This window comes from Crinia signifera, chromosome 3 (assembly GCF_055691185.1).
Source record: "Crinia signifera chromosome 3, ASM5569118v1, whole genome shotgun sequence".
Lineage (NCBI taxonomy): Eukaryota > Metazoa > Chordata > Amphibia > Anura > Myobatrachidae > Crinia > Crinia signifera.
The window spans coordinates 279298828-279362059 of NC_139219.1; the positions used below are offsets into that span (position 1 = coordinate 279298828).

At 45.3% G+C, this 63232-nt stretch overlaps 1 protein-coding gene across 1 annotated transcript; it reads left to right on the forward strand.

The window, feature by feature from the left end:
* The first annotated feature begins 3054 nt into the window (after window positions 1-3054).
* On the forward strand, window positions 3055-58587 carry BOK (BCL2 family apoptosis regulator BOK). Its single transcript, XM_083178204.1, has 5 exons — window positions 3055-3267; window positions 24146-24496; window positions 38901-39029; window positions 46420-46583; window positions 58088-58587. The coding sequence occupies exons 2-5, from the start codon at window positions 24271-24273 to the stop codon at window positions 58211-58213; spliced, it is 645 nt and encodes a 214-aa protein (XP_083034330.1). The 5' UTR covers window positions 3055-3267; window positions 24146-24270; the 3' UTR covers window positions 58214-58587.
* Window positions 58588-63232: the final 4645 nt, after the last annotated feature.

Genomic DNA, 63232 nt, shown 5'->3' on the forward strand with positions numbered 1-63232 from the left:
CTGAAATTATGGACATGAGTTGAAATCATTTAAAATGCACCCCAAATGTAATTTTTCACACTGTACCACACCCACTATCAACGCCAACCCGAAGCGTGGCGAGCGCAGCGGTACGCGTCCTACGACCTTTTCATACCCCCACTATCCACGTCGGCGTGGAGTTGAAAATAGAAAGTATGGCGAGCGCAGCGAGCCACCGAGTCCGAAGCGTGGCGAGCGCAGCGAGCCCCGCGAGGGGACGCGGATACCTTCACAGGTATCCTTGTCCCCTCGTGGGCTTCACAGGTATCCGCGGCCCCTCGCGGGGCTCGCTGCGCTCTCCACGCTTCAGGCTCGGTGGCTCGCTGCGCTCGCCACACTTTCTATTCTCAACTCCTCGCCACGTGGATAGTGGGGGTATGAAAAGGTCGTAGGACGCGTACCGCCACCCCTTGCGGACTCGCTGCGCTCGCCACGCTTCGGGTTGGCGTTGATAGTGGGGGTGGTACAGTGTGAAAAATGACATTTGGGGTGCATTTACATGATTTCAACTCATGTCCATAATTTCTGTGAAAAATGACATTGCATCAGATCGCATGCGATCGCATGCGATGCGATTTTTCCCTGTACGATGCTCATCGTGGGAGCCGTGATTGTACACAAGTACCGGTTAAAGAACCAAAGAAAACGCTATGTGTACATAGGGACCATCACCAAGGTCAGTGTGGTCCAGTGGATTTCTATGTGAAACCTTAGAAAAAACTCTGTGGAGGTCCAGGAGGAAGCAATGCACAAATGGACTTTCATTCAGTAGAATAGATCAGCGCTTGGTTACTGTCTTTTTTTGGACATTTGCATATTTCTGTGGAGGAGTGGTGCTCCTTTGATAGGAACTGGGCAGCAGATCTGAGGGCGCGGTGGAGTTGGGAATCCTTGTTTTTTATGAAATCTAAATTGCAGTGTAAAAATAATGCAGTAAGTATTTTACCTGCACAGAAACAAAATAACTCACACAAATCTAACTCTCTGTGCACATGTTACATCTGCCCCCCTGCATTTTGCCCATTTTCCAAACAAATTTGTACTGCGATCAGATCTGAATAAGGGCCTTTATGGGTACTCTTTACCTAGAAGGGCGCCCACGATTTTGATCTTGGGCATCGCAAGGTAAAAAATTGCGTCGGTCGCATCGCATGCGACCAAAAAATCGCATGCGATGCGACCGACGCGATTACCGCGATTTCCCATAAGGAACAATGTTAAATGTCCCAATTGACCCGATTTTCCATAGGGAACAATGTTAAATGGCCCACGGAGGCCAAATAGGCACCCTGAAGTGTGAAATGGCCCCCGCAATTGTTAACGCCACCCCACGATCAACGTGAACCCGAAGCGTGGCGATCGCAGCGAGCCCGCGAGGTTCGTCGGTACGCGTCCTACGACCTTTTCATACCCCCACTATCCACGTCGGTGTGGAGTTGAGAATAGACAGTGTGGCGAGCGCAGCGAGCCACCGAGCCCGAAGCGTGGCGAGCGGACGCGGACAACTGTGAAGCCCGCAAGGGGACGCGGATACCTGTGAAGGTATCCGCGTCCCCTCGCGGGGCTCGCTGCGCTCGCCACGCTTCGGGCTCACTTTCTATTCTCAACTCCACGCCGACGTGGATAGTGGGGGTATGAAAAGGTCGTACGACGCGTACCGCCGCCCCGCGGGGCTCACTGCGCTCACCACGCTTCGGGTTGACGTTGATCGTGGGGTGGCGTTAACATTTGGGGGGGCCATTTCACACTTCAGGGTGCCTATTTGGCCTCTGTGGGCCATTTAACATTGTTTCCTATGGAAAATTGGGTCAATTGGGACATTTAACATTGTTCCCTATGGGAAATCGCGGTAATCGCGTCGGTCGCATCGCATGCGATTTTTTGGTCGCATACGATGCGACCGACGCGATTTACATTTTAACATGTATTTCTATGTAAAATCGCGGGCATCGCATCGGTCGCATCGCAAGCCATTATAATGGAATGCGATGTACATGCGATGCCCGCTATGGGCGCCCTTCTAGGTAAAGAGTACCCCTTTATGTTATATTTTCTTCATATCAGCCACTCCACTGAATGCACAGAAAATGAAATATTGGAGAATATACTAGAAAAGTTAATCTATTTCATGTTAAGGTGCCTATACATCTACAATGTATTGGGGTAAACGCCCAATCCCCTGATGGTCACGTTGGAGGAGCTGAGATATTAAACAAGTTGAAAAATCCTGGTCCCCGATCTTAGTGGGGAACCTGGAATTAAGACATCTTCAACATGCTTCATTTCCCCAATCTGCAGACCTATCGTCGATCATCGATGCATGCCGATCTGTGCGTCCAGCACGTCAGAGGATCAGAGTATAACTACTGCTGATATATAGGCACTTTAAAGATTGTATAAACATTTTTGTTTTGTTTGCTTAAGAAGATAATAATAATCTATCCTATAATAATCTATCCTATCATTGTCTAAGCTTGGGCACGATGTTACAGGAGGCATTGCTGGTTTTCACTACAAGGGAGTATTTAGTGCCAGCTGGGGGAGTGTAGCATGGCATCACAGTACTGCCTTAGGCGGCATATTCATTTGTATCATGCCTGAGTACCTGCCAACATCCTGCAGTCCTAGGGGCAACCTGCCAATCTATCCCTCATCGTGTTAGTGCCCTGTGGCCAGGTACCAGGAACAGCAGCTGATGTAGCTGCAGGACTCTGGGAATTACCTACAATCCCTTGCTATAGCAGTTACAGATTATTGTGATATTAGTTATTGAAAACTAAAATAGCTAAACACTAAATATGTTTCTGTATATAAATGTAGGATAATTATGTATGACATTATGTCTTGGCACAAACATTACACAACCAGTAAAAAATAGTGAACATAAAAATCAGGACATATGGCTATTATGATTGGCCCAGATTACACCTTGAGCAGCAGTGTTATTCCCTCCTCCATTGCATTCTTGCTATTTTCCTTAGAAGGATAAAGGCTGCTAGCTCCCTCCTTCCTCCCACCCCTCCTTCTGTCTCAGAGCTTCTGGTTATACTTGTCTCTGCCAGACCAAGCACAGTGCATAGTGAGTACTGTGGGTCTGCTGCAGGAGCTAGGAGCCAAGAAGGAGAAGCTGCAGGAGAGACACGCTCACTGTGGGAGACACAAGTGATAGGGGGGGCTCATCCCCAACCACTAACCACTGCTGCATAGAGGAAGATATTTATCACAGGCTACTGCTCAGGCACAGTGGTGAGTAATGAGTTTATTCTTATATGTTTATTTGTCCTGACATCCATTGTATGGATGCATGGACTGAGCATGGGTATACAAATAAACAGACACAACCAGATGCTCCCACGATTAAAGCTTTATACAATCCTAGTTATTTATCCTGTGTTACACTATTAAGGTCTCCGGTATTCTGTTTGAACCTGGGATACGGTGACATAGAAACACATCTATGATGGTATAAATGTCAAATATCAGTAGTAATTAGAACAAGTGTTCAAAACAATTGTGCCAAGGATTTACAGCAATGCCACTCCGGGGACCCTGACACAAATATAACTAGTGACATACCGTAAGTCAGGTGTACTATAAGTTATACTTATTGTCAGGTGTGATCATTGTCACCATTATTATCGGGGAGGGATAAATGATTACCAAGCACACAGGAATGCAGCATTGTGTACATTGTGGCCAGTAAAACATTTCTACTGTATCACATCAAAAGATGTGTGGGAAACACTTGCCAAGGCTCTAAGAGACCGAGAACTATGGCATGTTATAATTACCCTGTACATTTTGGGTTTGATGCTGAGTTGGACTTATACCTCTTTGCGTAGCGTAGAATGTTTTTTTTTATCGGTAAATGTCTGCATCTGATCACAACTGGAGAGGTGGGGTGGCAGAGGCAGGTGTAACGTACAGTAGGTATGAGCAAGTGGAACGTAGGGGAGACTGGCAATGATGTATTAGGGTCATTGCGGATGGTAGAAACACAGTATATAGATAGACGGTCAATAGGTTGTCAGCTAAATGGACTGTTGACAGGATGAAAAGGTTGATTAAAAAAAAGTCAACATATGTTTTTTTCATGATTTTTATGGTTAGATTTAGGCTGCCGTAGGGGAGGTTAGGCTTAGGCACTTGGCAGAGGGTAAGGGCTAGGCTGCGGTAGTAGATGGTTAAGGTGAGACACTTGGTGAGGGTTAGGCATTGTGGGGAGGGTGAGAAACTAGGGGGAGCTTTAGGCATTGTAGGGAGGGTTAGGATTCAGATTTAAAAAAATACAGTGTCAACCATTTATGTGTCAACATGTTACATGTCAACCTTTTGACCCTGTTAACCTATGTCCATGTCAACCATGAAATTGTCAACTTTTTATACATGTGGACCAACAACTAGTGGCAGATTTAAGGGTCAGGCTGGGTCTGGGCAAAGTATTATTGGCAGCACCCCATAGAGAGAGATGGAGGGCCCGCTGTTCCCCCCGGGACTTCCACAGCTGTTTTTCTGCTCTTCACCCAGTGGCTGGTGGTATTTTGCATGGCTGCCAGGACTTCCACGAGTTCATCACCCTGCAGCCTTTAAGCTCTTTTCCTGTGCTGCAGCCTATAAGCAGGTGCCACCCATATGCCCGTACCTCACGTGCCTAGTGGGGAATCCAGCATTGCCGACAGTGGCATCCTGATGGTGAGTATCCTGACATAGGCTGGGTAAATAAAATTGCCCTCCCCCTACCTCTCTAACACTAACCCTCCTTGCCAGATGCCTAATCCCAGAGTCCTAACCCTAACCCTCCCTGTTAGTGCCTAACCCTACCTCTCCTAACCCATAGTCTAACCATAACCATAACCCTCCCCCTTAACCCAAATACCCCTAGTGCCTAAACCTTACCCTCCCACCCTTCAGTCTAACCTTTCCCCGTAACCCCTCCAGTGCCTAAACCTAACCCTTCAGTCTAACCCTGTCAGACTGATTCTATAAGCAGTGCTCATGGGACAGTATATACTGTAGCACTGATTGATGATGATGCTGACAATCCCACAACTTTGTACTCATTGGGCGGTATTCAATGACCTGAATCGTTGGTCACAGTGATTCAGATTTTACATTCGCCAGCCATTCACCGTTTTTTTCCGTCGATTCGCCAAGCTTCGGGAGTCGCCGGGACTAGCTGTGTCACCCTATTCAACGTGGCTGAGAATCGCCGCCCCCAACGGCGATTCTCAGCCAATCCGGTGTTTCCCTAAACAGCTTCAGTACTGTAAGAAATCGCAGTGAAATGCAAGAAAAATGCAAATTACCCTGAAAAAACGAGTCCAATACAGCAGACTGCAAAAGCTGTGTAATCTCCTCAAAGGCCAAACGAAGGAGTGAGGTGGGGAGGAGAATCATGGGTAAGTGAGGTGCACCATGGGTAAGAACAGTGCGTTGTGGGAGAAAAAAAAAATACCAGAAAAAATTAAATATATATTTGTATAGCACTTCTACGACCATCACATCACAAAAGGGCAGCAAATAATAATACATTACACTTGCAGAGTTAAATTGAACACTTAAAACCAATTATTTCACAGGTTCCGATAAAAGTTCACCACAAAAAGATGACGAGGGACACTCGGTGAGGAACGGCGATATGAAACAAGAAATAAGAATCGCCAACTTCTCATTGAATACACTTTTGGCGATTCCCGTCGACTACCGGCGAATCCCCATGAAAATCCCTATACACAAAAACCGGCGATTTGTAGAGAATAACATTTGGCGATTGGTGCTTCATTCACCGGTCGTCATCGGCGAATAGAAGACGTTGAATAGGGTGATTCGCTTTTTCAGCTCAAAAAATCGCCGGCACACACGAAAAAAACACAGAATCGCCATAAAACTTGGCGATTCTGCCTCATTGAATACCGCCCATTGGTGGAAGAAGGGAGAGAGAGAGTGCTGGCTTGAGGGTTGTACCACCCCATAGACCTGCCTGCAATGGGACCTAAGACCCTATCCTTCAGCATCCACTGTGTGCCCCGGAAGCATGGTCAGGAGAAGGGGGTAAGAGGTGAGAGGGATATTTTAGCACTGCTGCCCCATGCCATAGCAATTATGTCATATGACTGTGGCTAGCCACCTGTGCACAGCACACAGTTCCACTCCCCTGTAGGTCTCCATTCTTGCCTACATGCACTGTGCTTGTGCTGCTTTCTGCAGAACTACACAGGGAAACAGAACAGGCTCTGCACCATCATTGATGATCTGCTCTGTGGAGGGTGGCCGGTGCAATCACTCTCCTGAGCTCAGTTCATGCTTAGCTCCTACTTGAGAAGAGGACATTTCTGAGGAGATGCATGTACACGTTAATAAGATGGACAAGAAATGAGCTATTGTCACTGACCTGCCCCGGGGTGTGTGTGACCACACAGTGCCACAGTGTTACCCTGGCGCTGCTGGACCATTAGTTGGGAGGTGCTGTTGGTGGGGAGGAAGGAGTGAAAAATGCATGATTACAGATGGATAGGGGCTGTGAGATGCTCAGGGGTAAGTAAGAATAGGGAGTAGGCGCAGGGGGAATAAGATGAAAGTCAAGTTGGGTGGGAGATGTAAGGAAGGAGTGAACGTACAGGCTTAAAGAGGGAAAGAGGCTACAAGGGGGTAGGTAAGGGAAGGAGGAAGCAAGAGGAGCAGGGGTGATGTGTCAGACATTAAGGAAAAGGGATATAAACAGATATGGTATCTAAAGTGGATCAATATCCCTAAAGCTTCTAGTTCTAGGTGTACCCCAGATTCCGGCCATTCTATAAAAATGTCCCTATCATTCCATCAACCATTGGGTATAAGTGTATAGGGGAGTGTGACGTACACTGGTGTATACACTATGGGATGCGTGAAGTGTACAATCCAGCAAATAAACATAAATACGCTATTTTTACATTTGGCTTTTAAGGGCTTACAGTACTTAGTGGGTGCATAAGTGGTCAAATAAACATAAGTCCCCTATATTTTTATTTGAATCAGTTTAGTGAAGAGACAAGATAATATATACATAATAATGCAAATGGCACATTCCATTATGAGTCATTTCAATATGTGGGCAGTTACATGTCCCAGTTCAATGCATGTCCTAAACTTCTATAAATACTGAGATATAAATCTGATGCTACACGCCATAGTTATGTAGTAGACCAGACAGTCACACAGTAATGTCACAAATATGTCATAGTTAATTGATTACAACTATCAAAATTTCTTATTACATTAGTAAGTGACTCAGCCGGAATGCTGATGTGTAAGCGGATAGACCAGTGCTGTGGTGAGAGTTAGTTACTGTATGTATATCAGGTAGTAGTTGTGTACCTCACATACCAGTCTATACAATCTAACACAACTTTACACATTACTTTTGCAGGAACAATAGCTAATTGATTAAACCCATGTAGAAGAAAAAAAGTTTATATAATAAACATTGCTGTCCTGGGGGTTTTATCAGGGCCGCCAACAGGGGGGTGCTGTGGGTACAGCTGTCCCGGGCCCGGCCTCTGGAAGGGCCCAGACAGGAAGCCAGCGGCCAATTAAAATGCTGCCCCGGCTTTTGAGCCAATCAGAGTTTGTGTACCGTTACCCAATCAGAGTGTCTGCGGGTACACAAGCTCTGAATGGCTCACCCGCCGGTGCTGCATTTAAATTGGCCGCCAGTAACAATAAACAGATAATCTTGAGTAGCACCCATGGCCAGTGATGGGTACTAGAAACAATAGGTAACCAACAACACACAGTGCATGCATAATAATGTACCAGATTATTAACAGCAATGTACTATCAGTATTTAGTATACTTTACTAAACTATACTATACTATTTACTCTCTAATGGTTAGACAAACTTCTGTGGCAGATGGAACCCCCCTTTGGAGAGAGGCCACACCCTTAAAGTGGGATCTATAATTTCATGTCCTGGTGGGTCCTTTGGAGGGCAGCAAATTATCCATTTAGCAACCCAGGCTCCTGCCCAAACCCAAGTGTGCACGGATGGGCCCCAAACAGTCATTTGGTTTGGACTCCATGATGTGTTAATAAGGTCTGGGTGGTAGGCATAAGTGCGATAGGTCAGAGTCAATGCCAGTTGCTGCTTTCCATGCCACGTTTCAGGAAAGCAGCAGTTGGCTGCACAAGGTAGGAACAAAGAAGGGTACACTCAATAAATGCAGCCCAATTCTGAATCAGTGGCGTAGCTACTGTAAGGCAGCCCCAGCAGCCGCTTGGGGGAGCAAGCAGCAGCAGGGTCTGTGTAGGCGCCGGCACCCGCACGATGCACTGACATGCTGCTGCCCACTGACTGAGCACTGGAGGTGAATCAGTCACAGCGCGGGTGCGGCCATGGCAGAAACGACAAATCCCCCCACTGATTAAATTGACTGTACACAGAGCCGGCTATTAGCTACTGTGTACAGGATGGGCGGGCAGATGAGCGTGCTAAGGCGGCCGGTGATGCGTCAGAGCCAAGGTAAGCAGCAGTGTCTGCTGGCCACTCTTCCTCTATCCTGCTTCAGCTTCTCCGTTATGCGTGTGACGTCATCACGTCACACGGTGGGGAAAGACGCTGGAGAGGAGCCCGGGGGGGGGGGGGGGGGGGGCGCCACAAACTTTTTGGCAGGGGGATCAAAATTTATAGTTACGCCACTGTTCTGAATGCAAATGGAATGGTAATATTAGTATGTGCATGCCCTAATGCAGGCATGTCCAACGTTGGCCCTCCAGATGTTGTGAAACTACACATCCCAGCATGCTTTGCCACAGTTTTGCTATTAGAGAATGCTAAAACTATTGCAAAGCATGCTGGGATGTGTAGTTTCAAAACATCTGGATGGCCAACGTTGAACATGCCTGCCCTAATGCATGGGTCCTCAAACTGCGGCCCTCCAGATGTGGTGAAACTACAATTCCCAGCATGCCTTGCCACAGTTTTATCACTCCCTTATAGGAAAACTGTGGCAAGGCATGCTGGGATTTGTAGTTTCACCACATCTGGAGGGCCGCAGTTTGAGGACCCATGCCCTAATGTGTGCACTTATTTTTGATTGCACCTTCCAAATTTTCTGTACTTGAGAGTAACATCATCATTAGAATTTACACCTACCCCATACTAGGGGCAAGACATACAGACATACGCTGCATGCATAAGAGAATAGTGAGTTCTACTAAATATCCACAAAATGGTTCTCTTGCATTTGCCATTACCAGAATGGCCCATTTTGCATCTACAGAGAACTGGCTGACAGGTATAACCCTCTGAAATGTGTGTACTTTCCCAAATATGCGTAGTATGCTACAAATCACATGACCAGGTATAACCTAACTACAGACATGCTCATAATACCATTCTATAAAACACTATATAGACATGGCTCACTGCACGCTGCACCTTCCCAATATGACCGAATTACCCGACTATTATAGTCCTGTTACACTCTATATAGCATAACTCCCAACTGTCTTGCATTCAGTGGGACTATTCTGCTGGGAGGAGCCAGGGGGCAGCCCAGCATCTTGTAGAGTGTTGAACATGACCAAGAGTGACGAGAAAGGGGGTTGCCACACAGCTCTGGAGCCTTTTCTCTGCTCCGATACTTATCAATGTTGGGGCACTGCAACTACTCACCACAACCAGCCTTTACTGATGATATATAGTTGCAAAATGTACCTTTAGGGTTTATTAGATTTCTCATAAAAAGCTCAAAAAGTGAATAATTGAAGTTAATAGCAAATATGTGGCATTCCACTATTATGAGACTTAGGGCCAGATGCACTAAGGATGCACTAAGTTTCAAAAGTGATAAAATGGAGAGTGATAAACAGCCAGCCAATCAGCTCCTACCTGCCATGTCACAGACTGTGTTTGAAAAATGTCAGGTAGGAGCTGATTGGCTGGCTGTTTATCACTCTCCATTTTATCACTTTTGAAGCTTAGTTCATCTGGCCTTTAGGATTTAATCAACCGGAATAAAAAATGCAACAGATAAAGACCACAACAGATACAGGAATGTGCTGCAGAGCACAGATAACAGAACACATCAGTATAAAGAGATGTTACCAATAGAGCACTTGCTTATGCCCCAATGCTGTACAATCAGGCAACCAATCACCGGTTATTTAATATAAAAAATATTTTTTTAATATGATATAGAAAATGCTATTTTTGTTAACCACTTAATGTACCAATATGCTTCCATAAAATATACCCAAATTACATTTCAAATATGTAACTAATAGTTATTCAGTGTTCAGCAGAGTTTGAGATGCAGCTATTATATAATTTGACAATTTCGAGAAAGTACTGTAATAAAAAGAATGAACATTTTGGGGAAAAAAAGGTTTATGCAGATTATTGTGGTTTTAAATGTATGGATGTATGTACGTACGTACGTATGTATGCATGTATGTATGTATGTGCGTATATATATATATATATATATATATACATACTACTCCTCACCTCTATAAGGTGAAGTAACACCACTGACCACTATAGGCCACTAGATGGACTAAATTACTGATTTGTAAAACTCAAAGTGAAAGTAAAAACGGTCACAGCTCAAACTGAAAGTACTCTGCAGAAGCCATCATTTTGACGGACTCCTCTGTCTTATTTCAGTGCAAAAACATGCAGTTTATTGTTGTATCAACATACCAATGGAGTTTGGGTGCCCTCCCAAAAGAAGTTTTTCAGCTGCTCCTATACAAGTAGATCCGGTGTGTGGGTGGCGCTCCAAATAAAAAACAAATTCTGAATTTGTGTTTTATTTGGAGTGCAGCCCACACACCGTATCTACTTGTATAGGAGCAGCTGAAAAACTTCTTTTGGGAAGGCACCCAGGCTATATATATAGGGTTTCCGTCTGTGTATGAATCTTGAAATATTGGACATTATTCACTGCAATTGAATTCTGTACAACATTTTACATAAGAAAATTTTATTTAAAAATTGTGATTTTTTATATCCAGCGAACCATTGTACATACCTCCCAACTGTTGTTCTAAAGAATCGCCGCGCGAGCGTCCGAAAAGGGGGCGGGCGTATGCAAATGAGGGCGCTGCTTATGCTAATTAGCCGCAACCTCATTTTCATACGAGAATAGACGCTGTGCGCATGCGCACAGCGTCTATTCTACTAGATTGGGGGGGTCTCCCAACTGCCACCCCCCGCAGCGGGACAATGCCTGCCGCGGGTGGGACAGAGGGACAGGACCCGAAAATCGGGACTGTCCCTCTAAAATCGTGACAGTTGGGAGGTATGATTGTATTGTCACTTAAGAAGTGTATGCTGATGGTAGCACATTTATAGGCGCACTATATATACCTTTTTTGTTTCTATCCTTTTTCCCCCACCAACAGAGGGGACATATAGAGGTGCAGCCAAAATTTAGACTTAGTGCAGGGAAAGGGTTAATTTTGAATATATATAAATATATATATATATATATATATATATATATATATATATATATATATATAATATATATATATATTGAGAGGAGGCCCCAATCTGCGCTTCTACACAGTACAGGCAGCTCCTCTGAAAGAATCCTCTGCTAGACAGGATCCAATGTTTAGAAATGAAAAGAAAAATAGGATTCAGAGGGTGCTGGATTCAAAATGTAAACAAATGATGTTCAAATAGTATTTAATATAAAAATACCCTAAAACAGTGGTTCCCAAACTGTGTGCCTAGGCTCCCTGGGGTGCCTCAGGACACTTGCAGGGGTGCCTTGGGTTGGTGGACCAAGATCAATTCATATTATTTGTGTTCAATGTACCAGGCAAAACCAGTGCTTGTGGCTGCCAATCATAATATATGTGGACAAACAGAAGCAAATCCTGTCCCTCACCAGATAACTGTGACATATACTGTATGCACTTAATTTAATTTTTTTTCCAGAATTTCTCTATAAGAAGCATTTGGCCTAGGGGTGCCTTGAAAATATTTTGATGCTCTAGGGTGCTGTGATTCAAAAAAGTTTGGAAACCACTGCCCTAAAGGCATAACATTGTGCATACATATTTTGATACAATTCAATGAACCACCAATATGGAATCCTTTAGAATGTTGACAGTTCAATCATCAGATTGACATTGTTAAACCAACGCGTTTCATTAAAAACATGACTTCATCAGGTGTAGGAATACAGAGGTTTGATTGGATGATAACACTATCGGTTGTCAGGGATGTAGTTCCTCACAAGAATGTATATCCAATGTATATGCATCCAATGGATAACTTATAAATTGGTTTGGAAAAACATCCACCAGAGTTGGTTCCTCAAAAGTGCAAGAGGTCCTTCAATTCAGATTAGATGAATGGGCACTTTGTGACCGAATTTGAAGTAATCAACCATATAGTGGTTCAAATTAGAGGTATGTGCACAGCAAGGTTCCCAGAGCAGTATACAGTAGCTTTGTATAAGTTGTAGTAGTATACTGCAGCTTTGACATGGTCCCACGTCACTGTAGCTGGGAGGAAGAATAGGACTGGATGTATCAGAGAGAGCTGAGAAGCTGCCCAGATTGGCATGGTCACATATGCGACCATGTCAGGTAAGGGGTTAAAGCAGGGCTGGGCAACACCGGCCCTCCAGATGTTGATGAACTACACATCCCAGCATGCCTTGCATCAGTTTCAGCATGGCCACATAGCAAAACTAATGCAAAGCATCCTGGGATGTGTAGTTCACTAACATCTGGAGGGCCGGTGTTGCCCAGCCCTGGGTTAAAGCATATATACCAACATAGCGGTCCATGTGATCGAGACCTTTGTGCTGGAAAAGCCTAATCTCCGGCACTGTGGGGGCATGGCCAGCGCTCTGAAAGCTGCTGGCCATACCCTTAGACCAGGAATGGCCAAACTGTGGCCCTCCAGCTGTTAAACTACACATCCCAGCATGCCTTGCCACAGTTTTAGCATTCCCTAATAGCACAACTGTGGCAAGGCATGATGGGACTTGTAGTATCACAACAGCTGGAGGGCCATAGTTTGGACATACCTGCCTTAGACCCTTTTTCTCACTGAATATATACTCTGCGCACAGGTAGCAGGGGGGACTCCCAACTGCCAGCCCACCACCACTACCAGGGGACACCAGGTGGGGCATGGGACAGTCCTAAAAAAAGGGGACTGTCCTGCGAAAATCAGGACAATTGGAAGGTATGGTTAAAGCCATTGCTGAGATGTTGATGACTTCACACAGGGTCTGATTTCAGGCCCATTGCGAGTGGATGTTTTGCATAAACTCCCATTCGCAAGGGAACATACGGGGCCAAATCATTCAATGGTCACAGACACTGCCTAGACTGTGTCACGTTTCGTGAAGCACCAGCTGGAGTGTAACGGAGGCTGGGTGCTTTAATATAAGGTTGTGGCATTAACGACAGAAGGGAGTGAAGCAATGAGATGAAGTAAAACCTTATTTAATGAAGATACTGCGGTACAGGTTGTAAATAATGGCACAATAATAATACTGTAGTTTCTGGTGTGATAAAAGTCAATATACAATACTTTATTGAAGAAGTTGAAGATGCTTGGCAATTGAAAGAAGTATTGAAGGATTGGTTGAAGAATTGGATGATTGGATGAAGACTTGAATAATTGGATGAGGATTGGATGATTGTAATAATAATTGGATGGTTGAGTGAAGATTGGATGATTGGAAGAATAATTGGATGGTTGGATGAAGATTGGATGATTGGAAGAATAATTGGATGGTTGGATGAAGATTGGATGATTGGAAGAATAATTGGATGGTTGGATGAAGGTTAGATGGTTGAGTAAAGAATTGGAGAATTAAATGAGGATATGATGCTGAAGTCCGAATGACCTTGCTGAATAGGATCGTGGCTGCAGAACCAGACGTAACCGTGGAGAATAACCGTCAGGAGTGAGGAGAAAGATAATACCCCTTTGGGGGGCTAACCTTATCCAGTCCGTTTAGGCGGCAGCAGGTTCCGTGTTAGACAGGTATAGCAGTGAGACGATCAGCAGGAGTAGAAGATGACTTCACCGGAGGCGCAGGAATTGTAGTGAATGCTACAGACAGCCAGGAGTGAACAATGATGTATAGGGATGGACATCATTGTACTGACTGCCGGTCTTGCCCGGCAAGTCAGTACTTGAAGGGTGAGCTGTGCGGCGATTGGATGGCTGTTTGACAGCACTAGGTGGAGCCGTGCAGTATATGCTGATGATTCCAAAAGATGGCCGCCGCCAGCGGAGGCGACAGAAACCAGCCGGCGGGGATTGTGCGCACATGCGCTGCTGCCGGCGATTCCAGCCAGAGACCAAACCAAACACAGACCTGTCATGGCGGCTCATATCTTACGCCACCCAGACCCTGCATGGCACCGGAGTACACGCCATGCAGGGTCTGGGTCTGTGCGAGAGAATGCACACCACCAGCATAAGCAACAGGAGCCGAGGTTAGCGCTGTGGCAGGAGACACGCTGATATAAGTCTTAGGGCTAGGCACAGCACAGGGGAATTGGGTAGCAGCCATGGTGGTCGTGACAGACTGACTTATATTTGCGAGAGTCCGGTCCGAGATAGCAGCTGCCTGCCTGCGTTCTCATGGGGTCGCCCAGCATTTTCTTGGGCACACCCACCGATTCTGTGGGTACGCCCAGGAAACGCCCCCTGCCAGCCTCCATATTGCCCCCACCTGTGCGAAAGCCTCGGCTACTGCGCAAGTCGCTGAAGGCGTCCGCATAGCAGCCCTGCACATGTGCATATGCGTGTGTGCAGAGCGCAAACATCGGTCCCCAATTATGGGTGACTTGCCTTCAATTCTGGATAAGTTCTTAAATGTTTTCATCAAGCTATTTGATATTGCTAAGCATCACGCAACTGCCATGGAGAACACAGGGATATGACATATGATGTAATGATTTAGAAATCTTGAACTCCTCTATTCTCAGCATGATCATTCACAGTGCTCCCCATGGGTCCGGCTTCCTCTGCCATTGTGTGCATTACACACAGGCTGTGAGTCAGAGATCATATGATCAGTCACTGGGAATATGACATCATGGAAAGGGAAAACTGGTATTGGTAGACAGCACTTCATTAAAAAAAAACAATTGCAGCTTTAACTACTGTAGCTGAGATATTGGTAGACAACAATGAATTGCCGATAAATGCAGCCACAAGGGTTCCACAGTGCCTAACAAAGTGCATAAATATATGAGCAAGACGAGAACGACTTAAAGGACAAGATAGTGTAGGACAAATAGATGGTATATAAACATTGCCACAACAAGGGGCAAGACATTTAAATACCAGGTGGCAGAAATTAAGGTCTTGGTGGTTTTGTTTGGAGTATAGAGTTGAAAATGGTTTAATAGAGGGAAAGTACTCGTGAGAGCTTACATTTTGAAGAGGAGGGGCACACAGACAGGAGTCACACAGATGTGGTAGAATTGAGGATGTAACAGAAGGTAAGGAGGTGAGATGGGATAGAAGTGAGCATGTAACAGTGGGTTATGCTGACCTTAGATGAACAGAACTGTGAGGGGGGATTACGCATTGTACAGTGAGGACTGGTTTCCAAACCCTGCATTTTCAACATGTTACATATGGACGGCGAATAGTTGAAAGAAACTATGCAGGGTCTAAGTGGACCATTCATTTTGTGCAACACGAAATCTGATATTAATAAAGTGACACCACCAATATGAGTGCAGTTTTATTAAGCTGGAATTCACTAATTGAGCTTGCAGTAAAGCCTAATTGCTCCGATTCTCACTCATACCAATCATATCTACTTTGGTTCTTGATATTCCAAGATATACAAGGAGTACCACCAATATACAAGTACCAACATATACAAGTAGTACCACCAATATACGGGTACCAAGATATACAAGTAGTACCACCAATATACAAGTACCAAAATATACAAGTAGTACCAGCCATATACAAGTACCAAGATATACAAGTAGTACCACCCATATACGAGTACCAAGATATACAAGTAGTACCACTCATATACGAGTACCAAGATATACAAGCAGTACCACCTATATACGAGTACCAAGATATACAAGTAGTACCACCAATCTACGAGTGCCAAGATATACAAGCAGTACCACCTATATACGAGTACCAAGATATACAAGTAGTACCACCAATATACGAGTACCAAGATATACAAGTAGTACCACCCATATACGAGTACCAAGATATACAAGTAGTACCACCCATATACGAGTACCAAGATATACAAGTAGTACCACCCATATACGAGTACCAAAATATACAAGTAGTACCACCAATATGCAATTACCAAGATATACAAGGAGTATCACCAATATACAATTACCAAGATCTATAAGTAGTACCACCAATATACGAGTATCAAGATATACAAGGAGTACCACCAATATACGAGTATCAAGATATACAAGTACCACCAATATATGAGTACCAAGCTATACAAGGAGTACCACCAATATACAAGTACCAATATATACAACGAGTACCACCAATATACAAGTACCAAGATAAACGAGTACCACCAATATACGAGTACCAAGATATACAAGGAGTACCACCAATATACAAGTACCAAGATATACAATGAGTACCACCAATATACAAGTACCAAGATATACAACGAGTACCACCAATATATGAGTATCAAGATATACAAGGAATACAACCAATATACAAGTACCAAGATATAAAATGAATACCACCAATATATGAGTACCAAGATATACAAGGAGTACCACCAAAATACAAGTACCAAGATATACAATGAGTATCACCAATATACAAGTACCAAGATATACAAGGAGTACAACCAATATACAAGTACCAAGACATACAAAGAGTACCACCAACATACGAGTACCAAGATATACTACGAGTACCACCAATATACAAGTACCACCAACATACAAGAAGCAAGATATACGAGTACATCCCATATACGAGTACCAAGATATACAAGGAGTGCCACTAATATACGAGTATCAAGATATACAACAAGTACCACCAATATATGAGTACGAAGATATACAATGAGCACCACCAATATACGAGTACCAAGATATAGGAATTCCACGAATATTTTGAGACCCGACATTCGACCGGCATGCCCGTGCATCGCGTTGAATGTCCCCTTAAAAATACATACAATCATTTGATTTATTGGTCAGATGTGGTCAAAATCGAATGATTGCATGCAATATCCCAAAAGTGTATGGGCAGCATTAGTATTGCTCATTTTATACAAAGTAACAATATGGAGTAACATTAGAAACACACAGTACAGTTTAGACACAATGCATTTGATCAAGCTTTCAACTGCCTTCCTGAGTCATGGTAACCTTTTGCTTGTCACCGTTGTATCCATGTGTGCTTATGTCCTCATGCAATCACCACTCAGAGCAGCAAAGCAGAAGGTACAATAGATCATAGTTAAAAACTGGTTCGTATTGGAAGCATGTAACAAACAATCCAGAACTACAAGCATAAAACAAGTGTTCACTAATCTGCGATCACTTACAACTCATGTATATTGTCGTACATGACATTGATATTTACATTCAGAAAACTACTACAATCATAAAAGAATACAAACACTGATACATAATAACAACATACATAATAATATGCAATATTGAAAAGGAGGATTTAAGTACATGGAAAATAGCAGCATTTGATGTCAAAGTACAGCAAGTTTTATTATTACCATTGTACTTAGTTTAATTTTAATAACTGACATTAACACTGCAGGAAAGGACAATGTGGCTAAGGTTTATGATGATAACAGCATCATAGATTATCGGAGATATGGGATGGTAATGACTACAGGAATTCTGTGTTGTAGTAGGATTGTGAAGTACTGTAGATTATTGTTGTCTTAAAAGGTTTGGAGAAAGTGACTCACTTTTAATTACTTAGTTCCGAGTCTGTTTTGATATGGGTCAAGTATGTTTTTTAATATGCAGCCAAGAAGTCATCATGTCCTGGGGCTCTTACAACAAAGTTGGCCCTCAATGGACCGTGTCCTCCAAATGATTTCCTTCCCCGATCTCTCTTCCTTCCACTGGTTCTATTCTGCCTCTATGGGGGTCATGGACCCTCACAAGGGAGAATAGCCCCTGTGAGTCGGGATCCACCTTTTTGGAGCACCGGCAATCGGGATCCCGACATCGGGATACTGACTGTCGGGATCCCGGCTGTCGGAGCGTCATCCGGCACCCAAACTAATAGTATGCCACATCATAATGCCTTCATTATGTCATAATATAGCAGCTCAGAGCCCCCTTATTCCCGTATATACCACACCAGAGCCCCTCCATATTCAGGCACTAAAAAGTATTCCTGTAGACCATTTTTGTCTCTGTCCGGATTCTTTGGGGTCTCCAGCTCATGGATCCACTTTACAGCACTGCGCTAAGGTATCTTCTATTCTGGATGGGCATAGTGGGTTAGAGGCTTAGCTGTAGAGAAGGGTGGCACAGCAATGACACAGAGGAGCCGTGCCAAGCATTTCCCATCCCTGGACAGTAATCCCGGACAAAACTTTGTCTGGTTTGTAATAAGGGATTTATATAAAAATAAATCAATATATTTAGCCATAGCAAGATGAGGCTTTGCATTATTCTCTACCTTATTGTGTCATCCCATAGTACAGTACAGTAACTTATATGTTACATATATATGTATGTCACTCTGCAGCAGGAGGTATGGATGGGTGTGGTACAGGCGTCCGACAGCATGGTGAGCACAACTAAGCCCCTTGTGGGCTCGCTGTGCTCGCCACGCTGCGGGCGCGGTGGCTCGCTACGCTCGCCACCTATTCTATTCTCCCTCTATGGGGTTCGTGGACCCCCATGAGGGAAAATAGCAGGTGGCCATCGGGAACCCGGCTGTCGGGTAAATGCCTGTTGGGATCCCAACTGTCGGGACCCTGTCCGGCACCCTTATGGACATGATGCCATTCTACTGTAGCAGATTGCTTGTATCAAACAGTTGTGGCATTGGCTTGCCATTGTTTACAGATGGAAACAAGGCTGGATTACGGATTGGGGGTGGGGGGTGTATATTAAATTGTGCATTCCTCCAAACATGACCCATCGCAGGAGGGGCAAAAGGCAAAATGCTCTGTATCTGGACTTCCATTTTAATATATTATTGGCATCACCTGTGTTGAATTATTTAATTTATAATAAAGGAATTTCAGCATAGGTAATCATAAATTAAGGCGGTACGGATAGAGAGGATTTTGTCCCTCCATGGAATGGGCCATGTTGGGAGGTATAGATTGTGTATATTACATGTAAACCACTGGAGCATATTAGATTTACACTAATAGTATAATAATGTTTATAGCTCCACCTAATAGAGAGACAATTGTTTTATAAAGTTCCTGTGTAGTGGAACAAAGACGATGTAAACAACACTAACATACACATAGGGAAATAACCTCCACTGTGTCATCTTGTCACCAACAAGCATAGGATATAGGCGCTAGGTCGACATACGTTACTTCAACCATTAAAGGTTGACCATGCTTAGGCCAACACATGAAATAGGTCGACATGGCTAAAGTCAACAGGGTCAGAAGGTCGAAACAAACATTAGGTCGACAATGGGAAGGTCAACAGTAAAAAAGTTTGCCATGAGTTTTTCATGTTTTTTTCAGACCCTACCACACACTAGGGCGTGGAGGTGGAATATAAACTGCGCCCGAAGTATGGCGAGCACAGCACCCTGATACGGTGTCCATGTCGTCTTGCGTCACAATTCAGGACAAAAAAAAAAACACTGAAAAGGTTGTGTTGACCTTTTTAAATGTCGACCTTCCCAGTGTCGACCTAATACTCGTGTCGACCTTCCGACCCTGTCAACCTTAGCCATATCGACCTATTTCATGTGTCAACCTAAGCCCTGTCGACCTTTAGAGGTCAACCTAATGTAGGTCGACCGTCATACCTGACCCATACCTGCAGGAATAGCAGCAGCCTCTGTACTACTTACACACTGGGAAAGGAATAAGAATAGATAATGATGTCACTGTGTTCTGGCCGGGGGGGCCCCTGGCAGAGGGGGGCCCAGGGTATAGTATACCCTGCTCCCCCCCCCCCCCACCTCTTAATCTGGCTATGGACGGAAATATAATGCAGGGCATTGATATGTGAGCGTGAACATAAACCATAAAGGCTTGCTGGAATATTTAGCTCCTTTTCGGGAGGTAGTGTAACTAGTTGTAGTCTATAAAACAAGCAAAGCCGAATACTAGCAAAGCAGTGCTGACAGTTTAAATAAACACTTCATTTTCCCAGACCATGGACAGTCCAAATATAACTTGAAATAGCTTCACGTTCCACTGGTTTGCTGCAGGATCAAGTGGTAACGGAGATAGGGGACTATGACTGAGTCTCAGGCCATGTTTCTTTAAAGCATAAAATTGACTCTATTTATTTCTCAAAACAAAACCTTTACATTACACAGTCTGAAGAAATGTGCCGTGCTCCTGTGGTTTTATGTTGTGACGGTTGCATGGGACTCGCTGGGGTAGTTTTGGAGCCAGGAGATGTAATCCAGTGGTGCAGAACCTTTTTTGATCTGAAGGCCACATTGAGAAAATATACTAGTTAGATCTGGCCCCGGTATGAAGTTAAGTTCCTTAGAAAAGTAAAACATGTCAACTTAATGACCCTGTCGACCTTATAAAAGTCGACCTAATGACCCTGTCGACCTAATGACCCTGTCGACCTAATGACCTGTCGACCTTCAGTCATGTTGACCTAAATGCATGTCTACCTAAATGCAGGTCGACCTTAATGCAGGTCAACCTAGTGGTGTAGACCTAATGCTTGTAGACCTAAATGCTGTAGACAATATGACCGTATCCCAGTTAAACATATAAGGAAAGTTATACTAAGAACAAAAACCTGGTAGTATCTGAATGACAGTATTTGGCAGTTTTCCAGCTTTTTCAAAGCAAGTGGTCAATTGTCATTTGCTCTCATCCAGATCGGACAATGGGGGTGATTCTGATTAACTTGCGAAGCAGTGAAAATTCGCTACTTAACGAGCCATGTAACGCCGCCTGCACGAATACCCGCCCCCCGCCTCCGTTTCCCCTTGTAACAAAGACACATCCCCTCGCCGTCGCCGACCAAGTGATTTCTCCTGCCTTCGCAAATATAAGTCAGTCTCAACTATCTTATATTTGTCGATGAAGACCGGATGGGCGGCTGACCTCATGCAAAGTCAGCTGCCCGCCTGTGTACCCATGGGAACGCCCAGCATTTTTATGGGGATGCCCATAAAAAAATGGGCGTTCCCATGGCCCAGCGCCGCCGCCCCCTCCTCTCTGCGAACCGCCCAGAGAGTGAGCACCTCGCCACGGCCGTTTGTGTCGGCTTTTGCCTATGTGCATGAGCAAAACCCGACCATCGGGGCAGGGGCCCAATTCAATCACTACGTGGGACCCAGAATCGGCCCCAATAAATTTGTAGATGTAGTTAAATTGACATGCCGCCTCACTCAGCGTGCGTACTGTGTGTTGTGCGCCATTGTTGTAATCAGCATCTGCATATCCCGCCTCAATGCAAGAATGATGGAATCATTAATCATCACCATTTGGTGACAGTGGATGGTATCTAGCGCCTTCATTAATATGTGCTCAAGAATCTAGAGTTCACTAAGGTCATTTAGGGACATTAGGGCGACCTAGAATAAATAGTAAAATGACATTTATCACAGAAAATGAACCGTGTTGGGGCTGCATTCTGGTACCAGCACTGTTCCCTCTAATATAAACTAGAAAATAATGCTAACATTGTATATACTAAGCAAGATCCTGCAGAGTCCTCATTAGATTGACGATTTTATTCTTTCCTTGAAGTCACTGAAACCCCTTTCACATTGTACCTCAAACATGGCTTACTGCCAGGTCCACCTGGTCAAGGTGCTGTGAAAAAGCACCAAACCTTAGAACTAACTCGGAAAATCGACTGGGTTATAAGAAGGGTTAAACCCATGTTGCCCTGTGTATAATGGGCGACCCGGGATTAATGTGAAAGTGCTGGACCAGGGTCCGACTTGGCATAGCGATGTGAAAGAAGTATAGGTGGACAGACAATAATCGGTATCCCTTATTGCACACATACACATTAAATATATATATATACTGTATATATATATATATATATATATATAAATAAATGTGGTCACTATGAGTTTAAAGAATTGCTCCTCAGTTTCAGGAGCTTTGTAACATTAACCTTTTGAGTGCCAAGTGAATTTGTCAAAATAGGTGTGAAAATTGCCAAGCAAACATTTTTATTCATTATATTGACCTGTAATGTTTACCTTATATAGGAAATATAATCTTTTTTAAACAACATTTTTTATGCAAATTTATATAACATATGCGAGTGACGCTGGCATTTTTAGTGGATATTTTGCACATCTCAAACTCAAAGGGTTAACAACATATTATGCCTCCCTGTGCCCACCAAATTGCTGAGTCTGGCTAATTTCACTGCCCATGTGTGGCCAAACTAGAGACTTATCTACGTATTGCTGTAATGAATGGCAAGGTCCCAGTGTGTGCAGTGGCGTAACTAGAAAATCGCTCAGCCCCCCCCCTTTCAGGAAAAGTTAAATTACTCCAACCCTGCCTTACCCCTACGCTTGCTGATGCCGCGTCTGTAACCAGGATCTGCAGATCTACCTGTCTGCGGTCCCGGCGCTCCTCCTGGCTCCTGCTAATGGACAATGACCGTCACAAAATGGCTGCCCCTAACAGCAGACTGTTTTTAAGGATGCTTGAGGAGGCTGTCTGCTGTAAGGGGGCGGACATTTTGTGAGGGAGATTTTTCATTAGCAGGAGGAGCACCAGGACCACAAACAGGTAGATCTGCGGGTCCTGGTCACAGACGCGGCAGCAAGTAGAGGGTAAGACAGGTCAGGCAGTAGCGCACGCAGGGGGGGTTTCTGAGTACCCAGAAACCCCCCCAGGAGTGTAAGGACCCTAGGCTGCAAGCTGAGGGTCCCCTCTTTCCATGGGTACAAGAATTTTTAAAATCGGCCCTTGGGAACCGGAGATATCTGACTTCAAAGCAGTGGTCCCCATCCAAGCCTGTTAATTGCTATTCCCAGTCAGATATTTCAGGTTCTGTCTGACTTGGAGTTTTGATGAGGGTATATTCCAAAAGCTGGGACTCTCCCCCTTTGATTGACACTAGAAGCTTGTCTCAGCTGTTCCCAGAACTAGAGATATCAGCCTTCCAGCAGCTAGTTACTGCTCCAGCTCTACATACCTGGTATGTAGTTATATATGCTTGTTGGCGGATTGCTCTGCCTCCTGAACTCTGATTCCCTAGTACCCAATAGCATTTGGTAGGTGGGATTCTCTAGTTTTATTTCCATTAAAATCTAAGAAATCTATTTCTGGGAACTGGAGATATCTGCAGTAAAGCAAGCTGTCCTCCCACCAGAAAATTATGAATAATAAGCCCACTACCACCCTGGAAGTTATGTACAGTATTAGGGCCCCTTCATTCAGCCCAATGCCCCCTTCTCCCACCCCATCTCCCACCATATGTGCAGTAAAGTAAAAGTAAATGAGTGGAAATTACTGATCCAGGCCCTACATGCTGAGCGTTTGATATAATACCCCCTACCACCCGCGAGACATCAAAGCTTTCCCCACCCCTACCGCTGGAGGATCGGTAGGGGCCCCAATACATTGCTATGCCCAGGGGTCTACACTGCTTTTATATTATATATATACAGTATATATATGGGTGTGTGTGTATAATTATTATTATTATTTTTATAAATTTGGTCTATCTATAATAATTTAACTGACAAGGCATATAATGGGTCACCTAAGTGTCCATCTCCGTGCTTTACTCCGCCCCTCTGGAAACCCCCTTCTGAAAATCCTGCGTTTGCCACTGTCAGGGCAGCGGTAGCCCCAGCAGACCCCCCACGCCCACACTTACTCTGCGCCACCGCGGGGTCTGCGGGGCTATTGTTACGCCACTGAGTATGTGTTTAAGATTTTGCTTTCATTCAGAACCACATGATACAGTAAATTGTGTTGTTATTTTTTCCAGGTTGCGGATCACATTAAGACAAACAGGACAATTTCAATCGCAAGCAGCTGTATCCTCATATGCCGCTTCGTGCGTGGATGGAGACCCTGGACATCATCTGAAGTTGCAGCCAATGCTCTTTAGCAATGGAGATGCTGCGTCGCTCATCGGTGTTCGCTGCAGAAGTATTAGAAGTTTTTGACCGATCACCCACGGATAAAGAACTGGTTGCCCAGGGAAAAGCTCTTTGCAGAGACTTTATTCAAGCTCGGCTTCAGCGCGCTGGTCTTGGATGGAGTAAACAGGAGCATGGGACATCTTCTGCCGTCGGTGGACGTATGGCAGAGGTGTCTGCCACCTTTCTGAGGCTGGGTCAGTACTCTCATGATATCCGACATATGGTGCATATAGAGCTCCTTCTTTTCTTTTAGAACTATATCAAGCTGGCTTTTAAAATATAGTAACTAACTAACTAACTAACTCATATTCAAATATACACAGTCAGTGCACATAGAGTTGGCCAGGGGCTGGCTGGCAACTTTTAGCCTGGGGGGCAAGACCAGAGCACTGGCCCATAAGTAACAAAAAAGATAACAACATCGCCACAGGCTGCGCCCCCTGTTTAATAACAGGACACCACAGACTGCTGCCCTGTATAATAACAGGACACCACATACTGCTCCCCTGTATAATATCAGGACACCGCAGGCTGCTACCAGCACAAGGATCAGGGGAAGCAGGGCACTGGCACACAGAAACTCACAGTAGCCTGCGGAGGGCTTTTGAACACCCCCACCCCACCCCCTCTGCCATACTTACAGCTGGCTGTGGACGCTTCCGGAAACTCTTACTGTCATAGCTGGTCAGCTCCGCCTCCTTGAGTAGCTGAAGGAGGCGGAGCTGCTCACCTATGGCAGTGAGAGTGGCCGCAGCTTCCACACGGACAGTCCCCTGGCCTAGCACATAACTGAGATTTTGCACAAGCAAAGAAGCTCCAATTGTGGCAGCCGAGGTTTTGTATGTATCAGCCTGGCTTGGTAGGAGAATGGCCACTGAGAGGGGTGCGGGACACGGCACACTGAAAATTTGCCTGTCGTCCCAATCCGCCCCTGCCACAGGCTGCTCACCTGCATAAAAAAAAATAAGAGGACACCACTGGCTGCTCTCCTGCATAAATGAAGAAAAGTACACCACAGGCTTCTCCCTTGCATAAATAAACAACTGGACACCTCAGGCTGCTCTCCTGCATAACTAAAGAACAGGACACCACAGACTGCCTCTCCTGCATAAAGAACACGGCACCACAGGCTGCACCCTTGCAGAAAAAAAAACAGGACACCACAGGCTGCTCCCGCTGTATAATAATTTATGCGTCATGGCATTACTTTTATTATATTATACAGGGGGAGCAGCCTGTGGTGTCGTGGCATTACTTTTATATTATACAGGGGGTGCAGCTTGTGGTGTCATGGCATTATTATTATACAGGGGAAGCAGCCTGTGGTGCCATGGCATTACTTTTATATTATACAGGGAGAGCAGCCTGTGGTATCACAGGCTGCTCCCCCTGTATAATATAAAAGTAATGCCATGACACCACAGGCTGCTTCCCCTGTATAATAATGCCATGACACCACAGGCTGCTCCCCCTGTATAATATAATAAAAATAATGCCATGGCACCACAGGCTGCTCCCCCTGTATAATATAATAAAAGTAATGCCATGACGCATAAATTATTATACAGGGGGGAGCAGCCTGTGGTGTCCTGTTTTTATCTGCAAGGGTGCAGCACATGGCACCATGCCCCCTGGCCCAGCCCGCCCCTGCCCAGCGCACATAATTCGCCATCCCTCCTTCCAGCACACATAATACACTACCCACCCTTCCAGCGCACATTACTGCGATGCACACCCCCAGCACATCAATCTGCGTGACACCCTAAGCACAATACTCCGTGTCAACCCCTACCCACTAATCTGTGGCACTCTTCTCTCCGCGACCCCCCCAAAAGTGAGTTTTTACCAGAGACTCACTCAGCTTTTGACTTGAGACTTTTCTTGAGACTTGTGTCGCTGGCAGGCTGCCAGTGCGGCTGCTCCACCTGTGTCTTTTGCTGGGCTCCTCCAGAGTCCAGTATCCATGTGACAGACTTGCTTTATCAAATGAGGAAGCAAGAGAAGGGAAAAAAACGCTAGGAGGGGAGAGACGTGGGAGAGGGGAGGGCAATTGAGGGGGATCAGTAGGTCTAGACTCTGACAGCGCCGCTGCTGCCTGGCATTGAAAGTGTGTGATGGCGCGGCGGAAGCGCAGACTGTAGCGCACAGCAGGGTATTAGAGCAGTAGGGAGATCCATGCCTGCGCCTCCCCGCACCGCATACCTTGCTGTGCGGGTTGCGCCAGTCCTGGCCACCGCACCAGGACCTCCTGTTCCTGGAAAACCCCAGCGTTGTCTGCCCGGGGAGGAGGGAGTCGCGCGAGCAGTGTCACACTCTTGTGCTCCATCAACGGCCGTGGGAGGAGCTGCGCGCAGCAGCCCTCCCCCGTGGCCATTTTATTTTCTGTCAAAACGCTGCGGCCGCCAGAGGCTGTAGCTGCGGTCCGCAGCCCTGCAAGTAGGGGTAGCGGCCGGTTCTGGCTGGCATTTGGGCCGGCCCACTGGAATCTGTCCCAGCATGCCAGTCCGCTGCTGCACGTAGCCGTGGAGGGCCGTGTCCGCCTTACCTTTTCGTCCACTGCCGGCAGCCATGTTCCTGTAGTCGCAGACATATTTTAAAAGCCTACAGGAACATGGCTGCCGGCAGTGGACGAAAAGGTAAGGCGGACACGGCCCGCAGACCTCCTGATAGAGCGGCCTGGGGGGCACATGGCACCCTGCCCCCCGGCCCAGCCCGCCCCTGGAGTTGGCATATCTATAATGGGTGCAATTTGCTTGGTCCAGGGGGCCCCACACTGCACACCTTGCATCTTCCAGTACTTACCAGGCCACAGCAGCAGCGCTTCAGAAATTAAATACAAAATGGTCTGGAAGCCATTTTTCCAGTGTTTTGTGCATGAGCAGAAGGAAAATCACTGAGAAAATGGCAGTTCTACCATTTTACCAGGGACCTGTGGATGTGTACTAGACCCTGGGAAGCACCAGGGTCCCCTGGAAATACACTGCTCAATAATCATGCAACCCAGCCAAACATACGACTGGGTTGAATGATTATCATTCAGCGTATGGACCTGAACAATGAAAATGGCTGAATATGGTCTGGATTATTTGGCTGTTATCTATCATGTCTGATAAACCCAGCAGTCATTCAGCCAACTCCAGGCAGTGAATGGAGACTGCATCCATACAGCTGGGCCATCTTACCTGTACTGTTGTGAAGTGCATGGACAGCTTGAGACTCCATGTCATGAATGTTGCTAAGAGTCACATACAGTATGGAAACTTTTATGTACTAAATACATTTCTAAATATTACTTGCAGCTCTATTATACACACTCTAGATATTAGGTATAGTGGTCATTTCAGCAGAAATCTAGAACAACCTAATAATATAGTATTAATAACAAAACACTCCCTCACATGCTGCTGGCCACATATTTTCCTATTTTCATAAATCACTAAGAGACTGCTATGGTTATTTAATGAAATACAAACCAGACACTTCTCCCGGAGGCTTTTTCTTTTTACACAGTACATGGAATTTTTGTACAGTACATTAATATTTATGTTCCTACAGTCAAACCTTACCCTTCACAGTGTCCTTCAACCTTGACCATGTCCTTAAACCTGTCAAATCTTTACTGTATAATAGTGCCTTAAAGGTTATATATATATATATATATATATATATATATAAATAAACAGAGAGGCAGCACAATGGGGGGGGGGGGTGCATACCACTCCAGAGGTGTTGCTGGGGGCGCATGCCACTCCAGAGGTGTTGCTGGGGGCGCATGCCACTCCAGAGGTGTTGCTGGGGGCGCATGCCACTCCAGAGGTGTTGCTGGGGGCGCATGCCACTCCAGAGGTGTTGCTGGGGCGCATGCCACTCTGTTGTTTTGGGGGGCGCATGCCTCTCTGGTGTTGCTGGTGGCTAATTCCTCTATGACGAGGATGCCTGCCTCACCCAGGGTGCTGGTGGTGCTTGCCTCACCCGGGGTTCTGGTGGTGTTTGCCTCTCCCAAGGTGCTGGGGGTGCCTGTCTCTCCCGAGGTGCTGGGGACATCTGCCTCACTCTGGGTGCCGGGGGAATCTGACTCTCCTGGGGTGCCGGGGGCTCCTGCCTGGGTGTGGTATAGGATTCCGACAGTCGGGATCCCAACAGTCATTAGCCCGATGTCGGGATCCTGACTGGCCGGACTCAGACAGCATGGTGAGCGCAACAAAGCCCCTTGCGGGAATGGTGGCTCGCTACGCTTGCCACCTATTCTTTTCTCCCTCTATGGGGGTCGTGGACCCTCACGAGGGAGAATAGCGGGTGGCTGTCGGGCACCCGTCTGTCGGAGTTTTGACAGTCGGGATCCCAACGTTGGCTAAATGACTGTCGGGATCCCGACTGTCGGGACCGCGTTCAGCACCCAGAAATAATATCCCTACTAGTCATAAAGGGTGAAATGTAGTTGCTTTCGGCACCCAAAGCTATTGAATTCTTTTTCCTTTCGGTTGCAACCAGCTGTCGGCGCTGGCATTTCAGCTCGCTACACCATGAGGTGGTGAGCTGACGTAAGCGTAAAATGATCCGTATGGGCACCCAAATGGGACTGCTCACATTGTGCCCATTACTTTTATCTGGTTAAGCTGCTTTATGTGACTAAACCCGACCTCTCTGGGAGCGATGTGCATGATAAAAAAACAAGTGAATATCGCCCCCCGGTCTCCTGTCACGATATAACAATTGAATAATAATAGATAAATAAATCTTTATTACCCGCAGTCACAATGCTCCACTAGTGGCATCAGTATCCACGTGTGTTACACAACTGACCATAGATAAATGCAGGTGTGCAGGTATTAGCAAATACAATACAATAATGGGAGGGGGGGGAGTGACTTTATTAAACCCCGTTTATGCGCACAGCATCTATTCCCTCAGCCAGAGGGGCTGGGGGCATGGCTAGAGGCTCACAGAGCCTCCCTGCCATGTCCCCACAGCATCTAAATGGGGACGTGGCCTCGCGGAACATGGTGATTTTAGACCACGCCCCTTTCACAGTAAGTCACGCCCCTGATTTTGGGCACACCCCTTTGTCCCTCCTTACAAGACCAAAAAGTTGGGAGGTATGCAACACTATAAATAATAAATAACCCCTCAGCTTAATCAGATTTGGTCAGACACCACCTGACATTTAGCCTTACTAAATTGGGGCAAATGCACCATCTATTCCCTGACACGCCCACTTTCAGGTTATGCATGATAGCATTCTCCTGAAAGTGGGCGCTTAGCGATATCGTCACCAATATCGTTTAATGTGTATGCACCCTGTGTGCCCTGGGAGATCCAGACAGTTCAAGGTAAGTCGCGAATGATAAGTTGGACAATATCGTCTAATGTGATTGCAGCATAAGTCATTGCTTATTGCTGGCGTGTTCCTCTGTCACCACTTCAGGAGTCACCAGGAACTGTGTAATATAGGGGATAATGCTCCCCCTACTGGCATTATTGCCAGGATTATAAGTCACTTTGAATTCCTTCACCTCCATAAAAGCTCTCAGCTTGCAACCTTAGTTTATATAGTCATGGAGCCACTTGGCGACACCTAAAATCCTTCTACTTTAGTTTCCAGAAGGTGATAGATGATCCCTTACAGAACAGGACCAGTCCTGTATTTAGTAACATAGCATTGTCTATATAATGTGATACACAGAGCTCCTCTGCATGGAAAGTACAGCAGAAACCGCTGCTCCATAGAACTAGGTTTGCTCGCCAGCAACTGTCAGGATTATGGGACATGAGTTATGAAAAACCATCTTGAGCTTGAAAACTTTTCATAACATTGGATTCTGGTTTAAGTTCAGACACTCGAAGTGAATGACACATAATAAATATGCTTCATTTCGCCTAAGGGGTCTATTCATCAAACAGCCATAAAGGTGAAATCTTTAATATTACAATATCTTTACTTTGATCTAAAATCCGTCATCCTACAAGAAAATAGCTCTGTATCTAATTTTCAAAAAAAAAAATGGCACAATTTCATAATGTCATTAGACCAAGATTCTAGGCACATTATCTTGAGCTACTTCGAATCTTTTTCATGGGGTAAAGTCAACCCCTTGATATCTGGTAGATCTGCGGAAGGGTAGAGTTAACCATATCACTTCCTCATTGGTCCTCCAACAGTAGATCAATTATGATCCCAGGAACCTGCTCTATTTTGAATTGGTGACCTCTCCGATAAACCAGGACCTGTTTAGAAAATGATAATGCTTTAGCATGACTAAACTAAGTGCATTTATACGAATTTGCTGTACTATGAGTTATGCTGTACGGACGATGTTATTCTCATTGATCACTGCCGCCAGTGTCGGAACTCCCGGAGGCAATGGAGTCATCTGCCGCCGGGCGCAAGCCTTAGAGGGGGCACTGGCTCCATTGCCCCCCGATGTTTCGCTCACTTGTAAAGTACCCTGATAGTAGGCAGCGGCGCGGCAGGGCCCCTATCCCCCCCCGTCCCCCTGTCAGCTGGTTTGCTGCAGCAGCAGTACTCACTGTGAGTCGGCCGGGAGACTCACAGCAAGTGCAGAACGGGTCAGGTGACACACAGCATATGTGCTCCCGGCAGCCCAGCCCCGCGCAGCGAGCTTCAGCCAGCCGTCAGTCTTGCCTCCAGTCACTGGCAGCTGGCTGCCGTTGAGGGCCCCCAGATAGAAGCATCCCCACATTGAATTTGCGGTGCAGCCTACCCCCGGCCCCCTCCGCCCAGAAGCACATCTGCCACCACCCGCGGGGAAGGCAGAGGCCGCTCTACGCTCCCGCTCAGCCAGACCTGCAGCGCAAATTGAAGCCTACACTGCCAGCAACATCAGGAGAAGCCTGTGAAGCAGCAGCTCAGCGAGCCCGGGATATGGAGCTAGAAGGTGAAGGTACCTGTCACCCCCTCATCCTTCACCATCACCTCACAGCCAGATGGCCCCTGCGTTGTGTGCACTGTCCAGAAGGAATCAGCACCGTGAGGCCCTGTGCGGGTCGGTACAGCCGCCCACCTCCCACTCTGGCCCTGAGTGCCTGCATCCAGGCTGTAGCAGCACCAGGCTTGTGCCCAGTGCCCACCAAGCTCTCTTTTCCTGCCTGACACCCTCCTATATCTATGCCTGACACCAGTGCTATTTTCAGCAGGAACCAGCAGGAACTCAGTTCCTGAACCTCTAATTAAATAGGACATCATCAGGAACTAAAAATGTACTTTCCATAAGATAAGTTTTATTTTAAAGTCACCTGTGAGTGCCTTTGTTTCTAAATACAATATATACATCTATCTCTCCCTCCCTCTCTTTATTATATATATTATTTTTTATTTAATTGATCCACCCCCAGACCTGTAGTTCCTGCACCTATTTTTCCAGAAAAAAAGTACTGCCTGACACCCATGTCACCTCACCCCTCTCTCTGCCTGACTTCCCCTCTAACCCCCTCTCACTTTGTACCTGAACGCTCTCTATTACCCCCTCTCTTTTATCCTTTAATGATCTCACCCCCTTCTCTCTATCCCTGACAACCTCCTGACACTCTCTTGCTCTCCCCTCTCTATCTTTACTTGACACCAGAGGCGGGCTGGGCCGGGTGCCATGTGCCCCCCGGGCTGGTGCAGTTATGCAGCACTGGGGGCCACTGTGTGAGATTCAGGCTGATAAGATTCACGTACCACCAGCCTGAACGGAGGAAACCGGCTGTCAGACTCCAGAGCAGGAAAAACAGCGGCACATGGGATTTGTAGTTTAACTGTTACTGCTCAGACTCTGAGCAGTCAAAGATTAACTACAAATCCCATGATGCCATTGTTCCTGTTAAAGATGGCCACCGCGGAGCTAGACAGCACTTGGGCTGTCCTGGTGTCCTGCCTGTCCCTCCTCCTCTCCTATTGCTCTGCTAGCTGTAGGGGTTAAACAGGAGGGGAGTGCAGAATGAGATCGAGCAGGTGGGCGGAGCTACACGGCAGCCTTCACAGTGAGTGCACAACATGTGAGGACTGGAGGAGGCAACTGCAATAAAGACACTGGGCCCACCCAGTAATAGTGTGATGAGGTACCATATTATGTGTATGTGACAATATATATTATATACATGTGTACTGTGTGTGGCTGTATGCATATGTGTGTCTGCCTGTACATAGATAAGTGTGTGACTATTTGTGACACACACACATATATATATATATATATATATATATATTTATATATATATATATATGACTGTAAATATATGTGACTGTATATATATGTGACTGTATGTGTGTAACTGTACATATGTACTGTATGTTTTAAACATCCCATCATCTTACCCGTCTTCTTCAGCATGTTCAAACTTAACACTTTAACCTTATTACTATGTAAACCTGAAATAATGACTCGGAGACTTAGGTTTGGCAGAACTTGTTAACTGATTTATTTGTAAACTTTTAAACTAATTTTTGTTGTTGAATTGATTGATTAATTAATGGTGGCCAAGAAAGAACGGCTACTAAACTAAACTCCACCCCAACTACAAACGTAACTGGCCTAACTCATAACAAGCGGTATCCAACTCAACCTTGTCATCTTGACTACCCACCCCTCCGGGTGAGGTCGCTGACCCCGACACGGGTGTTACAGCAACAGGCCTAAGCCAATGAGAGGTGAGTGCACCGAAAACAAGCCATGTACGCAAAACTCAAACACCTATATATATAACTAATTTATTAAAAACTTAATCAAGTCCATCTCATCTTGTGCCATTATAATGGCACAAGACCGACGCGATGCTCCCGATTTCAATGTTAAAAAATATTTTAACATTGAAGCCTATGGCAAAATCGGGGGCATCGCGTCGGGACCAATGTTAATGGTCCCGACCGACGCAATGCCCCCGATTTTTCCTTTTGCCGGCAAAATGGACCTGATTTCAAAGGAACACGATCCCAAAGTACCTTAACTTAAAGGAACACGATCCCAAAGATTGTGGCCGTGCTAGGAAACAAGTACCAAATAATAGATCAGAACAAATAATTGCAATAAAATAATAAAGACCAGTTTTTAATTGGCAAAAAAAAAAAAAACAGCCATAAAGGTGCCAAAACCAAACATTCCTTTTTGTGGTGATTCTAGAACAGGTTTGAGGGTGAAAATTATCCATCCTACTAAAGCCTACAGTAACCTGAAGTCTGGCAGTACTAGTGCACATTGTGAGGGCACATAGATGAATGATGGATACCAATGGACCACGTCTCTCACTTGCAATGGACCACGTCTCTCACTCAAGCTAGTTACCATAGGTAGGAGCAGACTGATGTGTTTGTTCCTGAAATTGGAGTTTGCTAAATAGTACAATTGCACCAGTGTTGTCTGTTGCTCACCCGGTCCTCTGACGTCCGCGTTGTCCCCTGGCATCCGCGGCGGCCATCGGAGTCATCTTCAGTGGCATCCCCGCTCCCAAGGATACATTGCGCGGGTGTGCGCATGCACCGGTGATTTCATTATAATAACCTTCCATGGGCAGCCTCAGTCAGGGTGTGAGCTATGAGTGGATCCTGTCTCTTCATCTTCTGCATGAAGTCACTCACATGTGGGAGGTAGGTTTTTGGGGCATACTATTTATACACATGTTTTGAGGGAAATAATATCCTGAAAAAAAATTAGTAAATGTTCCCTGAAAGTTTTACAGAGGTTCCGCAGCAAATCTCACAGATATCTGTTGTGCTTTTCCTGTTTCCCATCACTGGCATCAGTAAGCCCAACTGCCCTTGAAGAAGCCACATTCAGTGATTTAGGGGCACCAAAATTAAATGATGTCTTGGCCTGCCCCAATCAAAAAGAATGTGGCAACCTTAACTTCAAGCACCGTTTGCTCCAATCCAAAACCACTGGAATCACTGTATAATGCTAATTACATTCAAAACAACTGGCACATTCCTTAACCTTGTGAGATGGGATGCCAGCTACAGCTGAGGTCGTGCTTGAAGATTATTTCTTTCTACAATAATGAAATCTTCTTCTTTTTTTTTCAATAGAGTAATTTTATTATTTTAAAGATCTTCATAGGGATGGCCATCGACCCTCGATGGTTCAAAATCTTCGATGATTTAAGATTATGTAGAATAGTTTTTCTATTGATGGGAGAGAAGCAGATGGTTCTCCTCCATCGATGGCATGGCATAACCAAATATTTTTTTTCCTCGCAAAGGTGCAGGGACACAGAGCAGAGCTCCGCCCCCGACACCTGTAAAGTCCTGCCACCAGGTTCTGATTGGCCCATGGGCCAGACAATGAAAGAAAATAGATGAACATCGATAGTCAATAACATTGATGGTCATCCATTACATATTATGCTGCCATTGATGACTGTTTGTACTATCATCATCGATGGTAACCTTCAATGGCTGATTCCGACAAACCAAATCCGACTTTAAAACAAGTCAGATCTGTTTTGTCGAAAACATCCACGTATTGTCAAATTCACGGCTGTTTCTCGACAATCCACAGCCATTTTCGCAGACATGCCCCCTTTTCGACAGGCAGAACATGTGAGCGGCTTGCAATGGGATTTGAAATCATTTGCACAGGAGCAAATGGATTTGCAGCCTCACACCTTAATTCGCAAGCAGTATTACACTTAACAGGCGGCACTGATAAACACCCCCGAAAATATTTTTATCACCACGTTGAGCAGTAATGGAAAATAGATATTTTCAGGGCTATTTTATAAATCAGCACATATGTCTTTAATATGTTTTATAACTAGCTCTAATCAATGGCAAATCATAGTTTTACAAATAAACTTTAAAGATGTGTTATGTTCAGTATGTGTCATATGATTCAAGCACACCCACAAAATGTCACTGTATTATACAGTATGCTCCATCCTTCTTTCTATTTATCTTTATTGTTTTCTTCTTCTAGCACTGATTTAGCTTTTTTATTATTTGCAAGCCAGCGCTTCATCTCTGGGCTAATCAGCCTACAAGCAGACGGCCGGGGGGCCCTACAAGTTTTATCCCTGGGCACATGGCTTCTCTGAGCTGCTACACCCCCAGCAGTCACATGGGCTGCTATAATTCTGAACTAGAGCATTTGCCTTTTTGAACTTGGCTTATAAAGAGCTGGAATCCACATAGGAATAGTCTGTAACTATATTCATCTGCAGCACAGGCAAAACAAAAACTTATCATCCCTTGCTAGTACAATATAATCCAAAATGTTTTACGGTAGTGTGCTGGCTGTTATCTGGAAACAAACTTGTTTTAGGCACATGCAAGGACACAATTCTGCCATAGCAGTCTATGCAACTGCTGAGAGCTTTTTGGAAATAATGATATATATGATAATGTAGTGTGTGTTCAGTCCACTCCCTGGGAATTTTCCTGATGCAGCAGCGCTGGGTACTCAGTGGTAGATTTATTAAGCTTGGTGAAGTGATAATGTGGCTGGTACTTTATCACCGGCCAATCAGCTCCTAACTGTGAATTTACAGGCTTGGTTTGAAAAATATATATAGGTGTGCCAGCGCTGGCTGTTCCAATGATTAAGCAAGACGGTTCTCAAAAATTATACAAATTTATTAACAATAAAACATTAAAATAACTAAATGAAAATATATATATTATGAGAGTGAATCATTAAACAAAAAGTCAATGTATACAATTAAAAGTTATATCACAGGGATAATTATTGCGTGATTTTTCCGTTGGAATTTCCAAATTAATAAAAAGCTGACAATATGATTATATTACCATCCTGGTAGATATTGTATCCAGATTCGGATGACGCGAGAGTACTTTTGGTTTGCTCTATAATTTAAAGGGCTCAAGCCTCCCACTCGGACGTTTTCCTCCTTTGCTGGATTTTTAGGAACAATGCAGATATCCCATAGAAGATGGATCCAGATATTTGGAGTAGCGTCAGTGGAAGATGGACAGGTCACTGGTAGACTGGATGGTGTCAGCAAGGAAAATGATGATAAATAGCCATCATCATTTTCCTTGCTGACACCATCCAGTCTACCGGTGACCTGTCCATCTTCCACTGACGCTACTCCAAATATCTGGATCCATCTTCTATGGGATATCTGCATTGTTACTAAAAATACAGCATGACTTGGGGATCAGCGTGAAGTATGATGATTGGACAGACTAGACAATAGGCGGCTAACTCATCCATTAATTCTAATTTAAAATTAAATTCCTTTCACATATATTCATTCCTGCAAAATTGCATCAGATTTTCCCTCAAGTCTGCTGGCAGCAATGCTCCTACATACATACATACATCAATGGTGGAAATACCCCCTTATATAAAAATTACTGGACGAAAGAGCATCTCTGGTAAATAAATTGATCAGCGTGTCCCCACCCAAGCACCCCTTACATACACTGCTATGTACACCCATTATATCCCTCTCTTTATGGCCAAATGTACAGCATGGCTTAGCTTTTGATTGCTGCTAACTGAAAGCAAATCGAGGCTCCGTCAGTATCAGCCTAACTTAATAATATTTGGTATTTAGCTTTTATGGAATATATAACTTCCCTCCTTCATAACACTGTTAAAATGTCAAGCTATTTGGACCCTTGGTACTCTACATTCTACAGTTGGTTGCCCGGAGTTTAATGAAAGTGGTCTTCTTTGGGTTCTGCAGTCAAGGGCATGTTTCCTTCCCCCCTCTACCCTCCTTTTCATACCTCCCATCACCCCCCTCCCCTAGACTGTTTCACTATACCTCACAACTTTACTGCAAGTTCAGAGTGGCCTGAAAAGGGGTGGAATCACAGAGGGAGGGTCAGGTTGGGAGAGGCATTGATTACTGAATTGATGTCATGTGCATGCCATCTATCAGTGCAGGGAGGGGAGCTGTTGGGCTCCCCGAGTAGATGGCAATGCTGTACACATTTTTTTTTTTATCAATGCTTTATGTGTGATCAGTGCTATTTTTCAGCAGGAACCAGCAGGAACTCAGTTCCTGAACCTCTTATTCAATATGACATCATCAGGAACTGGGTTCCTGAACCTCTTCTGAGCCAAAATTTACTTTCCATAAGATAAGTTTTATTTTAAAGTCCCCTGTGAGTGCCTTCATTTCTAAATACAATATATACATCTCTCTCTCTCTCTCTCTCTCTCTCTGGGGGAGATTCTCTAAGCTAAAAATGTGGTAAAAACCCTGTTATCGGGGTTTTTACCGCATTTTGGGTTACCGCGGCGGGGGGCATCGCCAGAAAAATCCATAGCCAATGGGCTTCTATCGCAACCCTCCGCCGCCCCCCTGCTGGGACCCGGCGACTCTCACCGCAAAGGACAGCTCTTAACGCAAGAGCTGTCCTTTGCCTTAATTATCGCATATGTTACAGCATATGCGATAATTAAATATGCGATGGGCGGCGAAGGGGGCGGAGATTCTTAGAGAATCTCCCCCAATCTCTCTCTCTCTCTCTGGGCGAGATGTACTAAAGGGAAAATGCTGTAAAACCCCCGTTTTACCGCATTTTCCTATGTACTATTACCCGGCCGCACCGTTATCGCAGGGCAGGGTATCGCCACCTTTGGGTGGCGATACCCTAAAGAAGCCTATGGGCTTCTTTTCGCCGCGTCGCCGCAACCCCGCCGCCTCGCCCACCCCCCCTTTCCCCCCTCCCTTGGGCTTACCTTCTTGCAGGTCCTCCTGGACCCCGGTAGGTAAGCCCTTCCTCCCCCTATCAACACAGCCGGACGTCCTTCCAGCTGCAGGGGGGGAGGAGGAGGCGCCGGGGACAGCCTGCTTAGCTGTCTCTGGCGTGTAGGCTGCAGAAGCCGGCTGGGAGGTAACGGGGACCCCCCGCAGACCAGAGTACAGGTATCGCGGGGGGGCTCCGTTACCGCACCGCGATGCCAGCCGCATATGTTAGTACATATGCGCTGGCATCGCGGCAGGGGGGGTGCGCGAAGGGCGGCAATGTATTTTAATACATCTCGCCCTAACTCTTTTTATTTTATCAACCCACCCCCAGACCCGGAGTTCCTGGACCTATTTTTCTGGGAAAATACCACTGTGTGTGATTATTAGTACATGGCATGTGATTGTTTTCTGTTGTTGTTTCTTGTCAACTATTATACTAAATAAAGAGATTTATTCTATTATTTCTTGTGGACATGTGCTAAAGAACGTCTAAAGCGAATCAGTGTCAGGTGAATTATCTCCAACCTTAAAGTTTATCTATATTACTGCATGAGTTATACAAATGGCAGGCATATTTTGGAGACCAAAAATGCATTATTATATATATATTATTTAAACTATATTGTTAACCATGGATACTTTATTCGGAAATATAATTGACTAGTTACTACCCCGTCAAAATGCCGAAACAATATAACAGTAATGTCAGCGCCGGCAGCTTTGCGTGGCCGAACTGAACAACTATGGAATTGGGTGCTAGTGATCGCAGGTACGCAAACCATTTGAATGCCCCCCATACAGGTGAGATGAGCATCAGCCATTTATTATATACTGTAGGATGAAGCCAGAATGGTTGTTATTTATTTCCATATGTACTACCTTAAGTTCCTTGAGATGAGGTGGACTAATTCCAGTTTTGGTTTTCTTGTTTCTTTGCAGCTGATGAACTGGAGTACATGAGACCAGCCGTGTACAGGAATATATCCCGGCAGCTGAACATCTCTCTCTCCTCAGAGTCTATTCTCTCAGATGCCTTTCTGGCAGTTGCTGCAGAGATATTCACAGCAGGTACTATAATGGGTACAATGCGTCTGTCATCTACACCCAGAGGAGACAGTCTTTATGTACATGCAAATTTTTCAAATATTCACAATTTACTGTAAACCGGCAACATCTCAGAGATAGGAGGACTAACTTTTCCTGAGAACTTGTCCTCTGCCTTGGATGTAAATATGCCTCATTACTTATGGTGATGTTGATTTGTTATAGGGGGGTAATTCAGACCTGATCTCATGGGCGCAAATTCAGACGGTCAGCTTTCAGTTAAGCCGCCGTCCTGCTAGGGTGAAATTCCATGCAAATGAATGGTAAAATAGTAACATAGTAATTAAGGTTGAAAAAAGACATTAGTCCATCGAGTTCAACCTATTTGACTTCAGTAAATCATATCTATAGGATTCCCTTAGCGACCAAAAATGCATCCAGTTTTGATGTAAATTCATTAACAGTAGTTACTGTAACCACCCCAACCAGCAATGAGTTCCAGAATTGTACTGCTCTAATGGTGAAGAATCCTCTTCTTAATTCAGTACAGAATTTTTTTTTCCTCGGGCCTCAGTACATGCCCGGGTGTCCTAAGTATAGGCCTGTTAGTGATCAATCATCTCCCAGTTCCATATGATTCCCAATCCTGTATTTAAACATACTAATCATATCACCTCTCATCCTCCATTTCTCCAGTGAAAACATATTCATCCTGGTTAACCTATCTTTGTATTCTAGTAATTCGAGACCTTTTACTAGCTTAGTTGCCCTTCTCTGTACCTATTCCAATTCATTTATGTCCTTTTAGGTGCGGTGCCCAGAACTGAACACAGTATTCCAAGTGTGGTCTTACCAATGTCTTGTGAAGAGGCACTATCACATTGGCATCCCTTGAATCCATTCCCCTTTTAATGCATGCCAGTATCCTGTTTGCTTTTGCTGCTGCACTTGAGCAGTGTGCACTATTACCCAATATTTCATCTATGATGACCCCCAAGTCCTTCTCTATAGCAGAATTCTCTATAATAACTCCATTTAGCCTATAAGTAGCTTGTTAATTTTCCCATGTTCCCATAATTAATTTCTTCACATTTATCAATGTTATTTTCCACCTTTCCACCCACCTTTCTAGTTTAACTAAGTCACGTTGTACTGTATCCACATCCTCTCCTGAGCAAATATTGCCATTTTACTCACTATGTCACTTCCTATATCATTAATGAATATATTAAACAAGGTGTGTCCCAATATTGATCCTTGCAGTACTCCACTTTGAACCTTACTCTCTGCCCCCGATTGTGCAACCAGTTTTTAAACCATTTATAAATTTTATCTCCTAACCCTAAATATCCTAGTTTTATTAATAACCTTTTATGAGGCACCGTGTCAAAAGCTTTAGCAAAATCAAGAAGTATTACTTCAACAGATTTCCCTAAATCCAGCCTCCCTACTAACTTCCTCATAGAAGCTAATTATCATGATCTATTTTTGACGAACCCATGCTAAGCCTTACTTATCACCTTCGCCTTTTCTAAGAAATGTTGGATACTATCTCTTATTATTCCTTCTAATATTTTCCCCACGATGGATGTAAGGCTGACTGGTCTATAATTTTCAGGGTTAGTTTTGCTACCTTACTTCCATATTGGTACTACTTTAGCTATGAGCCAGTCCCTTGGTACCATCCCCAAGTTTATTGATACCTCGAATATCAGATATAATGGTAGTGCTATGACAGAAATACACAAAAATAGTAGCGCTGAACAATAATAAAATTTACAAATTTAATAAAGACATATAGTGCACATACAAATTAAAGTAAACATATGCACCAGCACCTCAATTGATTGGCTGCCTACAATCAGGGGTCCATTCCTAGTATACCGCCTAATTCTCCAGAAAAGCTACAAGGTCACCTTAGTATTGTGGAGGTGTATATATTTACCACAAGGGTAGTCCAAATGTGGATTATTCCGTTTAGGATTGCATGTCAGCAGAGTCCATCAAATGGCAGTGAGGGGATTTCCCCAAAGTTCCATATAAGCGGTAAAAAGATGGAAAAGCACTCCGGTGGCGGCTGGTCTGGATCCGGTTTGGCAGGTAAGTAGCAGGTAGGTGGCTGGTGCAGTGGTGCCTGATGCGTTTCGCTGCAGCCAAGTGCAGCATTCGGCTGCAGCGAAACGCTGCAGAATTAGGCGGTATATATATATATATATATATATATATATATATATATACCGCTGGAGAATTAGGCGGTATACTAGGAATGGACCCCTGATTGTAGGCAGCCAATCAATTGAGGTGCTGGTGCATATGTTTATTTTAATTTGTATGTGCACTATATGTCTTTATTAACCCCTTCACGACATTGCCTTTTAAGGTATTTTTTTTTTTCCTCCTTGCGTTCAAATAAGCGTAACTTTTTTAATTTTCCGGCTATATAGACACATGAGGGCTTTTTCTTTGCGGGACAAGTTGTACTTTGTAATGGTACCATTTACTATACCGTATAATATTCTGGGGAATCAGGAAATAATTCAATGTGGGGTAAAAAAAAAAAAAACCGCCATTGCACAATTTTGCGCTGGTTACGGTTTTTTTGGAGTTCATAGTTCGTTTAAAATGATGGGTTATCTTTATTCTATGGGTCGTTTCGATTCTGGTGATACCAAACTTATATAGTTTTCGTTATGTTTTACCACTAAAAAAAAAAATCGCAACTTTTACGGTTTTTCTAATTTGCGTTGCGTCGCCATGTTCTGCGGCTTATAACTTTTTTATTTTTCCACCTACGGACCTGGGTGAGGGCTCATTTTTTGCGGGCTGAAGTGTACTTTTTAATTAATACCATTATGGGATATGGGCGACTTTCTGATCTCTTTTAGTTATTTTTTTTTGGGTACGCGATGCGACCAAAAAACGTAGTTTTGGCGTTGGGGATTATTTTCCGTTTACGCCTTTAACCGTGCGGGATAACTAATGTTATATTTTAATAGATCGGACTTTTAGGAACGCGGCGATACCAAATATGTTTATTTTTTTTATTTTTTATTTATTTTTATTTGGGAAATGGGGAAAGGGGGGTGATTTGAACTTTTAATATTTTTTTATTTTTTTTTTATTTTTAAACTTTATTTTTATTTATTTTTTACTTTTACTACAAGGCCCCCTAGTGTACTTGACCACTAGGGGGCGCGATCGCCTGTACTAGGTTCAGCCATAGAGCTCTATGGCTGAACGTAGTGATTTTATGCACTTCCTATTACATCCTGCCTGAGGCAGGATGTAATAGGTATGCATACACGGCCAGCACAGGGGTCTACATTAGACCCCTGGCTACCATGGCAACCGATCGGCACCCTCCGATCTCGCTGCGGGGGGCCCCGATCGGCGCCGGAGGGGGGCGCCCCCCCCTCCGATCAGCTATTTAAGCACTGCGGGCGCTTTGCCCGCGGTGCTTAAAGGGTTAAACGGCCACGATCGGCGAACTCGCCGCTCGTGGCCGTGAGAGCAGGGACCTGGCTGTAATATACAGCCATTACCTGCTCTCTTTCAAGCCAGCTCACTCCGTGAGCTGGCTTGATTCCCCCGCAACCGACATATGACGTATATATACGTCATATGTCGTGAAGGGGTTAAATTTGTAAATTTTATTATTGTTCAGCGCTACTATTTTTGTGCATTTTTGTCTTTTTCTAAGGGACTCTCAATCCCTTGTTTAGTTGCAGCTTCACACCACATCCCACCACAGCATCCATTTGTGTTGTTTTACAACCACCTTTGCCTATTTTCTAGTGCTATGACAGAACTCAATTATTTTAATATCCTAGGGTGTATTTTTGTCCGGGCCAGGCGATTTGTTACTATGAAGGTTCTGTAATCTATTTTTGACTATTTCCTCACTCAACAATAATAGAGTCTGGCAGCAATCAAGAGCCAAGCATTTAATCTGCGGGAGATTCTCTGAATATTCTTATCTTGTAAATACCGAAGCAAAAAATTAATTGAATATTTCCGCTTTCACTTTTCCTTCTATTACCAGGGTAACCTGCTTATTTTTTAGTGCGATGATATTTTCCTTGCTTAACCATTTGTTTTTATATAACTGCTGAATTTTTTTGGATTAGATTTGCTATCTGCGGCTATTTTATGTTCAGTCTCCAATTTAGCCATCTTGATTGTATTTTTACATTTCTTATTACATTCTTTATATGCGGCAAATAATCGAATGTCCCATCTTGTTTAAATGCTTTTGAATGCCCTCCTTTTTTTAGCTATTTCAAATTTGACTTTGCTGTTAAACCACATTGGTTTCCTTTTGAAATATGTTCTTTTATTTACCCTAGGAATAAATTTATCTGTGCCCTCCTGTAGTATTTTTAAAAAAGTTTGCCACCTTAATACAATAGTAATATACATACATCTAAATAATTCCTTACAGTTAAGTTTAAATGAAACGTGATCATATTGTGATCACTGTTCCCCAATGTCTCCCTTTTGGTTATGTTAGTAAAAATGTCCGCGTTGTTGCTTATCAAGAGATCCTGGTTTGACTTTTGTATTTCTGGTTGGACTTTCAATAAATTGATACAAATAGTGGTCATTCAGGGCATCCAATAAACGGTACTACCTATCCTATCTTTCCAGTTTATTTTTGGGTAGTTAAAGTCATCCATAATAAAAAATGCCCCCTAAAGCTGGCCTTCCTCCTCCATATTTATGTTGGGTGGTTTACATGTTCCTTCAGTACTATACGTTTTTTAGCCCCATACCGATTCTACTAATTCCATTCCTCATATATGTTTTGAGAAAAGCCCATTAAAGGGCTGAAACGTCAACCGATTATTCGGCTACTTGTATTTATTTATCCCAGTCCCGAGTGCCACGCTCCTTCATTCTCTATATATATATATATATATATATATATATATATATATATATATATATATATATATATATATATATATATATATTCCCTTATGAATGGTTTAAGGATGGCTTAACATATAAACATACCCCCCCCCCCTTTCTACCTATCTATTTTTTCTAAACAGACTATAACCTTCTATGTTAGCCTCCCACTAATGTGTTTTGTCCCACCAAGTTTTAGTAACGCCTATGAGATCAAAATCTTCCTCCAAAACTAGAGTCCCTAGTTCCCCCATTTTACTAGTTAAATTCCTAGCATTCAGATTAAGGCATTTCAGCTCTCATTTTCCTTTGCCTTTGTCATGTTACCTGTTACAGTTGCAGAAGGTTCCTGTAACAATAAATCAGTATCATAGACAATATTTGTATTTGGCTGTGTGACTCTCATACACCTTTTGAATACCTTGTTCCCTTCTTCCTCCCTTCCCCTTGCTTCCTCCACAATGTAGCTGTCTTATGCTGGGTACACACCAGGACAACTAGGGCCCGATCCCCACAATCTAGATCCAATTCCAATCAATTGGATGTAGATTGTGTGCTGATTGGGCCCTTTTCTGACCTGGTGTGGACCGATACCGATCCGATGCACGGTCCCGCGGGTCGGTCGGTCGTTATTGAGATCCTACCTGCTGCAGGTAGGATCTCGATGACGACCATACAGCCGGGTGCGGGTCGCCATCGGATCGGACCCGCTCACGGTGCACATCGTGAGCGGGTCGTGCCCCCCCCCGCGTCACCGTGAGCGGGTCGGACGAGACACTGACGACCCGCTCACAATGTGCATCGTGAGCGGGTCGTCCTGGTGTGTACCCCACATTAGTCCTCTATTCTACACTCATTTATTGATTTAAGGTTTCTAACTATACCCTCCCCCCACTCACCTAGTTTCAAACCTCCTAAAGCCTTCCCACCATTCTGCCCATAAGCACCCCTGCCCCCTCCTCGTTCAGGTGCAATCTGTTGCAGCAAAAGAGATAGCACCTGACCGAGAAGTCCACTCAGTTTTCTAGGAACTCAAATCCCTCCCTCCTGCACCAGTCTTTGAGCCACACGTTAACCTCCCTAATCTCCCTCTGTCTCCCTGGGCTAGCTCATGGCACAGGCAATATTTCTAAGATTATTACCTTAGATGTCCTCGTCCTAAGTTTATTGTCTACATCCCTAAAGTCTTTTTTTAAGACCTCCCATCTACCACTGACTGTCTTTGGTGCCAACATGCACCAAGACAGCTGGGTCTTCCCCAGCCCCTCCCAATAATCTGTCCACCCGGTCTGCGATATGATGTACTGAGCACCCAGGAGACAACAGACTGTACGCCGATCACGGTCCTGATAACAGATTGCCCTATCAACTGTCCTAATAATTGAATCCCCTACCGGTAAGCTGCAAACTCTGCTCAAAGTTAGATATCTCCCTCAGTGTTACAATGTGTTGCTCTAGAGCATTGGTCCTCAAACTGCGGCCCTCCAGATGTTGTGAAACTACAAATCCCAGCATGCCTTGCCACAGTTTTAACACTCCCTTATAGCAAAGCTGTGGCAAGGCATGCTGGGATTTGTAGTTTCACAACATCTGGAGGGTCGCAGTTTGAGGACCCATGCTCTAGAGCCTTGACCTTGGCTTCTAGAGCAATCACCTGCTTGCATCTGGTACAGGCAGACATACTCGCCTTTAAACAGGCCTTAGGCGAATACATCTGCACACTGGTGGAGATTCTTGCTGTGTAAATGGAAGTGTACGGCTACACATCCATTGGCAGCAGAGCAAATATGTCCAAAACCCATCGTAGCAGTATCCCCATCAAATGATTTTTACACTGGGCACAAGTAATCGCAGGCTCAGAGTAGCCAGAGACTTACTCGGTGGTGCGATGGAAATAGCCATATCTAGCTGACGTCACACACCCTCCTCTAAAACGATCGCCTAGCATTTTCCCGGACACTCCCGGCATTTTTCTGGCACGCCTCTGTTTTTCTTAGCACGCCTGCTATACGGCGGCTTCCACCCCCAGATGCCTACTTCCTGTTAATCGCCTTGCGATCAGCTTGTGAATAGAATAATTAGCAAAACTTCAACGCACCACGGCCACATGCATGCGTACTACAGGCGGTTTGCATATGCAGTGTATTGATAATCGGCCACTGTATTTTCCAGTGCCCCTATTCATGAATGTCAGAAAAGCTTTATAGAATGCTTAAAGCGCACACTGCCAAAGTCCCCTTGGTGTGCCGGCATTGGCAAGTGCATACACACTTATCGATCATGACGAGGAATCCAGCAATGGCGGGGTGGTCTTGCGACGACCATCATTAACGAAGACCTCCCTCATCTGAACATGCAGGATGAGGGAGCGCTTTGTTCACAGTATTATCTAGCGTGTATGGGGCTTTAATTGGATTTTTAATTCAAGCTTTTTCTTGTTTTCCTTTTAGATCTATTTTAAGATGAAATCATTTGTGTTAACACCTTTCTACCCTCTCTCTAGGTATCACATGGGGGAAGGTGGTCTCACTGTATGCAGTGGCAGCAGGCCTCGCAGTGGACTGTGTGAAGCAATCTCAGCCGGCACTAGTTCTGACCATTGTGGACTGTCTAGGGGAGTTTGTACGCAAGACTCTGGTCACTTGGCTAAAGAGGAGAGGAGGATGGGTAAATACATATTTCTGATAACCATGATGTTTTACACTTGAGATTTGTCCATAATTTTTTGTTCCAATGCGAGTTTTTGCAGCGGTGTAAAAGGGGTATTAGTTTGTTGAGTTGTCTGGTGGCAGGTAAGAGAGGGAAATGTATCCAGTTCTTAGCCAAGAACAGCATGAAAGTTATGCCTTTGGTTTCAGGCTCCAGCATGCTTTGGTTAAAATTGGGCATTTGGTGGGTTAGGATCCCCAACAGTCCTACAGTACTCTCAGCTACCTACAACTGTGACGCTCTCAGTCTGGCTCCTGTTCTAGTTATTTTCCTCCCACGAGCATCTGTTATTACCTACCATGTGGCATACTAATAATAGCACTATAGTAATTGCCAAATTGTAATTAATTACAAATATTCATATACAAATATTGCTGCACTTTTTTTGTTGAATATCTTTCGTCTTTCCAATGCTGTCCCAAATAATATAAGGCAATGATGGGCAATAGGTGGCCCCCATGCCTTTACCTGTTGCCCGCAGCCTATCCCTGCAATATATTCATGTTACTTATAGTTTGTACCTTGTTTAAGGTTGCCTGCTGATAATTTGTTTTACAGATAGGCATCTTTCTCCTTTACTAAAAGCATTTTTGCTTTAACTTTAGTATTTTCTATTGAAATAAAATTCACAGTACATCTTCTGCAATCAGATATATTGTATAACAACTTCAATGTAGCAGGGTAAAGATAAAGAGGGGAAACAAAGTGTAGGGAAAGTTCGGGGAAGATGACCGAATGAAGGGAAGCATCCAGTGCAATATGGCAGCATCTAAGATCCTAGAACCACTTAAATGCAAAAGGCCAAAATACATAGGGCCTTATTCTGGTCTGTGTGGACGGAGCCGAATATGCGGCCAGGACCGTGCGTCCTAAACCCCGCCTTTCGTACGGATCGCTCGCTCCGTCCGAATGCGGTAAGAAGCTGTCCGAAAGGACCGCAAGTGTATTTCTCATGAATACACCTCCTCCATCTCAGGGAACCTCCCCCATCATTCGATGGTCGCAGACCATAGAATGCAGGACCGAGTGGTCAGGCAGCTCCCGCAACCTCAGACCACTTGGGCATTTCTCCGTGCAAAAGCAGGGATCTGGGCGGGCAGCTGACATCCGGCAATGTCATATGTCCGCCCCCTACACATGCGTCACGACCGCATTACCATACGTACGCCCAGCGTTTTCATGGGAACGCCCATGAAACGCGGGGTGTAAAAATATGGTAATGAGCACAAACAGCCCTTCACGCCCCTCTCCACCCCCTGTTCGTAGTGTACACATTTCATGCGGAATTTGGCCGTACGCCCCGCTCGCACATGCGCAGACACAAAACATCGGCGGACCGACCGCACGCGAACATTACCGCACCAACCAGAATAAGGTCCATAGAGAGGATACAGGATACCCAGGCTGGTAAATAACCGCTGTAAAGAATAGAGAAGGAACCCGGTGGTAGCACCACTGGTACCATTTAGCAAAGGAGAAGAGGCTGAAGTCCAGTACTTGAAAGCCATGGTTTCCATATTATAACTTCCTTGGATGTTTGTTATAGATATAGAAAAGGGAAGAGGGGGAGGGTTTTTTCAAAACTGAGCCAACCCTGCTCGAATACAGAATATGGTATCATTTGGGTATATTACTGGGAGTCTGGGTACGGTGCAGCCATTTTGGATGTTAGAGGGATACCTACAGTGTGTAGCTTACCTATCACTGACATAAGGAATTAAGAAAATGTTGTTATATGGCAAAAAATTTAATTAAATTAGATTGAAAAAAAAAAAAAAAACAACAACCCTATAATAGCAATAATGTCAGCATGCAAAGCTATACATTCTCTGCCTTAATTCTGGTGTTTTATCTTCTGACTGTGTATCCTTCATTATATTAGTCCTTTTTACTTAAATATAAGTCCAGAGCAAGCAGATGGGAAGTAGCATCACACCATATTTTATTAAGGAATTCCAATTTAAAACAACCCTTAATCTGGATTAAGAGGTCTGTGACTGTGACGCTGTTCAAATACCAAGAATTTATTGGTAAAGAATAAGATTAACAGTACTTGGCTCCAGTTTTGGGTTCATTGTAAGCTGCACTGTTTGTAGCTAGCCATAACAGTCTGCATATTGTGTTCTCAGAATATGTGCACAACATTCTGTAGATATAGTTATAGAGGTATAAAAATTATTTCTGATCATTTCTTTATTATTCATGTATTCAGATATGGAGTAGTGTTCATCAGAGATTCCACAAGAATCTTCCCTTTTTGTGTGATGTAGAGGATGACTTTGTTTTATGAACTTCTAAAAAGTATGTTCCCACTTGGAGACAACAAAATGACAAATTACAAATATTTTATAGATATAAAAGAAAATTGGACAGAGTTCTCAAATAGGAACACAGGGGCAGATGTATTAAGCTTTAACAAGAGATAAATGCAAGGGTGATAAGGAGAGATAAACGTCCAGCCAATCAGCTCCTTACTGACTTTTTTCAAACACAGCCTGTAACATGGCAGTTAGCAGGTGATTGGCTGAACGTTTATCTCTCTTTATCACCCTTGCATTTATCTCTTGTTAAGGCTTAATACATCTGCCCCACTGTTACAAAGCAACAAAAGATAGTGACAAAATAATAGTAATAGCAGTCTAAAGGGCCCTACATACGCAGAGATGTGTGCCAGAGATACATAACAGGAGATTCAGCACAAGAGATTTCACTCTTGTGACTCATTTCAGACAATGAGCCACATACAGAGAGATTTGTGTCAGAGATTCATAATGGGAGATTCAGCACGGGAGATTTCAAATCTGTCACGACTGATGCCATCAAACTGCACTATATATATATATATATATATATATATATATATATATATATATATATATATATATATATATATACACACACACACATATATATATATATATATATATATATATATACACACACATATATATACATATGCACATATATATATATATATATATATATATATATATATATATATATATATATATACATAAAAGGGTGACCTTTTGGTTGTACACACTGTGTGATGGCTGTTTATTTAGCAGTAATGGGCATTAAGTGTGCATGTAAGGAGGGCTGTTATTTGTACATATAATTCTCCCTTTGCTGATAGAGTGAGGACGAGGCCGGTAATGGGTGGAAACGCTTGCTTGGTTGAGGCAGGTAATATAATTTACAGTCGGTGCCGCACAGTCCCAGCTGTTTGTTATTTCAGAGCCGAGATAATGACACTGTTTGTGTACACAGGACACACATAAAGCCTGGGAGATGTTTGTGAATAAATAGCTTCCGAGCTGTTTGTGCTGAATGAACACAGAACGTAACAAATGCAGAACGGTCTCATCCCATTCTGTCCACACCTGACTCCTTACAGCAGTCTCTTCACGCCAGGTCAGCAATGTATAAACGCTGCAGGTTGGGTCGCAGGCTCCGGACGTCTGCATTGCAAGTTTTCAGGATCCAGCGGTTTTAGGACATAGTGCATAATGCAGGATAATGCTGCCATTCCGGGAGCTGCTGCGGGTAGGCAGCAGATTTGCCGGCAAGTGGGTGAGTGGCTTTTTCCCCCTGCTCCGTCTCCGTGCGGCGAGCATGGGGAGGGGGGAGGGAGCAGGGGGCGGCGGGTCTTTGCAGGATCTTCGTGCGGCGAGCAGGGGGAGGCGGCGTCCGGCGTGTCAAGGGGGCGGTGAGCAGGGGACATCAGGGCGGCGTTCAGCGTCGCTCAGAAGGCCCTGCTCATCCGAGGCCACATATGAGCAGGAGCTTCTGAGCGACTGCTCTTGATTGACGGGCAGGTCCGTTCTGAATCTTGTGCAGATTCAGAACGGCGGGGGCGCGCATGCAAATCGCTGTGTGGGCTATACACACAGCGATTTACATGCATTTTCAGGCATTTTCTGAGTGATTTAGTAAAATCGCTCAGAAAATGCCTGGAAATTGTGCTGTGTGTGGGGCCCATAAGGGGTCAATCTAATTGTTTGCAAATGGTACAATTGAACGCAAGTAACGGAAACCAAACTCCCACCCCTCAGCCCAGATTTATATAAGATTGCTCAGATCCCTATGAGGCCATAAGCACATTTGTGCTAGTCGGGACTTTTGGAAAGTGTGACCGCTGCCGTGATGAATTGTGGGTGAGAATTCATAGCAAACGATTGGATTGTCCCCTAAATCTAAATTTTTCCCCCTGAAAAACAGTTGTGATATATATGTAGCTATGAAGGGTACTTCCTTCCACCCATCATTCCATTGACTACACCCTGTAATTATATTAATGTTCTCACTGGTGGTACTGTAGGTCTACAAAAGCAAAGCCCCTTTGGTGGATATTATATTGTCACGATCCGAGCTGTCAGACAGACTTTCTTACCAGCTAAGTGCCTCCGCAGGTTCAGCTTGCGGTCCAGACGTCATCTCTGCCGGCCTCCTGTCTCCCAGTGACAGTCCCCAGTGCACGGCAATCCACCTGTCCGCCGCCATTGCTCCCAGTATCCAGCATGGTGTGCACAAACACACTTTCCCGCCATAGCAGACATGGGGGCTGCCATGTTCTTTCCAGTCACATGTCTGTGCTGTCCAATCCTGTTGGTTCTGATCTCCCTGTCATACTTCCTCGGCCAATCCTGGCCACCCAGTGGGGATAAGTATGCTGGGAGCTCTCAGAACCATTGCTAGTGCTTCAGTTGTCTCCAGTGTATGGTCAGCTGTCCTTGTCTCCGTGCAAGTGTATTTCTCTGCTGGTGTTGTTTTCCATGCTGCAGTGTGTTCCAGGTTGTTCCATCTCCTGTGAAGTCCAGGTTATTCCACCGCCTGTGATCCTGCCTCTCAGCCCAGCGACCAAGCCTAGCTCCGGGACTCTGGTCCTTCCGATGCTCCAGCATCATCCACCATCGATGTTTCATCGCTAGTCCGATATTCCGGATCTCCTGCTTCCGTCCGTCATTCCGGACCCACAGTCATCTCCCATCCGTCATTCCGGACCCACAGTCTCCTTCCATATCCGATACCCGAATCCGATGTTCCCACATCATCATCGATAGTCCGATATTCCGGATCTCCAAGCCAAGCTTCCGTCCGTCATTCCGGACCCACAGTCAAGCTCAAGTCTTCCATCCGTCATTCCGGACCCACAGTCTTCACATCCGATGTTCCACCATCGATCCCACATCACATCACATCTGTAAAGTATTGCAATCTGCATGAACTCTGTTATTTCTCCTGCATACTTTACTGTCTGTTTATATTACAACCATCTGCAAATAAACTCCGGTTGTATTTTACCTCTGACTGCTTATTGGCTCTGGGTGCACTGTCGCGCAGTTCATGCGCAAGGGTCCTCTCCAACCTCCCCGGTTCAGGTACCGGTCCAGGTCCCCACCAGAGGTCTCAGTCTTGTCGACTAAGCCCCCTGGTGTGACAGTAAGCACTAGCCAAATGGATCCAGCCGCAAACCAAGCATCTCCACCCAGCCCTGTACAGCAACTGGCTGTTCGCTTGGATCAGCAAGAGGCTGCGCAGAGCCAAGTGATTCATTGTCTGCAAGATCTGTCTTCCCGGCTGGATAAGCTACAGACCACTCTCAGTGGCCCTGAGCCTGTCAGAGAACTTCCAAGTCCAGTTCATCCTCCTGTAATGGCTGCTGCACCTCGCCTTCATCTCTCTGTCCCCACCAAGTATGATGGGAACCCCAAGACCTGTCGAGGTTTTCTCAATCAGTGTGAGATTCACTTCGAGCTGCAACCCAGCAACTTCCCTACTGAAAGGGTCAAGATCGCCTACATCATCTCCCTCCTGTGTGGAGCAGCGTTAGAATGGGCGTCTCCCTTATGGGAAAGATCTGATGCCATCCTGTCCAACTACAAGGACTTCGTGTCAACATTCCGGCGTATTTTCGATGAGCCTGGGCGATCAGCATCTGCCTCCACTGAACTCCTCCGTCTCAGACAGGGATCCCGCTCCGTCGGGCAATATCTGGTCCAGTTCCAGATTCTGGCGTCTGAACTCTCCTGGTGTGATGGGGCCTTATACGCAGCTTTCTGGCATGGCCTATCCGATCATATTAAGGATGAACTCGCTACCAGAGACTTACCCTCAGGTCTAAATGACCTTATATCATTGTGTATCAAAGTAGACCTACGCTTCCGAGAAAGGGCTGTAGAACGTCACAAGAGCGCTCCAGTTAAAGTGCCAACTCCTCCGCCTTCTTTACCCACTGCTCCTGCGGTCCATTCCAAAGAAGAACCAATGGAGATAAACCGTTTCCGTTTGTCTCCAGGAGAACGTCGACGTCGACGGTTGGCACAGCTCTGCCTGTATTGTGCCGATCCTGCACATCAAATTTCTGCATGCCCAAAGCGTCAGGAAAACTCCTCCTCCTAGCCCGTCAAGGAGAGGGTAGGCTAGGAGTAATTAAGTCCTCTCCATCAGCAACTGATTGTGTCCTTCCAGTTTCCCTACAAGTTGGTCAGCATTTCAAGACTGTCTCCGCACTTCATGATTCTGGTGCCGCTGGCAACTTTGTTACTGCAGAACTGGTCCGCAAGTGGGGGTTGCCCACTGAAAGTCTTTCCAAGACTGTCTTCCTTACTGCTGTGGATGGCAGTAGGATTCCTGATGCGACAGTCTCCCGCAGAACTTTGCCACTTACAGTAAAAGTGGGAGTCCTGCACACTGAACTTTTGTCCTTCCTGGTTTTACCCCGAGCCACTCATGCTCTGGTTCTGGGTTTACCCTGGCTCCGTCTTCACAATCCTCGTCTTGATTGGAAGACATCGGAAATCCTTTCCTGGGATCCTTCCTGCTCCGGTACCTGTCTCCAAAAGGTACTCCCAGCTCGTCATTCTTCAGCCGATGCAGCAGACCTTCCGCCTCTTCCCTACCAAGAGTACTCAGATGTATTCAGCAAGTCTGGCGCTGATGTCCTACCTCCTCACAGACCGTGGGATTGCCCTATCGACCTTATCCCAGGCAAAGAACCACCCAGAGGTAGAACTTATCCTCTCTCTCTTCCAGAGACTCAAGCCATGACCAATTACATCAAGGAAAATCTGGCAAAGGGATTCATCCGTCCTTCGACTTCTCCTGCTGGCGCAGGGTTCTTCTTCGTAAAGAAGAAGGATGGAGGCCTACGTCCCTGCATTGATTATCGCGGCCTCAATGACGTGTAAAGAACCGATATCCGTTGCCCCTCATCACCGAGCTGTTTGACCGTGTCAGCGGTGCAACCATCTTCACGAAACTCGACCTGAGGGGTGCATATAATCTCATCCGCATACGAGAGTGCGACGAGTGGAAGACGGCGTTTAATACCAGAGACGGCCACTATGAGTACCTCATCATGCCCTTCGGGCTCAGCAATGCCCCAGCCGTGTTCCAGCACTATGTCAATGAGATTTTTCGGGACATTCTGTATCGTCATGTAGTTGTATATCTCGATGACATTTTAATCTACGCCAATAACATCACAGAACATCGTTATTGGGTCAAAGAGGTTCTGTCCCGGCTGCGAGCAAATCATCTCTACTGTAAACTGGAGAAGTGTGTCTTCGAGGTGAAGTCTATACCCTTCCTAGGGTACATTGTCTCCGGTTCTGGTCTTCAAATGGATCCAGGAAAACTGCAGGCCATCCAAGATTGGCCAATTCCCTCTTCGCTGAAAGGTATTCAACGTTTCCTGGGTTTTGCCAATTATTACAGAAAATTCATTCGTAATTTCTCGTCTATTGTGGCTCCCATCACTGCCTTAACGAAAAAGGGGTCTAATCCAGCGAAGTGGCCGGCAGAAGCCATCGAAGCCTTCCATCTGTTGAAACAGAGGTTCACTTCCGCTCCTGTTTTAAGACAACCTGATACCACCTTGCCCTTTATTCTCGAGGTTGATGCCTCCTCCGTGGGTGTTGGGGCAGTCCTCTTGCAGAAAGCGCCCGATGGTCGTCTTCATCCCTGTGGGTTCTACTCCCGTGAGTTCCTGCCTGCAGAGCGTAACTATGCCATCGGTGACCAAGAGCTCCTCGCCATCAAGTTGGCATTAGAAGAATGGAGATATCTTCTAGAGGGCGCTGTTCATGAGATCACAATTATCACAGACCATAAGAATCTTCTGTATCTCAAGTCTGCTCAATGTTTAAATCCCCGTCAAGCCAGATGGACACTTTTCTTTTCCAGGTTCCGTTTCAAGCTGTCGTTCTGTCCAGGGACACAAAACCGAAAAGCTGATGCCCTTTCCCGCTCATGGGAGCAAGAAAGTGAGTCTAAGTCCACACATCAACATTTTATTATTGATCCAGTGGCCTTCTCCGCAACGAGAGTTTCAAATCTCACGCCCCCTACAGGGAAAAGATATGTAAAGCCAGCTCTAAGAAAGAAGTTGCTCTGTTGGGCGCATTCTTCAAAATTCGCTGGCTATGCAGGCATTCAGAAAACTTACGAGTTTATCACCAGGTCCTACTGGTGGCCGTCCCTCAAACAGGATGTACAGGACTTTGTTTCCTCTTGTGCTAAATGTGCTCAGCACAAGACCAGTCGTCAGTCTCCTCCTGGGCAATTGATGCCACTGTCAGTGCCACATCGTCCTTGGACGCATATCTCTATGGACTTTGTAACTGATCTTCCAGAGTCTGACAAGTTCACCACCATCTGGGTGATTGTTGACCGGTTCACCAAGATGGCTCACTTCGTTCCCCTCACCGGTCTTCCGTCAGCTTCCAAGCTGTCCCAGCTCTTCATCAAAGAGATATTCAAGCTTCATGGGCTGCCTCTTGAAATCATCTCCGATAGAGGAGTCCAATTCGTAGCCAAGTTCTGGCGAAGCCTGTGCTCCCTGCTTCAAATCAAGTTAAAGTTTTCCACAGCCTACCACCCTCAAACCAATGGCCAAACTGAGAGGGTGAATCAGGACCTTGAAGCATTTCTCCGCACATATGTCTCTTCTTCCCAAGATGACTGGGCTCAACTCCTTCCATGGGCAGAGTTCTGCCATAATAACCAATATCATTCTTCATCAAATGTCACTCCATTCCTTGCCAATTATGGGTTTCATCCTCGAGTTCCTGACTTCACTCTGCAACCTGTGTCCTCTGTTCCAGCGGTCGACATGACCATCCGGCAGTTCGTCAAATCCTGGAAGCTCATTCGTTCTTCACTTCTGAAGGCTTCAAGCAGGTACAAAAAATTTGCCGACAGGAAACGCAGAGCTGTGCCAGCCCTCCGTCCAGGAGATCGTGTCTGGTTGTCAACCAAGAATCTTCGATTGAGAGTGCCATCGATGAAGTTCGCTCCCCGATATATTGGTCCTTTCCCAGTTGAGCAAGGCGTCAATCCAGTAGCTTACAAGCTCAAGTTGCCGCCCTATTTGAAAGTGCCAGCTACATTCCACATTTCGCTGCTCAAGCCGCTGGTTCTGAATCGCTTTCATTCCAAGCTCCCCAAGGCTCCTAAGGTTTGCACCCAGCGTGGAACAGAATATGAGGTCAGTAAAATCTTGGACTCTCGCATCCGATATGGTCGTCTGCAATATCTGATCGATTGGAAGGGCTACGGCCCCGAAGAGCGATCATGGACCAATGCCATCGATGTCCATGCTCCCAGACTCATCTGGGCGTTCCACTCCAAGTTTCCCCGCAAGCCTAAAAGGTGTCCTGGGGCCACCCTTAAAGGGGGGGGGGTGCTGTCACGATCCGAGCTGTCAGACAGACTTTCTTACCGGCTAAGTGCCTCCGCAGGTTCAGCTTGCGGTCCAGACGTCATCTCTGCCGGCCTCCTGTCTCCCAGTGACAGTCCCCAGTGCACGGCAATCCACCTGTCCGCCGCCATTGCTCCCAGTATCCAGCATGGTGTGCACAAACACACTTTCCCGCCATAGCAGACATGGGGGCTGCCATGTTCTTTCCAGTCACATGTCTGTGCTGTCCAATCCTGTTGGTTCTGATCTCCCTGTCATACTTCCTCGGCCAATCTTGGCCACCCAGTGGGGATAAGTATGCTGGGAGCTCTCAGAACCATTGCTAGTGCTTCAGTTGTCTCCAGTGTATGGTCAGCTGTCCTTGTCTCCGTGCAAGTGTATTTCTCTGCTGGTGTGGTTTTCCATGCTGCAGTGTGTTCCAGGTTGTTCCATCTCCTGTGAAGTCCAGGTTATTCCACCGCCTGTGATCCTGCCTCTCAGCCCAGCGACCAAGCCTAGCTCCGGGACTCTGGTCCTTCCGATGCTCCAGCATCATCCACCATCGATGTTTCATCGCTAGTCCGATATTCCGGATCTCCTGCTTCCGTCCGTCATTCCGGACCCACAGTCATCTCCCGTCCGTCATTCCGGACCCACAGTCTCCTTCCATATCCGATACCCGAATCCGATGTTCCCACATCATCATCGATAGTCCGATATTCCGGATCTCCAAGCCAAGCTTCCGTCCGTCATTCCGGACCCACAGTCAAGCTCAAGTCTTCCGTCCGTCATTCCAGACCCACAGTCTTCACATCCGATGTTCCACCATCGATCCCACATCACATCACATCTGTAAAGTATTGCAATCTGCATGAACTCTGTTATTTCTCCTGCATACTTTACTGTCTGTTTATATTACAACCATCTGCAAATAAACTCCGGTTGTATTTTACCTCTGACTGCTTATTGGCTCTGGGTGCACTGTCGCGCAGTTCATGCGCAAGGGTCCTCTCCAACCTCCCCGGTTCAGGTACCGGTCCAGGTCCCCACCAGAGGTCTCAGTCTTGTCGACTAAGCCCCCTGGTGTGACATATATAAAATGGTCCTTAATCTTTTTGTTGTTAAAGTGGACATAACCTGGTGACTAGTCCTCCTATCTGGTGGCTAGTGCATGGTTGGAACTCCGAACTGATCAACTCAGAAGGCCTGATTTAGAGATGTATGGAAACGCACTCACAGCTGCGTATGTGTACTGGACTGTGAGATCAGTCAGTTAGCAAACATCTGAGTAACCATATGGTTGCACAGCATGGCCATAGAGATGCTGGAGCCATTGCAGTCGCAGGATAAAACACGCCCTACCTGAGCTATTTTTTCTCCCCATTATTGCCCCAAACGCTCCATGATTATCAATAAATGTAAACCATTGTGGCATATGCCCAATCAGCCAATACGTATTCAGCTGCATAAAAATTGGGTTTGCCTCCATCTATGAAACAGGCCCATAGCTGTGGAACTGCTTCATACATTACTATTCAGTGTGTGATCCTTTGGTCCAGATGTATCGAGCTTCAAAAAGTGATAAACAACCAATCAGCTCCTATCTGTAATTTTCAAACCCAGCCTGTAACAGCTGATTGGCTGTTAAACACACTTATTTTTATCACAATTTTAAGCTTGATACATCTGTATGGAAAAAAAATCATTGATTGGTTCAATCAAAAAATAATGGGATTTAAAAAAAAAATCTAATTTCCATATTTCTCCTTTTGATTTACAGACGGATGTAACAAAATGCGTTGTCACCTCTGAACCTGGCCTCCGTTCACATTGGTTGGTCTCCAGCATATGCAACTTAGGTCATTTCTTGAAGGCACTCATCTTTTTCCTGCTTCGAGAGCGATGACCTGAAGCATTTGCAGCTCTGAAGTCATTCACTGCCAGGCATTGTCCACCTTCACTTCCCATGTCCTGGTCTGACCACTGTTCTCCTGAGAACCCTTCATGGAACATTGTGATATGTGAATGAAACTTTGGCCGTTGTTCTGTCTTATAAAGAATCATCAAATGGTTTTCTGCGATTTCCCAGGTCTCAGAGCAATTCCTCCAGACTGCCGCTTCATCCGATTTCAGCCATGTGACTGTAACAGGACCAGCATGCATGGACATAGTCATAGTGTAAATAGTTGCGGCTAAGCTGAGTTCCTGTACTACACCAGTATTATAGAAGCGAAAGAGTGCACATAAGAGGGAAATAAACCGGTTTTCTGTTACATATCATTTTCTTTGTAATAGTCTTTATTATAAATGTAATATCAACAATATTCTACTGCCATATTATCCTAGATCTAGGGCCAGATTATAGGATTGGTGACTGGGGCAGTCGTTCAAGGCCCCCCACATATTAGGGGCCCACACATGCTGTCCCCCAGTCTCCCTACTCAGTGGCATATAGATCGGCAGTGGGCACTACTAATAATAGCTCCCTGTCCCATCCTCCACCAGTCCTGAGTGGACCCAGACACCCAACTAGGCGCCACACTCTCCAGTGGAACAGAGAAAGGGGGTCAGGAGGGGAGGGGGGGGGGGGGGGGGCGGATGCTCTTTTACCAGGTCCCGCTTTTTGAGCAAACATGGCCAAACTCAGCCATCATGGAATGGGGAGACCGCACAGTGTTTGGGAGGAGGCAGATCCAGCCTCTTTCTAAGTATATAATGTAGCTTCCCTTGGGGGAGATGTAAATGGATAAAATATTTAGACCGGTAATTGCCAATGGTGGAGATTTTGGGTCCGGTATGATATGCCTGAAGTCGCAATCCCGGCGGTCGAAATACCGACGCCGGAATCCCGACTTCCGCAATACCGACAAGGGGGGCCCACGGATCGCTCCCCTTGCGGGCGCGCTGCACTTGCCACGCACCGGGCCAGGTGCCTTGCTACGCTCAGCACACTATTAGTCGTTGACATCCATAGAGGGACAAAGTGCCGGCATTGCGGCGGTCGGGAAGATGATGATTGATGATGAGGAAGGGCGAGAAGGATGGTTCACATAGGCCCTTATTCTGGTTGGTGCGGCCGGAGCCGCATATGCGGCTCCGACCGTGCAGGCGAATCCCCGCCTTCCATACGGATCGCCACGGCCGTCCGTACGCGGACATGTGGCGGTCCGCATGAAAATGGCGGGGGATACGCCTCCACCATCTTGGAGCAGCCCCCTGCATTCGATGGTCGCCGACCATCGAAGGCAGGGCCGCACGCTCCACCAGCTCCCGCACCCATAGACCTCACGGACACTTGTCCGTGTGAAAGCATGTATGGGGGCGGGCAGCTGACATCCGGCGATGTCAGATGCCCCGCCCCCAACACATGCGTCACAGCCTCATTTCCATGCGTACGCCCCGCGTTTGCATGGGAACGCCCATGAAACGCGGGGCGTATGCATAGGGAAATGAGGCTAGGTAGCCCCTCACGCCCCTATCCACCCCCTTTGCGGCGGTAAAATAAAATGTGCGGCGATTTCGCCTGCACATGCGCAGAGTGCCCTCTGCACATGCGCAGAGCGAAAACATCGGCGGAACGGCCGCAAGCGGCCGTTACCGCTTAGATCAGAATAAGGGCCATAGAGAGAAGCTGACCAGAACATATCACATGACTGATGTAAGCTAACACTCATTGGACCATCAACAAAAACAGGATCAAAGATGGATGATTGTGAAAAGTTTTCAGGATGCTTAAAAGGTGTTCCATCTAACACATACCATATTGCAGGTCATAGTACACTAGAGTGGGTTCTTCTAAAGGTGCGTACACGTAAATGGTGAGGATGGCTTGGTTTCGGCAATCCTCGCCGAAACTAAACCATCCTGGCCATAAAAACCCCTGTTTACCCATACATAGGGGGTGATTCAAAAGCCGAATTCAGTCCAGGGACCGATTTCAGGGGTCTGCACTTGCTTATCGCCGCATTTGCAGACCTGATGTGCGAATGCCTTTGCCGACTATCACAGTTGCCGTGGCATTCGCACACAGCGGGGAGGGTATTGGGCCATCTCATGGGGATGCCCAACATTTCCTGGGCATGCCCAGAAAAACGCTGGGCATCCCCATGCAAACTCAGGTGTGGTGAAGCCTGCACAGGGCAGACGGCTGACATCACATGACTTCAGCGCCCGTCCCCTTTTTCGTCCATCTCTGGCCCAGATAAAAGTCAGATCTGACTTATCTGCGAGCGGGCAAAATATCATTCGATGGTCGACTACCATCGAATGTTTTTTCACCTGCATGCAAATGGATGTGTCAGTGTACACATCCATTCGCATGCTGGCATGGGCATTAGGTCGGAGAAGGCGGGCAGGCATGCACTCCCCCGGCAGACGCCGTTTACCTGCTCACTAAGCAGTGAAGAACGCAGCTTAGCGAGCGGGTCTGAATCAGGCCCATAGTGTTGCATATTATTTAAATTCTTAGTATGTGTGCGCCTCATGAAAATAGGGTGGAGAAGAAAATGTCATGTGCAGGCAATGGTGACCTTTACAGGCAGATAATACTTTAGCCTGTGCTATTTAAATTCTTTGGGTCTTGGCCAAAAGGGGTCAGGAAGAGATCAGAAATCCCACAGCATCTAAAAGCACTCGCCATAATCACATGACCTTTGGTGCAAGTCATTCGGAGCTAATGGGATTCTCAAAGAAATATCAACGTTCCACCTCATCAAGAACCTCCTGCTGCAGAGAAGAACCAGCCGAAGCTGTCAGCATCGCAGTGGAAAACAATGTTGATGTTATAAACAATTCCAAAATTAGAGATTGCTTTGTGATCGTTGCTGTTTGTTAACCCCCTCACTGGCTTTCCGGGCCAAAACCACAGAGACATTCAAATGTTTTAGAAACTAGATAAGCGAGTCATACCAGTACAGCTGAACTGCAACCCGAGACTGTGGCCGATAAGGTTTTCTCAATAAGGGGCAAATGTATTAAGCCTGGTGACGAGATAAACTGGAGATAAAAGGCCCTTATTCTGGTTCACTCGCAAAGTCAAATTCCTTCTCAAATGGACAAAACCGTGTGCATGCAGGTGGCAGATGAAACATGTACAGAGAGGATTAGATTTGGGTGGGGTTTTATTTCAAAGTGAGATCTATATTGCAGTCATAGGCGTGCGCAGCACATTTTATTAGGGGGTGCACCATAAAAGGGGTGTGTATAGTACAACTTATTGGGCATGTCTAACACCGCCCATAAGGTGTGTCTAACACCGCCAATCAGGCGTGTCTACCATCATCTATTGGCACTCGCTACAATATAAAATGTCTCCCAGCCACACCATAATCTCCTGCCTATTTCAGTTTTAGTCTTCTAATTACTCTGTGTAGATGCAAAAGACTCAAAAGCATATATGAATGGCACAGGTATGTAGTCATATGACAATGGTCTAGTACAAGTAATAATGCAAAACACACGATTGATTTAAAAACGCATCTGAAATACAGTGCTAAAAAGCAAAAGTATTTTGTAAAAGGTATTGCTAGCGGCAGGGTGGTGTTCATAAGGGTGGGCACAGCATTAGGGGGTGCCTGTGCACCCCTAACACTCAATGTGCGCACACCTATGATTGCAGTGTAAAAATAAAGCAGTGAGTGCACAGAAACAAAATAACTCCCCCAAATGTAACTCTCTCTGCACATGTTACATCTGCCCCACCTGCAGTGACATGGTTTTGTCCATTTGAGAAGGAATTTGCCTTTGCGAGGGAACAGAATAAGGAGCAAAGTGGAAGGAGATAATGCACCAGTCAATCAACTCCCAACTGTCATATTTTAAACATAGCTGAATGGCTGGTGTGTTATCTCCTTCCACTTTATCTCTTCGCCAGGATTTATACATCTGCCCCTACGTTCCTTATTATAAGCCTCTTTATAGTAAGTGCTGAAAAGTTCATTGGAACCAATCAGAAGCTTGCCTTAAAAATTTGGAAAAACTGTGCTGTTTGAGGATTTTACAAGACGTTTTGCACACTCACACTGCATGACAGATTGTATAGGTCAGTGGTTCCCAAACTGTGTGCCGTGGCACCCTGGGGTGCCTTGGAACACTTGCAGGGATGTTGGTGGTCCAGGAGTATTTCAATTGGCCAGTATAATAGACAAAACTAGTGCTTGTGGCTTTCAATCATAAAATATGAGGACAAAGTAAATCCTGTCCCTCACAGCATAACTACACTTTTTTGTTTTAAATTTCATAATAAGAAACTTTCGGCCTAAAGGTACTACAATCTTTTTTTGATACTCTAGGGCAGCGATGGCTAACCTTGACACTCCAGCTGTTGTTGAACTACACATCCCAGCATGCCCTGCACCGGTTTACTATTTGGCCATGCTAAAACTGATGTAGGGCATGCTGGGATGTGTAGTTCAACAAACGCTGGAGTGTCAAGGTTAGCCATCACTGCTCTAGGGCCACATGACTCAAAAAAAGTTTGGGAACCACATGTATGCTTACAACTTTGTATACATGTATACAGGCCAGGTGCCTAACTTTCTGCAGACACATATAATGGAGAGTTTAGGCCAAACTCTATTGATGAAATAAAGTATATGAAATATGTTTATGTATAGTAATAGGTTTAGGGGGTTTATTATGGTGTGGAGACAGGTCTACTGGGAAAATAGATGCCACCTAACGTTATGGACGTTCTGCACTATCCTGTATAACTCATAGGACTGCTGTGTGGTTTAGAGATGGATGTGCGTTTATGCTGACAAACTAAAAAATGTATATTTTATATATGTACCAAAATGATTTGCTTGTAAATTACTCACAGAAATAGGGCCAGATGCACTAAGCTCCAAACGTGATAAAATGGAGAGTGATAAACAACCAGCCAATCAGCTCCTGCCTGACATTTTTCAAACACAGTCTGTTACAT

Bases quoted from the DNA above. Each gene is read 5' to 3' on its own strand.
- BOK (XM_083178204.1), top strand. From the start codon at position 24,271: ATGGAGATGCTGCGTCGCTCATCGGTGTTCGCTGCAGAAGTATTAGAA. The intron at 24,497-38,900 runs GTCAGTACTCTC...GTTTCTTTGCAG, and splicing joins TGCCACCTTTCTGAGGCTGG to CTGATGAACTGGAGTACATG. The intron at 46,584-58,087 runs GTAAATACATAT...TTTGATTTACAG, and splicing joins TAAAGAGGAGAGGAGGATGG to ACGGATGTAACAAAATGCGT.